Source organism: Pelophylax lessonae (genome assembly GCF_965119305.1).
Source record: "Pelophylax lessonae genome assembly, chromosome: 9".
Lineage (NCBI taxonomy): Eukaryota > Metazoa > Chordata > Amphibia > Anura > Ranidae > Pelophylax > Pelophylax lessonae.
In genome coordinates, this window is record NC_138776.1 from 113,339,538 (window position 1) to 113,411,626 (window position 72,089).

Sequence of the window (72,089 nt, forward strand, 5' to 3'; positions counted from 1 at the left end):
GTATCTGTAAGTGATTGCTTAATATTTGTTTTTAAATGTCCTTAAAATATTGAAGTTTGGAATGTGGAAAGATGTTAAATATAAAACAAAAACTGCTTTATAAAACTACATTTTATGAGCAAGTGTTTAAAAGGTAAATCCTAGCAGAAAGTGTATATTCCCTCTATAATCCAGTCTGTGGGCTGCTGTCTCATGTTAGCTCATAAATATCAGTGAAGATATTAGGACATCTGATTTACCTGATTAACATGTCATCTCTTGTGGGTGGTCCTGTTTCTTGTTTGAATGGTCCCATATAGTATTTATTTATTTATTTTTGTTAATGGAAAAATGTAGTGTATTGAAAAGGTTATGAACGGTGACAGGAAGTAAATGTTTCCTTTATCCAATGCGGTAGTACTTGAACTGCTAGCAGCGATAGACTAATGTTTACCTACTTATTTTAATGTGTACATCTTCAGGGCCAGAACTCCTTGTATGAGTCAACTTATCTCAAGTAACCCCTTGGTGTGCGAACATTTTATTGCCTGTACATAATAATTGTTTAATAGAAAGGCAATGGAATTGGCCATGTTAGTTGCTTAAAAATAATGTAAAAGAAAAATATTGCGCTTAACCATAAAAAAGCTGCTACACACAACAACTGACAAAAAGATTGTGATATAAAAGAGGTAGAAAAGTGTAGCGCTAATACATAGTGAATATAAGAAACCCACAAAAAATATTAAATGGTCATGGGAGTAATCAAATAAGGAATGCTCATAAAAGTGAACAGATAAAATGGTGTGACCAGTCCAATAAAGTCCAAATACAAAACAAATGTATTTAAATTAAACTTTAAATCCCCAGTGTAAAGGTGACATGACTGTCCAATGCAGTGATGATCAAGTGGAAAATGGATCCCAACACCAACTGAAAGGTGGAGATGTAGTTTGCTCACCAGATCCGTAGGACACAGAGTGCCATATAGCACCTGGGTCAAAATAGCTTGAAAATATAGTAGAAAAGGGAGCCAGATATTCAGCAGGTCATAGATGTCCAAGTGATTGTATATAGCAGATAAAACATTCAAAGCCTCTCGGTCAACCAAATGATGGTGCATGGAACCAGGAAAGGAGGAGAAGCAAAAAATAGTGTAATACTGCAAAAAAAAATGTTATTACGCAAATAAATAAAATTTACACTTACACACATCGCATGTAAAGAGGCATGGAAGAATGTAATGGTAGGCTGTCAGTAGCGTAGTAAGGATCCATTTTCCACTTAATCATCACTGCATTGGACAGTCATGTCACCTTTACACTGGGGATTTAGTCCTCGTTCACACTGGGGCGACCTGTGAGGCGACCTGGTCGCCGTAGGTCGCCTTCCATAGGGAAGCTGCGGACCCGTTCTAATAGGAGCAACACAAGTCACTCCGACTTAGAAAAAGGGTCCGGAGCTTCTTTGGGGCGACCCGGAGCGACCGTCATAGACTTCAATGTTATGAAGTCCGTGCCGGCCGCTCCGAGGTCGCGGCGCGCTGCTCGCACCGCGACCTCGCAGGTCGCCCCCCCAAGTCGGATCGCCCCAGTGTGAACGGGGCCTTAAAGTTTAATTTAAATACATTTGTTTTGTATTTGGACTTTATTGGACTGTTCACCTTTATGAGCATTCCTTATTTGATTACTCCCATGACCATTTAATATTTTTTTGTGGGTATCTTAAATTCACTATGTATTAGCGCTACACTTTTTTTTACCTCATGTTATTTGCTTGACTGCTATGGTAATCAAATGGCCTTTTGTAATATTTTAGCATCCCTAACCTGGAAAATTAATTCTGCCAGGGAGCTAAGAGTCAAGTCCCCTTATCTCCCCCAGGAGATACAGTGTCATCCTCTATATTGTTTCTGGTACACGTTTCTTTTAAAGCATATCTAAACTTAATTAAAAGTATACAAAATTTCAGTTTACCAGTCCTGCGGCTGCACTCATTTTAATTTTTCAGGCAAAGAAAATTTTTAGCAGAAAAATACCTTCAGACAAAAAAAACGTGGATGGAACAAGGGAGGGCTATAACCCTGTCAGACTTTTTTTTCACCTTCTATGTTTTATTGCAGAGATTTCCCTTCACTTCCTGTCCCATAGCCAAGCAAGAAGCGAGAGGAAATCTCTCTGCAAATGAAGGGAATTCCTTGGGGACCCCCAGATCACCTGAACTTGTGTCCCCACTGGAAGATTTTTCCCTCTTATTACTTTTCTGGTGACAACCCAAAATTTGGAATTCTTTTACATCACTTTCAATGATAACGGTAAACAGGACAAATAGAGAGGGTGAATCTCCTTAATGGGTGCACAGACAGCAATAAAAACTGACAAGCATTCTAGTCCCTCAATCTCTCCAAAAAAAAAAAATGTGTGTGAGTGTGTATGTGTGTATATATATATATATATTTATATACACAAATTACAGTATATATCATTTTTTTTCAACTGTATTACAGAATTTTAGACTGCCACTCTTCACAATGTATCAGAAGCCACCAGATGGAGGATGGGGCTGGATCATTGTCACTGCATCCTTCTTTATTCAGTTCCTGTGCTATGGTTCTCCACTGGCTGTCGGTGTCTTGTATGTGGAATGGTTAGATGTCTTTGATGAAGGAAAAGGGAAGACTGCATGGGTTGGGTCACTTGCTGCTGGAGTGGGACTGCTTGCAAGTAAGTTGTTTAATCTTCCTACAATTGCTTGAACTTACTATTGATTTATATATAATTGTTATTGAGCCAAAGCTATCGTTGTCCTAATCCATGCAGAAAGTTATATTACAATAGATATTTATGTGTTTCATGTATGGCAGTCTTTGTAGGCCATTGTGTGCATCAGAAATGGAAAGCTTGGGTGAAATAGACTGCAGAGGTACCTCAATATTTTGTAATAAAAACAACTCTGAAAGTGAGAGCCTAATTTGTTTTGCACATTTTTTGACATTAATTATGTATGAATATTGTTCTCTCTAATTATGGGGTCATGAAACAGCTGTTCTTTCTATTAGCCCTTTCATACTTCCTTTAGTGTTGACAGTGTAATCAGGCCACTAATATTGATCTGAAATCTATAGTTGGTCTCATCGGAGGGTATATATGATTTTCTGGTGTTTTTTTTTTTTTTTCAATTTGGTCTGTTTAAAGCTGTTGCTCATTTCTTATACCCATGTTTTGTTAATCATTCCTTAAAAATAAGTCTGAAGTTTCCCATTAACAATGAGACCATTTAGCTGTTTACCTACTTTATGTACACGTTTATGTATACTATGGATAGTAAACATTAGCTGATGCAGAGATCCAGTACACATTAATAAAAGGTTTAATGTTGTGACCATATGCAGTTTACCAACACTTTATAAATTGTAGATGTGTCTTTAAAGAGAAGTGTGTGCGTTTATAGATAAATAATGTTACACCGCTCATTTCCTGGGATCTAATGTACTGTAAGTAAAGGAGGCTTCTACAACTTTAGCAATCTAGCACAAGCTGCCTTCACTGCACACATTTTTAGCGTATTCATTAATTTATTACTCATATTTATATAGCACTGACAATTTAAAGAATGCTTTCCATATTGTACATTCCAAAAAATGTTTATTTTTGGAGAGTGGGAAAGGGTTAGATTTCATGTCAGGGTTTTATTGCTATCTGGGACAAGAGTTTGACAAAGAAGGGAGTAAGGGAAAATATTCTTCAACATGGAGACAAACCATAAGAAAATGCTGATTGGGTTTATAGCCTTCCCTACTCTACTAAAGTAAAACCTTTTTATTCAGGGCTCTGATGTGAAGAGGGGACTGTGTGATTAGAAGACTGTGTAATTGGGAGCTCTGTGATGGGGGGTACTGTGTGATTTGAGAGGGGCTCTGTGATGGGGAAACTGTGTGATGACAAGGACTGTGTGATTGGCGGGCTCCAGTATTAAAGGACTGTGTGATGGACAGACTCTGTGATTGGGGGAATTGTGCAATTGGTGACCCAGGGCTTGAGTCCTGCAGGAACTCATGGGAACAGCGTTCCTGTACAATTTCCACAGCAGGAATGCTGTTCACGTTAGCAGTCACGTCCTGCAGGACTGACTGTCACTGGCCTTTGTATGCGTGCTGCCCGTGGCATCTGTGTGTGTGACAAACAGAGACGCTTAGCCGGCACTAGAGGAAGTAGACCCGATGCTTCCTGTATTGCGCAGTCTCCTGTCACAGGCGGAGTGATACCAAATATACTCCGCCTGTGACAGGAGAGACACAGGAAGCATCTGATCTGCTCTCTACTGCAGCTGCATGGTTCCTCCAGCGCCGCTCATGTCACAGATGTACACTGATGCTCGGGGATGGACGGTGGGTCAGGAACCATCCTGCAGAACCCGCCATTAGTACTAGCCAGCGGTACCCACCTATAGTACCCACCAACAGTAGCCGCCAGCAGTACCCACAAACAGTAACCGCCAGCAGTACCCACCAACAGTAGCCGTCAGTAGTACCAGCCAGCAGTACCAGCCAGTAGTGCCCACCAGCAGTACCAGCCAGTAGTGCCCACCAGCAGTAAAAGCCAATAGTACCCACCAGCACTAGAGGAAGCAGAGCCGATGCCTTCTCTATAGCGCTGCCTCCTGTCACAAGCGGAGTGATACCAAATGTACTCCGGGGCACAGGAGCGATACAGGAAGCATCGGCTCTATTTACTGCAGCCACATTCTTTTTCCAGTGCCACGCCTGTCGCACTGATGCTCAGGAATTGTGGGTCAAGTACCCACCAGCAGTACCAGCTGGCAGTACCCGCCAGCTGTGCCAGCCAGCAGTACCCGCCAGCAGTACAAGCCAACAGTACCCACCAGCACTAGAGGAAGCAGAGCCGATGCCTCCTCTATAGCTCTGCCTCCTGTCACAAGCGGAGTGATACCAAATGTACTCCGGGACACAGGAAGCATCGGCTCTATTTACTGCAGCCGCATGCTTCTTCCAGCGCCACGCCTGTCACACTGATACTCGGGAATGGCGGATCGGGAACCAGCCAGCATTACCAGCTAGCAGTACCTGCCGACAATAGCCTCCAGCAGTTCCCCGCCAGCAGTATTCACCAGCAGTACCAGCCCTGGAGGACAGCCAGCAGCAACCACCAGCCATACCTTCCTAGGGGACAGCAGCAGTCAGCAATACCTGCAGGAATCCTGAGGAAGAAGTAAAGATTGAGGTCAGTTGAGATGCAGGTAAACCGCAGTGCATCCGTGTGAAAGAAGCCTTAGGCCCCTTTCATATGATCGGTCCGATCGGGTCCACCTGTCTGTTTTTCAGGTGAACCTAATCGGACCCTCCCTTCACCTGTATAGAGTGACAGATGTAAACTGACTTGTGTCTGTTTACACCCGCCTATCTCCAATCCTATATATATTATACACGCTTTTTTATTTTTGAGTAGGGGTGGATCTTGGGTGAGTTCCCACTTCTTTTCCCCAGACATGACCCCTGGGGTGACTCGAATATGATGAGAGGAGTCTCTTCATGGGGGTACCTTATTGTGATGGGGGGAATTATCATGTGGCTCTGATGTTATGGGGGGAATCTTATGCACAAGTTAATTTCATCAAGGTAGTGGTGTGCATCGTCTAATGCTTGGGTTTCCCACTGATGTTCCATGTTTTTTACATTTTAGACTCTGCTACCTCAAAATGTTTCATACTTTAAAAGGTGCCGTGCCATAAAAAGGTTGGAAAATGCTGCTCTAAATGAAGCCCTACGTGGCCGTAAAATCAGACAGAAACCAACAGTTTTGATTGGACATACGCTTTAAAGTTAAGCTCCAGGCAAAATATTTTAATTATTTCAATGTAGCCACAGAGGATGTAAATCCATTTTGTGTAATATGCCACTTTTCCAATCTAGATCTTAGCTTGTAAAAGTAAATGTGACATCATCACTGTGCTGTAGATAGGCTGTGCAGCTTGTCCCACTACAATCTGTCTACAGAATACTACAGGGGGCAGTCCTTATTACAGACAGCTTCTACACAGAGCCATCGTTTCATGATGGATTACTGTAAAGATCTGTAAGAAATACACCTAAAACACAAAAATCAAGTAAAAATACACATGACTCAAAACTATTTGTTTTGCCTGGTGTTCACATTTAAAATGGTGGTAAACTGATGGGTGTTTTTTTTTTTTTCTTGCAACCTGCAAGGCAATATCGTGGTGTGCTAGTATGCATCACATACTAGCACATTATGTGAAACTTACCTGAAAACGAAGCCCTACAGCACCGCACTGTCACTACTGAGACGGCTGACATCTTCACCTGGTCTTCCTTCAGGGTTCGCGGGCTCTGACTGTGTGCTTGCAGTGTTGCTGTTCCTTCAGAGAGCATGCGTCAGTGACGTCACCAGCTACAAGTACAGTAAATATCTCCTAAACGGTGCACGTTTAAGGAGATATTTATAGTACCTATAGGTAAGCCTTTTTATAGGCTTACCTATAGGTGAAAGTCAGAGATGGGAGTTTACTCCCACTTTAAGAAATGGTGGACGCAGTTAATCTAACCCTACTTTTGGCCAATGAAATGCTCCCTGATTCACTTTCAACACAATGTGTTTCATAATAAGTTTTACATAAAAAGGTACATTTTGGTATTGAATAAGACCAAAGACTTCAAGAGTCTTTGCAAGAGTGAACAAGATTAACAAAAGTTGATTATTTCCCTATCCTATGTTACAATACCATATTGATCAGAATGGTCATGTGTAGGTGACTACTGATTTATTTAAACTGGTGGTGGGTACCATTTCTTGATTCCTATTTTCTTAATGGCATGGTGTGAAATCCAGGGAAGAAATTCTGTATAAAATGAGCAGTTACTAAAGAATTCTAGCAGCACAGGCTCTCTAAGCTTAGAATGGTTGTTTACTCCATAGAAATTCTTGCTAAGATTAATGTGGGTTATCTAAGGAATTAGTAGGGATTCAAACGTGTTTATTGTTTTGGAGAGAACAAAACTATAGTTTTTTTGGATAATTACATGTATTTGGCTTAAAATTAACATGCTCTGTGCCCAAACAGGATTCCCTAACTTCCAATACTTGCCTTCCATTCTTTTGCTTAGGAAAGTGAAAAGTGACAAATTACGTATGAGAACATGTGGCTCACTACCCTTGTATTCATGTGACCACACTGATGATTGACAACTTAGGGCACCGAACATAATGAGGTTATAGCCTTAAGTCCATTGTATGCTCTAGCTTGTGACTTGGAGCTTACACAGGTCATTATTTATTGCTCTTATGAATAAATTAAGTGGTAGGGAGATGAAGGGCAGGTAAGTATGAGTGTTTAAAGGTGTAACATTGAAGTGCATTCACTGTAAAATGAATTTGCAATGAATTATGGGCATTCCCATTTCTCACTTGCTTTTGAAGGTGCAAGTTTCAGTCATCTTAACCTTGGCTTTGTTATCCAGTAAGTCACTGACCTAGAACAACTATTAGGTCTGGAAAATGTGAATTCTTGTCCTTTATGCTTGTTTCAGGTCACTTGAAAACAAATAACCAGTTCAAACTTAAACATAAATATTATCACACATTGCTTATAAATAATATTTTTACACCGCTTTTCTCCCTGGTGATTCAAAGCGCTTAAGACCGCATTCACACTGGTACGACTTGGACCGCGACTTGTCAGCCTGACAAGTCGCGGTCCTCACGCTCCCATTGTGTAGTACAGGAGCATGCGACTTCACAGGTCGTCCCCTAAGTCGGAGCGACCTAATGTGAATGGAGGCTAAGAGGTGAGGCAGCCATCTTGGGCACACATGTCTTTTACAGAGTGGTTGGAAATCCATGGAAATATAGAACGTGCAAACTTCATAAAATTACTGTCAGGATTCAAGCTGAGGAGCCCAGCGCTGCAAGGCAGAAATGCTAATCAATAAGCCACTAGTAATATAATACCAAGGGTGTTTGGGTGTTTTTTTATGTTTCATTCCAAAAGTTCAATTTTGATGGAAATATACAATAGGTGTATTTTAAAAGTAGATACTTAACAAACAATAGGCACCCAGTGTTCAAACAGTGCAGATCCCACAATGCCTCACTTCCTAGCTCAGTAGACACCTCTATGCCAGCCATTTGCAGGGTGCTTGGCAAGAGTCAGAACTACCTACCAAAAGCTCCAAAATCACCAGGAGAGGGCCAGAGTGTAATTAAGTTTTTAAGCGAACCTGTGCTTTGCCCAAACAGTGGTTTTAACATGCAATTAAACACAAATTCATGTTTGTAAAATGTACCCTGGGGGCACCCCCCTTCTGCCTAGTCTGCCCTCACAGACCTTCCCACTGCAGAGCTCTCCGCAGCACCAGGGAGTGTTTACTTACTTCCACTGGGCACCTGTGCTGTAGTACATATGTGAGACTGGTTCTGTATTGATGAATGGGAGAGCCAAGACCACTTGCAGCCTGAGCCTGAAACTGCATAAGACTAAAAATACACAAATAATTTATAAAAAGGGCACACGTGTACTAAATTTTCCCTTCTACACCAATTTCTGCTCCACTCCTATATGCAAATTATTGTATTTACTTAAAGCTGATCTCTACACCGATATGAAAGACACAATTGAATTCAGCTCTGTAATCATTACTACATCATTGAATGCATTGTTTTTTAACTGCAAGCAGTGTACATACTTGAATTTGACCTGGTATTAGCCTTGTGCAGTCCTTGTATAGAAGAGCTGGATTGTGAGAGGAAGAAGCCGTGCAAAAAGACAATCAGTTCATGTTTTCAAAAGCATGCTGATGGGGAGAGAAAGCAGAGTGACAGAGAGATGAGCTGTGCATCTTCCCCATTCACTGCCCAGTCAGACTGGGGTGGGTCCAGGATGACCTAGGCTTGGAGGAAGTGGGTTAAATGATGCTGACCATCTAGCAGCAGCAAAAAGTACAGTGAGGGAAATCTCAGGATTAAAGTTTTAATATTGCAGCAAAAGCAGTTTATTTTCCTTTAAATGGGTTATTCGTATTTATTATTATTTTTTGCTGGGGTTCTGCTTTATGTAAAGGTTTTATTCTTTGAATGGGAAACATTGGCTCAGGGAACATTAATTGCCTAGTTTGAAATGGGTACAATAATCTCCTAAATATGTGCTTTAGTACAAAAATGTGTTTATGTAAAAGATTAAAGTTCTTTCAGAGGCACATTCTCTGATCATTTAAATATGACCCTTTTGAAACCGTTTAGAATAAGTTTTTATTCGGATACACATTTAATGCCATTCGGGGATTCTGTTATGTTAGCTTCTTGAGACTAATATCTGCAGATCCCAGGAAGTGGGGGATAGCTTTTGCAGGGAGGCTGTTTAATTTATACAAGGGTTTCTTTGTATGAAGCAGTGGAAAATAAGGGTTACACTTAAACACTGTGAATGCCTTAATAAAGAGGAATTACAGAAAGTATTATTGTATTATTGTGTTAAGCTTATGGAAAGCTTTATATTAAATATCTTGAGTTATCTGATTAAATATTAGCAAGTCATATAAATAAAAGTGTTTGTGGGTTCAATAGAGGACACGCTATCTAAGGTGCAGGTCCACTAATAGTACTATTTAAAAAAAAAATGATAAAATTTAACTGGTTCCTTCTTTATCTTCAGTCCAGACAACTTGGAGGATAATGGTGAGTTAAATTATCCATGGGATTCCCATATATCCAAAGGCTTCTGTGGAAATATATACTGTACATGTTAAAGTAACTAGATCTGTTTCCCCAAACCATGAATTTTCCTTGCAATATAATCACTGTGCTTTTGCAACATTCTCCATTATGAGTTAAATGGAATGTATGGTGGCTTTGTAGATATTTACTTACTTTCTACAGTTGGAAATGTTTTATTGCCAAGTTTATTCCATTCCTAAAATAAAATTTAAAAAAACTACCTGGCTGTATACTTTGGGCATAATCAGGACTGAATCTGCTTGTTTGAGCTGTGCTCATCTGGGCAATGCCCTTATTGTTCAGTCAGATGTTTAGCACAGTTCAGTTAATGTTCAGTCAGGTGATGCCCCTATTATTCAGTCAGTCAGAACTTTCATTCTTTCCATATTAAACAATTCGTTATTTATCCCACAAAATGTCATCATGTAACGTATTGTAGTATGTAGGTAGGGTGACCAGGCATTTTAGGGATCGCTTTGGAGATCAGCTTTCCAAAATTAAGACCAACAAAGATACCAATATGGCAAGACATTTTGTTAACCGACATCCAATACTGAATTTATTATAGTTCAGAGATTGAAAATCTGATTAGAGGAGGGGACAGTTTCTCTCTGTTGAATAGAAAGGGAGGCATATTGGATTTTTATTCTAGAAACTAGAATCCCACAGAGATGAATTTTGATAGGATGTTAGTCATATTATGAATAGGACTGTACTATTTTTGTCTTGATCTGTTTTTAGGAGCAGTGGCTTGTCATGCTTTCTATTAGGTAAAGCTGTAGGGTCCTTTCCACATGTTTACAAAGCTCAATGGCTCAAACTAGAATTCATACACAAGCAAATTCTCCTTCATGCTGTGTAAAGATGACTCTGTACAAAGTTTCAATTAGGAGAGCATTCAAAATGACGAAGCAAAAATTCACATGCAATATGTCATAGTCACCAAAAAATAAATAACATTTGCATTTTCAACCCTGACCATGATAAACAGAATATATACATAAGCAACAAACCATTTCCCTAAACAAGTCCTTGGGTAAAAAATGATCTTTGCAGATCTGCTATTTAGATTCACTCAGGGCCAGATTAACGTAGGGGCTATTGGAGCTGCAGCTCCAGGCCCCTACCTTTATATAGGCCCCGGGTTGGCCATATTCACTGTTACCGCTATTCTGTCACTTGTAAACACAGAAGTCTGGCTTCTATGCTCGCTTCCCCAGGCAGCTCCCTCAGAACCTCCCCACACAGCACGAAGGCCGGACAAGGAGGGACAGTTGCCGATGCATGGATGTGTTTATGGGCTTCAGAGACAGCATCCCATGTTGAATTAGGCATGCATGGCTGCACCCTTTCTCCTCTGGGTGCATGCCAAGGCACGGCCCTTAAGGCCCTTCAAAATCCTCAGCACCAAGCCCATGATGCTCTTAATCCGGCCCTGGATTCACTGATGTCTGCTTGATGCTGCTTCCATTCTTCTACTTTTCTTACAAGCACATCTGGTACAGTACAAAGAACACATGGCAATATCCCATGACAACCAACTAAAATACACTTTAGTGAAGCTAGACCAGTAGATTCTGTTTCTGGTTGCTGTGGGTGCTGTACTTTGGAGTATGCCTCTTTTTGCTTTTTAATTAAAAAAAAAAAAAATACGGTATATATATATATAATATATATATATATTTTGTCCTGTGTGGAGATGGTTCTTGATTTTTGACATCAAGAAATATCAACAATGATTATGTATCCATCTCATCCCCCAGCGTGGAGAGAACAAACATAGGCATTGGGACTAGTGCCAGGCAAAACAGTAGAATATAGCTTCCTCTTTTGTGGTACAGAAAACATAGAGTTCAAATCTGCATTTCTCAACCAGAGTTCCTCCAAAGGTTGCTAGCAGTTCCTTGAGTAATTTCTTCCATATACTGTAAGTAACCATGAACAACAATGATCTTTTTTTTAGCTTTCAAAAGACCATGGAGCATTCTTTCCAATGACCATCACACTAATGAACCACCTTTAGGGAAAGGGAGCCTTCACTGCTGGAAGCATGGCATCATTGTGGGAGTGAACCTAAAAGAGAAGTTAAGTAACTCCCTTAGGATTGGCTGCAAAGACCTGAGGTGACTGAGTGGAGCCTGAACTCTAGGAAAAGGCTGTGCTGGGGCACATCCAACTGCTCTGAGGAGATTTAGCTGTTACAAGAGTTGTCCTTCCCCAGCATTACTGTATCATCATAGTCTGGCCCCTCAGCTCCTACACCTGCTGCCCATCCCCTGCTGCCAGGCCACTCTCTCTTCTAGGGTCATTCGATTCAATTTCCCTCCATCCAAACCAAAAGATCAAAGCAGCTTCCTTGTACTTTTGGGAACTGGCTGTGGGGTTTTTGTGCCTATGCATTGCTCTGTAAAAAAAAAAAAAAAAAAAAATCAGAATTAGCCCTTTCCCTATTCAGTTATGTAAATGTCATGTGGGAGGCCTACAAAATATATGGAGGGCAGTGCTGTTTAATTTTGATACCCAGTTTTGCCTAAAAATGTCTGCCTGGAAAGAACTGCGTTTTGACTGCCAAAATTTTAGTTTATGGTATATTTACATGCATTGCTAGCTGTCAACTTTATTCATGCTAGCGCTGACTTTTACTTTACTTTTTACTTTTATACAAATAGGCAACTGCTGATTGTTTAACTAGTGCCGCTGTGAGTGGTACACAGCATGTCACTTTAAACACTACTGTTCCCTTGGTGGTGGTGCCCAGCCAGTGGTCGATTCTTTGTGAATGGGGAAAATACCACCTGTCAAACCTGGTTCCAAGGTCGACTCTCTTAAAGCCGAAGATGCTAGTGAAACTTCTCAAAGAGGTTGCACTGGCTAGACCAGTACCCTCTCAGTAGGAAGGCTTGAATCTTACAATTTGGATTTAATTGGGAGTTTTGGATCCCTTTCATGCCATCAGACTGGCCTACTATATCTGCCAATTTAAAATCGGCTCTACAGTTTGAATTTGTAGTAGCTGACAAAACTGAGAAATAAATGGACTTGGTTTGCATGGCATGCCCATTTGGTCTGCCTCCCTAATGCTACTTGTGGGTTTCCTTACTTGGTGTGGTACCCGAAAGACCAAAAAAAAAAAAAAAATTCCAACTTTTCTTTCCCAATACAGCGCTTTTTTGCAGAGTTCTACTAGTGCTTTTACCCTTTTAGTGAAGGCTGACATAGTCTCCCTTTCACCTCATTCCTGTAAACTGACTGTTCCATCCCAACACAGAAGATCCTGCCCATCTTCTGTTCTTTTGGGCATTGAGATTGACATTGTGGAGATGGTCTGTTGACTTCCTGGGGTTAAATTAGCTTCTGTCCATGGTTACATTTCCAAGGAACTCTAGGAAGCTCCAGCTTTAGGCACTTCAATCTTTTTTGGGCCAACTTTTGATGGGCAGTGCTGACTGTGGGCATCTATAAAATGTAAATCAGATAAATGTCATAACGTACAAACTATCAGACCTTTGTGTGATGACAATTGTCCTTCTTGCACTCCTCTAATGGTCATTCTTGTTGATAAACGGAGGAATTGCTGAACTCATAGCTGGAGTTTTACAGGGATGCATTCAGCTCCGGTAGCTTTGGCATTTTCTTCAACAGTGACTGGTCTGTAGAACATTGGCTGGTCTCATGGACCCAACTCTATTTGTTTACCATGATGCTGTCAGAGCTCTTTCCTAATGTGGAGACAGTGGAATTATTGGTGAAAGAATTGCAGAATAGGCGAGATGAGTGTGGTACAAGTGGTAACTGCCTCTCTGCACGCTCTCCACCTTTTTTCTCCCTGTTGTGTTTTTCTGGTGCTTGGATGTCTTCAGTTGACTGGTTTCAGATGTAGTTAATTCCTTTGCTGATTTGTCCTCTTGGTTACAGTTTGACCGTTTCTGCTCTTTGGCTTCAACGGCTTTGGGTCTTTCTTGTCCAAGTTTTTGTGTACTCTCGTTTCTGAATCCTGTTGGACCCCATCCATGCCTACCCTCCCAGAACTCTTGGATAACCTGCTGGCAAATTTTGTGACAAATGGGTGTCTTCACCTACGATGAGTAATCCTTTTCCTACCTGCGAACAGGCCCCTGGCTCTTTTCTCCTACCTCCTCTACCTACAGGATAAATTTGTGGCTGGTTCAACAGTGGGTACCTCTTTCTGCTGCATTGTTTGGTTTAAGCTTTTCTGTTGGGAGGACATCTCCAAAATTTTCTTATTTAGAGGGATTTGAAGGGTTAAAAATATGACTTTTTTCCCTGGTTCTCAGCACTTGTTTTCTGTGCACAATTTAACTGAAATCCTTTCCATTTTACCCTTTGCCTGTTTCTGCATTTAGTGCTCTCTTGTTTCGAGTTGCCTTTTCTTGGGTATTCTTTGACACCTTTCAGATTAGTGAATTTGTCACTGAGGACAAATGCTCAGTTGGTGGAGGATGTGCTGATCACAGAATCCTTTGTTTTGATCTCACGCTGATTCTTCCAACCTCAGCAATTTCCAGTTTTTATGGGTCTTTTGCCTTTCGTATGAGAGATACGGCTTTTAGGTAGATCAGAATCATTTCATTTTTTTATGTTTTTCCTCACCTTTTTTTGTTCTGATTTCATGTTCCTCCCCCACATTACTATGGATCATCTTTGACTCCTTCATTTATTGGGCCTCATGCCATGTCGAATTGACACACTGGGGAGAATTTTCTTTTTGCTCTTGGCAGAATTAGTTGTCGCAGTTTTCATGGCCTACGCTGGTTGCTGGTATTACCTGAGACAGTTTGTTTCAGGTCCCTTCACTCTTTCATGTATGGGGTAACGATGTAGGGCATTTTGTATGTATTAGATCTATAGATTCAATCTTCTCCATTAAGCATGTTAGGGCTCAGTGTTGTGCCACTTTTACAAATCTATCGTTTGGTCCAGCATTGTCCCCCTTTCTGCTTTGGGCTCATCACTTATGTTTTTTTCTTGTTTCTCGTTCTTTTTTAGAGCTCTTTCGCCGCAAGATTAATGCCTAGGTTTTCAAATTTTTCCACAGGATTGGTGGCATTGTTGTCTGCTACAGGGGTCTTGAGGGAGATATCCGTCTTTATTGAGACCTTATGGGGTTCACTTAAATGTTTTGCCTAAATGTTTAATCTTGGCTTCCAATCTGGTATCACGCAGGTGCTGGCTGCGGTGGGGGGCTCATCAGTGTACCACTGACGTGTGTGTGTGTGTGGCGGTTTTGACCTTGCCAGCAATTGATGTTGCTTTATGGGCTATGCCCTCAAGTTAAATTCTGAGGTCAGCCTAATGCCTGTCTGGCATTGATGGTAAGGGCAGCCCTCTTAGATTGTGAGTTTGTTTTACAGATGCTCCAGTATAACTGTGACTGGCATTGTTGTTTGGTACATTTGGAATGTTGTTACTTTTGCAGCGTTCAATAAAGCTGTGGCCTTGCCCTGTTTCCAACTTAAGCAACTTCTGTGTCTTTTTGGGGGGCAAAGTATTGGTTTATTAGTTGGTCATAAATGAGCATATGCTTCTCAGCAGGCATTTACCTGAGCTGTAGATATAGTAATTATTGGCAGGTATTCCCTGAGACCAGAAAGGTATTTTAAGGGTTTTAGTGTTAACCGGGTTGAGAAAGACTGGTGTAAAGGGTATTACTGCTGTAAAGCAGAACAGAAGAGGTGAGTGGAGGAAAATACTGGAGAAGCTGTACTGAATATAAACAATAGAAATGAAATGGCATATTTTGTACCCAGCTTGTCCTGTTACACTTTTAAAACCTGTACACCCGACCCGAAAATCGTACGAAAAATGTTGCTTTCCAAGTGATCGTACAATATTTTTGGATCGTTGGTACAAAGCTTTCGAGAGCCGATTACAATAGTTCATCCAATATTATCCGATCAGACCAGCATGAAAATTTTTCTCGTACGATACCAGATTGTAGGATTTTCGTTTTATTCTGTACAGTTGTCATTTCCAAAATGCAATCCAAATATACTACAACACATGTCATCCATTCCAAATTTTTATTCTGTCGTACGAAAATTTTTAGGACTTTAGTAAATGCTTCAGTTTCAATAAGAGATTAGCATGCAAAAAAAACAAAAACTGGATGATCATTCATCCGATAAGCTCATCTTGTGTATGGGCCATTATACTCCACATTAAACCAAATGTTTTGGGTGGAAATGTAGCTACGGTTTTAGAAGAGAAAACTATAAAACTAATGGCAAGAAAACACAATAAGACAATCGTATGAAAATTTTTGTTCAGCGAATGATCGGCCGATTTTCTACTCGTTGATGCCCAGCAATCAATACCCGATATCGATATTATGAACGAAAAAGAGCGATTAAAAAATTCTGTTGTATCGTTTGCGAACAAATGGTTTTCTATTCGTTGGTGTGAAGGTAGTCAGTAGAAAATCTATAGAACATTATCATTCATGAGCGGAAATAGTTGCGTAAGCGGAAGCAGTGTTCAAGAACGAAGTTTCGTAAACACTAATGAAAAATTCCAAATAAACAAGGCAAAAGAAATGTCAGCAAAAATATATATATATACGGTTTCAATGCCGGCCCCTTCAACAAAGAGCGTAGGAACGTTCGTCCTGGGATGAAGGGCGTGGCTACAAGGTCACACGCACACTACATCACTTCCACTTGTACGCGAAACGTCAACACTACGTATGAAATAAATTTGCTCTATGAAAGATTTTTTTTGATTGTTAATGTTGGCAAGGATTTCGACCAACGAAGGCTGTTTCGTTGGTTGGTGATCGAACGATCGGTTGATATTCAAACCATGTATTCCTGCTATAAAACTGTTCTTATCGATTTGTTCTCCAGTAGACAGTGAGTGGTAAAAAGCTTATGGGTGTCTGATTACAGCACTAAGATGTTTTCACTGACTCAGAATACAGCGATGGATGTTCAGGGTAAAGCTGCTGATAGCACATATCCTTGTACTTTTCTATGGGCCCATGGTATTGGTTTCTTAGATACTATTTGTATTGAAACGCATGACAGATTTTCTAAGAACTGTTCTCTGTGTATATATAGCCTGTCAGCAGAATTCTTGTTTACTAAGAGGTCTGAGTTATTGAGATGGCCAGCCAGTTCCTTGAAATTAGTGTGTTAGTCTAGTTGTAGCTAATGATAATGAGAGCTATTTGAGCAACATTTAGCACAAGGTGAACAGATGGATACAGGTAATAGGCATTTTAGTTGTTGACTCTAATTTCAGGAGGATCCATCAGGCTATGTGTACAGAAGCAATAAAGTGACTGATGGGTGTTTTAAGATGAAGGTGGACGTCACAGAGGTACATAAGTGCACATGCTTATATCCTCTGCATGCTTTTGTGCTCCGAAAACACTGTGGATTAAAAAGAGCAAATTGAGGTCTGCTCAGTTGTGCATAGAACAGTTATCCCTCTTACTGTATCTTTACTTATCACCACCTAACACTAAAGCCAGCTCTGAAAAAAAGAAACCATATCATTCTTTTCAACAAAAATCTCCAAGTCAAACATAATCCTTTACACTGGAAGATCTGTAGGATGTGAAGGATTTTTGCCTGCTCTGATATCTCATTGTTTGCTGGTAAACCATCTGTTCAACATGCTCATATATATAAACAATGACAAATTTCCTGTGCGATAGGGGTACAATACTAGTCATCTATCCACTTGTGTACGTAGATGAACCATCATCTTCCAAGCAGTATTATCAGTGCTGTAGCTCCATTCTTTTACTAAATCTATCAGTCATGCTGAGGCTTTCCAGCCATACATCCTCTTCTGATGTATGGCTGGCAAGCCTCAGCATACCGACTGATAGATTAGTAAAAGAATCTAGCTAGGTATTTAAACAGTTTACTACTGTGCCAGGTCATACTTAAAATGCCTTAAAGTAGTTGTAAAGGCAGATTTTTTTTTTCTTAATGCATTCTCTGCATTAAGATCAAAAGCCTTCTGTGTGCAGCAGCCTCACTAATACTTACCTGAGGTCCATCTAGATCCGGTGATGTTGCAGGAGTGTCTCGGCTGACCGGTACTCCCCTCCTCATTGACTGAGACAGCAGCCATTGGCTCCAACTCCTGTCAATCAAAGTCAGTCAGCCAATGAGGAGAGAAAGGGAGTGGGCTGTGTCTGTGGCTTGGCTCAGGTGCCCACATAGCAAGCTGCTTGCTGTGGGGGCACTCGTCAGGAAGGAGGGGCCAGAAGCACTGAAGAGGGACCCGAGAAGATGGGGATGTAGGCTGCTCCGTGCAAAATCATTTCAAGGAACAGGTAAGTATAAAATGTTTGCTTTTTTTTAACTAAAAAAAAGGGAGTTAGGCCCCCTTCACACAATCGGACCGATCAGGTCCGCCTTTCCATTTTTCAGGCAGACCTGATTGGGCCACCCATTCTCCTCTATGGGGAGGCGGATGTCAGCAGAAATGTGTCTGCAGAAACCCATCTGGCATCTGATCCAACAAGATCCACTGAAAACAGACGGATAGCGATACGTTCGCCATCTGTCCAGCGGGTCGGATCGGATGAATACGAACATGCTGACTGCTTTCATCCGATCTCTCCATAGAGAGCGGGACTCTGACAGGTCAGTCTCTGCACAGTGAGCAAGCGGAGTCCGCCGAACGGATCTACCCCCCTTAGAGAGAGGCCTAACTGTCTTGCAGTTTACTAAACATTTGCAAAGTTAGGGGTCAGAAAGTGAAGATCATGTACACATTGCAGAATAATGAAAGCTCCAGAAACATGGACTCTTCACAGCAATGTACAAAGAGCAATTTACTCCTGCGCTTGAGAGGTAGCCTTGCGGCTAATATTCCAAAAAATTTGATTTATGTCTGATTGACCCACCCACAAGGGTGGAGCATGTGGACTTGATAATGTGACCTTTAGAATACAAAAAGCCCTACCACTCATTCCCCCAACCAGCTCTGATGAAGGGGTTGATGCGTAAGCGTTTTTTTGGAGGTCCTAATCCTTCCATGGCCTGCAGCAGCGGAGGATGCCCAGTGGAGGCCCTCGGGGGTCCCATATTGCTTACATTTGCCCATGTTTTCACTATTGCCTTGTGAGTTGTGAGTATAATGTGTATGTATGTTTACAATAAATTGTTTTAAAGATAATGCACTAGGCTGGTGCACCCTCTGTCTATTCCTCTTCACAGCAATGTCTGTGTGGTTCAGTCAGGGTAATATGTGGCTGCATAGCATATTAGGAGTCTATTACACAGTCTACCTTAAAATCTCTACAGTCAAACCATACAGAATAAAGCTACCTCCAAATATCCTCATAAACTGCTCCCCTCTCATTAAAGTCCGGAGTAGCTCTGATAACACAGGAAAACCAGCTGGAGGATTCCAAGGCCCAAAGACAAAAGACTGCCCCACTGAAACTGCAGTACTTTGGTTGCAATTGGGGATGGTCTTCCAGAGAAGCTTGTATGCTATTAGGCTTCTGTCAGGCTGCCTGTATGCTAGTTCTGACAGTAGGGGCTGGCTCACCTGGCAGCAGATCATTTGCCCAGCAACCCCTGGCTTACCGGTTGTGGCCTCCCTGAGCTGTTGAGGAAGGGAACCAGAGAAACTTGCCTTCCCTGGGCAAGTCCTGGAACCCAGGGAGTTGTGGAAAATAGTTAAGAGGCCTGCAACTGCATCTGATCATAGTAAGTAAATAGGCACTGTGCTAGGGTTCTATAGTGCGGTTTTAAGTAAAACAAAAAAAGTAAACGTGTATCACCTCAAACATCATACAACAGACTGGCTATTCACTGCCTGGGCAGCATTCAGCTGTATCTATGCCTAGCATGCACAGCTGACATCCTCTTCATTACCATACATGTGCTTGCTGCTCCCATAGAGCATATTATTCTTGCTGTCAATATTAGGCTAGGTGTGCCATGGGCATGTGTGGCATTTATACTAAAACACTGATCTGCGTTCTCTGACTTAACGAGGTGGAGAGCATTAAATAGGCATAGTTGCATTGGTCCAAGCGGGACACTGTGTATAACATCCATACCTGGAATTCTACATTAAAATTTGTTCCACTGCTGCGACCTGTGAAATTGTAAAATGCAATAACAAACACAAGGTACCAAAACTACGTGTCTGTACATATGGGGGTATGCACAATAATCTTATTTATATTAATTGTCCAGATGCCATTACTAGGCTTGTTACCTGCTTTAGTGGCCACTAATAGAGCAGAAAGGGACAAAGTCATCAAAGGCTTCACGTTGTCCCTATATTGTTCCTTTGTTGCCCTGGCATTGTGATATACTGTAAATACAGCATGAAACTAAACGGCTATTATAAACAGTCTGTTATCTTTTCTCTGCAGGTCCGCTGTGTAGCGCTTGTGTCTCTTCTTTTGGCGCTCGACCAGTTGCCATTTTCAGTGGTTTCTTAATAGGCGGAGGTCTGATATTGAGCAGCTTTGCTCCAAATATTTACTTCCTTTATTTTTCATATGGATTTATGGTTGGTAAGTAACATGTTTTTCATGAAACAAAATACATTTACAATATGTACTGGAATAGGAACATGGTGTTAATGTATTGCATGTAAAATGGAGATCAAAAATTACATTATTTTATAAACATTTTTAAATTATATTAAACCTTTGCTATGTTTGAGTTATATTACATATGCTGTGTGTATGCCAATATGACTTAAAGGAACTGGGACAACATAAATGTGTCTACTGCGGGCCTTTTCTTGTGAGAGTGCCAGTTTTCTGGCTGTCTTTTTATCCAAGAACTCTAAACGAAGTATGCAGATATGACCTGGCTTTGCTTTGCCTTCACTTTTTACATTCTGGCTCCTGGTCAGCAATTCAGAAATTGTGGTCAGAGAGCCAAATATTTAAAGTAAGGCCATACTGAGAAAATATACAGGCTGCCCTTTCTGACCTGCTATTTAAAACTTTAAAGCCTTTTTAAAGGCACTTTTTTTTAATGAGTGAAAATAATAAACATGTTTTGCACACCTTCTCTGTGCAACGGTATTGCACAGAGTGGCCCAGAGCCTCATCTTCTGGGGTCCCCCACTAGCGATCTTGGCTCCCTTTTTTTTCTCTGCCCTCATAGCAAGATGTTTGCTATAGAGACAGATGTGCGGGCTCACTCCCGAGCTGAGCCCCTGCTCACAGGATTTGAATTACAGCACCAAGAGCCACTGGTACCCACTGCTGCCCTATTTTCCTATGAAAAAAGAAAGTGAAAGAAGACCTGTAAATGGGCACAGTGCTGGGTGGATACAGGACTCTGGTAGGTGTTATGGGGAGGGGGCAGCCAGTGGCAAAACCTTTTTGTACCTAGATGCAGGGGAATGCATTAAAGTGGTTGTAAACCCTCACATATAATCGGTGAAGGGACTTGGCTCAGGTGATACACAGAGATGAAACAAATCCATCTACATAGGTTGTACCTGTTTATCAACAAATGTCTTTCCCCTACTTCCATTCAAAGTGCAGAATTTACATAGGACCTCTCTGCTCTTAAAAGCAGGAAGCTGAAGTTACATCAGTGAGGAGAGCTCTGAAAGCTGATTGGAGGGAGGGGACACACCCCCCTACACAAAGCACATAGGAACAGAGCTGAGGCTGTCATTCACAGGCTGTGCCCTCCCCTGTCACCATTTTTCTCTTGCTGTCAGGAAGACTCATCAGAAGTGTTTCATGCTAGTAGCAGAGGAATGAGGTAGGATATAGAAATTACATTTGGTGCTCTGGACTGAGACAGGCACACACTATAGAGGGATGAGCTTTGCTCATATTTCATGTCTAAGGTTTACAACTATGTTAAGGTAAAACATGTTTTAGCTTTAGAGTCACTTAAAAGAAAAATTCATAAGAACAGCAGGGTGCAATCTGAATGTAGCATAATAAGATATTTATTGCGGTAAAAAAGACAAATGGCAACTCATGTGACTGTTAAAATCGGGTTAATCACATATAAAGGGCTTCCGTCTCAAAACAGGGAACCTCAGACCAAGATAGATACACTGGGTGGGTGGATACAGCTGCAGGACTAAAGGAACACACCAAACTAAGTGCACCATTACATTTACTGAGAAACTAGCAAATTAGCAACTAACATTGGAAGAAGAAATGGCTTTTTTTGTAGGTAATCCGTGAGCAGCCAGCTCATGCATCTGGGAATGGGATGCTAAAAATTACAGCCTGGATAGTCTGGACATCAGATTGAATGACCGTGCAGGGATCCCTTCTGGTATGCTTGCATCCTACAGACGTCCTTGGCCATCTTTTAGGGTTCCACTTTCTCATCTAAGCTGTCATCCAGTCTGATGTCTGAACTTTACAGGAGGCAGGTTTTAGAAAGAGGCTCCCATCCCAGATGCAAAAAGCACCATTTCTCCTTCCTGTTTGATTTGCTAATTTACTAGTGTTTCTCAGTACATTTAATGCTGCATTTAATTTGGCGCCCCCCAGTGTGTTCTCTTAGTCCTGCAGGTGTATCCATCCACCCTGTGTTTCTATTTTGGTTTGAAGTTTCCTGTTGTGAGCCCTTACTATCTGATGACCCTGATTTTAACTGTCACAATGTGAGTTGCGATTTGTCTTTTTCACCACAATAAATCTGTTAACATAGTACATTTATATTGCGCCCTGCTGTTTTTTTTTCGTATAGAGATGCTTCCGTCTCTTCAGAGGTGCTGCATCTGGTGCATTGAGATCAGCATGAAGTTACCCTGAATGCTCCCATTGGACTCTGTGAACTTTTTCCTGTTCTGCATAGAACCGTAAAAAAAAAAATGAATGATTCCTGAGATAAAATAAATTACCGATTTAAGCCACACAGAAATTATTACGACAGGTGTTTATGGAGTGCTGACAGTTTACGCAGTGCTTTACATATTGTACCTTCACAGCTTCAAGAAGCTTACAGTCTACGGTCTCTATCTTGCATGCATAAGTGCATACTAGGGCCAATTTATACAGGGGTGAATTACCCTACCAGCATTCCTTTGAAGTGTGGAAGGAAACAGAAGAACCTGGAGGCAAGCTCCATGCAGGTTATGTCTTGGTTTGGATTTAAACCAATCACCCCAGTGCTGCAAGGCAGAAGTGCTTACCACTAAGCCACTGTCCAAGGTATGGAATTATAAAGGCCATATACATCCCCCAGCATCTGCAGTTCTACATTATTGTGCTTCAGCTTACAGCCTGTCCTACAGAAGGCAGGGCAATATCTGACATCGTTTTGCTAATGAAAACGTTTTAATATTGCTTTTGTATTGTATATTTTCCAGCTGTGTCACAGGCTGCACATTTGGATACACCTATTAAGACATTTGCCTGCATTGCATAGATTCCAATCACAATACTTTTTCTGTAAATAAGCATATAATATATATTTTACAAATATCTGATGCACTGAGCCTTGTATATTACACCTAATGCATGTAATGGTTGTCTAAGCGTCCCCAAACTGTGGGTCGCGACCCACTGGTGGATCGCAAACTCAGTTTGAGTGGGTCGCGCTGAGCGGACCCACTCAAACTATAGGAAGCCGGAGCCGCTGCCTTTCCGTAAAAAAAAAAAATGGCTGCGGCCGGCCCATGTCCGCTGCGCATGAGCCGTCACTACTGCTCGGGGAGGCCCGTAAACGTTGACGCAGCGGCCGGGCGGTGCCATTTTTAAATGGAAGGTGCCTCAGGGATGGGTAAGACAGACCCCTCCTGCATGCCCACAGCCCATTATCTCCTGCACCATGCCCACAACCCTGCAACTCATGCACCAAGCCTGCATCCCTGCATCTCCTGCACCATGCCCACAGCCAATCATCTCCTGCAACATGCCCACAGCCCGTCATCTCATGTACCATGCCCACAGCCCTGCATCTCATGCACCATGCCCACAGCCCTGCATCCTCTGCACCATGCCCACAGCCCTGCATCTTCTGCACCATGCCCATAGCCCTGCATCTTCTGCACCATGCCCATAGCCCTGCATCTCTTGCACCATGCCGAAGCCCTGCATCATGCCCCTAGCCCTGCACCATGCCCACAGCCCTGCATCTCCTGCATTATGCCCACAGCCCCTGCATCTCCTGCACCATGCCCACAGCCCCTGCATCTCCTGCACCATGCCCACAGCCCCTGCATCTCCTGCACCATGTCCACAGCCCTGCATCTCCTGCAACATGTCTGCAGCCCTGCATCTCCTGCACCATGCCCACAGCCCTTCATCTCCGGCACCATGCCCACAGCCCTGCACCTCCTGCACCATGCCCACAGCCCCTGCATCTCCTGCACCATGTCGGCAGCCCTTGCAATACTTGCATCACATGTGGTGCCTGGTGGACGAAAGAGCGAGACACAGCACTTCTGTCTGTCAGAATCTACACTCAGTGAGTAACCATTTCTATGCAAGGTTTTGCAAATTGTATGCCTTTTTTTGTGCCATGTGCCAATTCTATGCCCCTAAAGCTTATTGCCATGTTGTGCCACTCTATGCCCCTAACACTTATTGCCATGTTGTGCCAATTTTATGCCCTAACATCCCCCTCCCTTTAAAATATGCATTATTATTGCATTTATATAGCGCCAACAAATTCTGTAGCGCTTAACAATATTCATTTACAAGCAAGTGGGTCCCAAAAATATAACTGTATTCAGAAGTGGGTCTTGGCCCAAAAAAGTTTGGGAAGCCCTGGTCTAGAATATACCCCCTTGATTGTGAATTACAATAATATATCTTTGTACTCTGAACTTTTTCCTTTTAAAGAGCATTTGTCAGCATATTCTTATAGGTATGCTTATGATATTACCATATTTTCCCAAATCATCCTCTAGGACAGTCACGTGAGAGATAGGCTCCTCCTCCTGCAGGAAACATAAGCACAGATATGTTTAAAATGGCTGCCCACCGACTGCCCCTCAGTTCTTGTGTTTCTTGTCCTGCCGCCATGAGCTGAAAATGACATTCATCCCGTTTGTTATTTCACTACCCTGTCCATAGCAGGCGTCACTGGACACATCCTCCCTCTGCCTGTATCCTGCTTGTGAGGCCACTGGCTTCAGGTTTTTTGGGGTGAGGGAGAAAGGACTTCCAGGGGTGAGCTCTGTAACCCTTACAGGACTCCCCCTTTCATGCCTTGATTCCCCATTGGCTTTCTCTTGCACCATATGGTGTTTTGATTACGGTAGGGGTTAAGAGGGCTTGTGTCCTTCCTGTGTTTTTGTTGTTTTACTTACATCTGCTCAGGCCAGTGTAGGTTGGGGGGTGGGGTTGTTTCTTCCAGCCAGCCAGAGGCTCTGTGTGAGGCTGCCCATCACCCCTCTCGTCTAGGCTTGCACGCAGGGCTCCAGGGGCTGGACCTTCTGCGTGCAGCGCGGCGGAAGTGATGCTCTGAAGATGGAGCCGCTATCAGAAGTAGGGCAGCGGCCATCTTGAGTCAGGGAATGGGAACACATCGGTGCAGGGGAAAGTTCCCTGTCTATAATTGGACAACGGAAGTGACACTAAAGATCGCGCCACAACAGGAAGTAGCACGGCGGCCATCTTGAGTCAGGGAGCGAGCTTATGTCAGTACAGGGGGAGTTTCCCTGCCTGATATTGGTCGACTGTTCTCCTTTCCCTATATATATATATATATATATATATATATATATATATATATATATATAGCCCAGTCTGCACAAAATGGCGACGCAGTTATTTCTGGAAGCTGGCGTGCTACCTTCCATCCAGGTGGTCCCAATGGCAGAGGACCTAAATCCGTAAATCCCTAAAAAGGATAATTAACAAGGAATGGAAGTGTCCAGAAATTAAGTTGTTCTTTCCTAAAACAATAAATATAAGATTATCTTTTGGGGAAATGGAAGGGGTCGCGGCCAAATGACCTAAGCTGGACTCCTCTTTGGCAAAGGTTTCTAAGAGGTCAGACTTATCCTTTGAGGATATGGGCCTTCGTAAAGATCTTCTTTGTGACGCTATGGAGGGCATACGTAGCGGGGGCTGCTGGGTTCCAGCCCAACATGGCCAAAACTTGTGTAGCTGGGAATGTGGCTTTCTGGCTAGAACAACTACGGGGTCACCTAGAAAAGGTCCCTGCCATGGAAGAGGCACAAGACTCCCTACTCTTGATAGGAGTGGCATATATGGCTGATGCGGCTGCGGTCAGAATCTCAACCCGCACCACATGCCTTATTAACGCGGTCAAAGAGCCTTCTGGCTCAAAACTTGGGAGGGTGACTCTGCATCAAAGAACAAGCTATGTAACATTCCTTTTAACGGCGGCCTGCTGTTCGGTCCGGGACAAAGTATTGGCAAGGTCAGCCGACAAGTCCAACGGTTTCCTGTCCAAAAGAAAGGAGAAACCAAAAGTTTTTTTCGTCGACCTAGAGGAGAAACCCAGTCAAAAGGAGAAAAAGTTAAAGATGGGTCTTTACCAAAAATAAGGGAAATTTGAGCGTCCTCTTCCCCAATCCAGGGACTAATAATAATAATCCCCAGTGACGCCAGCCCTCCAGTAGGGGGAAGACTATAAAAAATTTTCTGGCAATGGCAAAGCTTTTGTTCAAACCTCCTTCATCCTGCAGATCATCAAGGTTACAGGATAGAATTTACGGCAAAACCACCACACAACTTCCGTGTCAGGCCCCTTTTAGAGACACTTCACCTGAGGGAAGCTATGGAGGCTGCGGTCACGGATCTATTAGACGAGAGAGTGAGCCTACGCATTTCTGCCAATCCAACTAATTCTGAGAACAATCAGGAAGATCCAGCTTAAAAAAACAAGAGTGATCATTGTAGCTCGATTTTGGTTGAAACAGACATGGTTCACACCACTGAAAAAGATGGCAGAAGAAGACCCCTGGATCCTCCCATACCAGAGCGACCTTGTAGTTCAGTCAGGGGCCCATCACCCCCATATCCATACCCTAAAGGTGGCAGCATGGATCCTGAATGGTGCTTGCTACTAGACAAGGGTCACTCTACCAGAGTAGTTAATACTCTGCTTCAAAGTAGGAAGCCGGTAACCAGCAAAATTTACAAAAAAGTATGGAAAGTATACACTTCGAAGATGCGGTCCAAAGACAGAAGTCTGAAAAGTGCTAGCACCATTTTGGATTTCCTCCTGGACGGGGCAGGGGTGGGACTCGCTGTGATTACCCTCAAAGTCCAGGCAACCACCTTATCAATATTTCTCAACATGCCAGTTAATGATAATCCATTGGTTAAATAGTTTTTCAAATCTCGTCCCAGTAAGAACCTAAGTGTAGCCCTGGGATCTTTCATTAGTACTCAAGGCCCTCACCAAGGTCCCATTTGAACCACTCGCAGAGGCTTCTCTAAAACCATTTAGTCTTAAGGTAGCACTACTGGTTGCCATCACATTGGCCAGACACGTTAGTGAGCTGCAAGCTCTGTCCATAAAGGAACCTTTCTTAACGTTTTTTCCAGATAAATTGGTACTCAAAACAGACCCCCTGTTCCTCCCTAAGGTCGCATCTGTTTTTCATTGCTCACAGGAAGTGGTGCTCCCATCTTTTTGCCAAAACCCTTCTAACCAGGGGGAAGAACTCTTTGCTACGTTAGACATCAGGAGGTGCGTCCTACACTATTTAGAGATCACTAAACTCTTCAGTAGAGCGTCAAACCTCTTTACCCTTTTGAGTGCCTCCGCACAATATAAAGTGACCTCAAAGAACTCTGTAGCCAGATGGATCAAGTGGGCTATAGGGGCAGCCTACTTGACCCAAGGTCAAACATTTCCTTCAGATGTCAAGGCACATTGGACCGCCACCTGGTCCAGAGACTCTACCTTCAAGAGCCAGTATAGGGTTGATCTGGTCTCCACCCAAGATCTGACCTTTGGTCGTAAGGTCCTGCAAGCGGTGTTCACACCCTAGGCATGCATCCTTGGGGTCTCATATGACCGTCCTGGAGGATGACTTGGGAAAGTCTGAGTTATTACCTGATAACTCCCTTTCCAGGAATCCTCCAGGACGGTGGACCCCTGCCCTATGTTATGGATAATTGTTAGTTGGTTATTTCAGGCTAAAAGCCTATGCTGTCCAGCTCATCTTCATACAACTGAGGGACAGCCGGTGGGTGGCCATTTTAAACATATTTGTGCTTTTGTTTTTTTGCGGGAGAAGGAGCCTATCTCTTATGTGACCACCCTGGAGGATTCCTCGAAAGGGAGTTATCAGGTAATAACTCAAACTTTTTTTGTCTAGTGCAGATGACACGAATATGTCCTTTGATATTGTCTTATGGTACCTGATGTGAATATCCTACTTTGCTAATGCTATTAACAGAAAACATTTAAAAACCTCGGCTTCTATACTCTACGGGTTAACTGTTATTCAGTGTGTGAACAGAAGTAACACCACATATAGAGCAGTCAGCATAAAACTGTTGGCTGTCTGTCAGGACTGATGCAGCTAAAAACACTTTGCTAGTTTTAGCCAAGGAGGATGTGAGACTTGAGGCTCACTTAGTTTTCCCATGGCTAAACATTTTTGTCTTCTTTATGGTTATTGTATGGTGAATTAAAATTAAAGTGTATGTAAAGCCTAACAATAACTACTCATATTTGCTACTAATAAAATTAAAAGCATTTTCAGATTTCTGTTCTAAAATTAATAAAAATACCTGTTAAGCATTTCAGTAATTCATAGCTATCTCTTATAAAAGAGTCAAATTAGCCCTCTTCTTATCGGAGACCTCAGAGGAATGAATCTTTATGTTGAAGTAAATAAGACCCCGTTCACACTGGGGCGATGCTACTTGACGGGGCGACCTCACAGGTCGCGGTGCGCAGCTCGCACCGCGACCTCGGAGCGGCCGGCACGGACTTCATAACATTGAAGTCAATGCAGGTCGCCCCAAATTAGCTCCGGCCCCTTTTTCTAAGTCCTATTAGAACGGGTCCACAGCTTCTCTATGGCAGGCGCCCCAGTGTGAACGGGGTCTAACAGTGGGAGGGTTTGAGAAGTTTAGCAAAAAAACAACTGGGTAGGACTGACACAGGCAGGTAAAGCCCCGTACACACGTACCGAACAATCGGCCGTCTTTTGTCCAGGGCTGTTGTGTCTGTTGAAAACTGCAAAAGACTGCACGCGAATTTTGTCGGCCAACAACAGCCGACTGCAGAAGTGATGTCATGTGATGGTTAACTTTCCTGGTCTTTTTTCTTTTCTGAGCATGCCCAGTCTTGCAAATCTGCTGTCTGTCGGCCAAATTCTGTACTGACTGGCGAACAATCGGCCGTTCTGGTGTTGGCCAACAAAAATTTTAATGCTTGCACGACAGATTCTTTTCGGCTGAAAGTGCGCTGTCGGCTGTCAGAAGCATCATACTAACAAGCCTACAATCGGCCGATCGGCCGTCGGCCTGAATCTTTACGGCCGACAATCGGTATGTGTGTACGGGGCTTTAGTAAATTTAATGCAGAACAGACAAAGCATGTCTCTTCTGCTTTAAAAATCCTGCCTGTTCGTCCATTTATTTATTTATTTATTTTTCTTCACTAAAGTTCCACAATAAATACTAGTGGACATAGCATGGATGTGTTTTTGTTTCCCATTAGAATAGCCATACATAGCCTAATCCCACACCAGATATATGGGGGGAAAGCAATGATCAGGTGACAATAGGTCTGTTTAGGGCTAACTAGGGCATAATATTGAAGGCTTTCCATGTCACAAGTGCATATTCTTCTTTTTTTTTTTTTAAATCTGAATTTTTTTTTTTTTATTATTTAAAACCCTTAATGTAACAATACAGTACAATACAGTTGCACCCCCTTTTTTTTTTTTTGTTTTTTTGTGGTTACATTTGTCAGCATAGAAGCCATTCAAATATTGGTATCTATATATGTTCAGACCATTACATATATATCAGAATATATACTATTGTAATTCAACCCAACCAATAATCCACAAGATGTGCAGCTATTGTTATGCAAATTGTAAAGACATATCTTCATTTTCCATGGTTTATTCGAGCATACCAACAATCTTTGAAGTACCAATTCCCGTGGAATAAGTCCAGGGGCATCCCACCATGGGCCCCACAGCTTTTCAAATTTACCCTGACAGCCACGTCTTGTGTAGATATGACCTTCTAAAAGTAGTGCTTTTCCCATAGCTGACACCCATGATTTATGTGTGGGGGGGGGGGGGGATTAGCGGATTTCCACATTACTATAATTGACTTCCGGACATGGAAAAGGGCCCTTCTGACCGCTGTCCTGGGGTACTCCTCCTCTACTAAACATCCTAGAAGGTGCTATAGACAACATTTAGGGTCTATTGGGATTTTTACTTTAAATACCATGTTTAGTGTACTTATGATTTGGCTCCAGTACAGGTGGAGTTTGGGACACCTCCAAGTGCATATTCTTAAACTCAGAAGTTTTTGAATATTGAAAAATTTCTGTACAACAGCACAAATATGTTTCTCTTCTCAAAGGGAAGGAAGGTGTTAAACCACACATATAATGCTTCTGTCTGACAGGTGAAATATGTTAGAAACATCAGTGAGTTGGATATGCAGATGTCTTTCCATGGGTTGCTCTCTCTAAAACATCTGCCTGTCTATAGCCACTCCTATAAATCCTCATTCACACAGGTGTACCGATCTGTACAACTGTGTGAAGAGATGTCTTTATCCATGTGGGATACAGGTGTTCAATGCAGGCAGAGTGTAGAAATCAATGACCGATTTCCAACTGCTCTTACTTGCATGGGTCTCCAAGCACATCCCCGACTTTACTTCTGTGCATGCCTGATACACAGATCAGAACGCAGTTTGTGTGCATTCTGATCCGTGCATCAGACCCACACAGATGTACAGCATGGGATATGCTTAAGATCCATGCAGATCTGTGAATACCATGTTGGTGAAGACAGCCCTTTGCATGGGTGTATGATTACCCCATTGTATACTTTTTTCCTTTGATGATACCTGGAATAAATCTGGTGATCTACTCTTCTAATATGGCAGTGTAAAGTGTAATCGTCCACAGTAACTATTTGGACCTAAGAACATATATGTTATTATTTTTTTTTTTTTAGGTTTTGCATGTGGCTTATTGTACACAGCTACGGTGACTGCAACATGCCAATATTTTGAAAAGCGACGAGGACTTGCACTTGGAATTGTTTCAACAGGTATGACAAAACTGGTTACCATTTCCAGTGTATCAGCTTTCAAATTGAATGCAAATTAGAATTCTACTATTTCTTACACAAATATGTAATATAACAGTGAGAGGAGGGAAAACTGATAGATCCCCTGGCCCATTTATAGTTGCACATAGATAGAATGTATTTTAAGTAATTAAAAAAGAATAATGAAAGATATATACTGCTCAAAAAAATTAAAGGAACACTTTGAAAAGACATCAGATCTCAATGGGAAAAAATATAATGCTGGATATCTATACTGATATAACTATCCACAACTGCAAAGGGTTTCTTTTTTTTCCCAGCTATGGTATATTTTTTATAGTTATATTGGTCCAGTGTGGCTTTTCCGCTCCAGCCTCTTCTCTTGGTTCAATTCGAGAACACTTTGAATTCATTCAGAAAATGCAAAGAATTCTCTGAATTTTGCCAGTGCTGAGTGTCTGACCTCCTGAGTTCAGAATACAGTAGCCCAGCAGTTCAGCATCAGACCCGGAAACAAGTGGAGATCACTGAAGTACCGTAGTGGTGTCTACTTAAGTTATTTCTAGCTTCAAGGGGTATCTGCAAGGTATTGTATATGCATAGTTACATTGGTCTAAGCCAGGTACCAATGTAACTATGTATAAAATATCCATATCTGGACTTACTCTTTAACTACATTACTCTGTTTAGGTTCAGGGATAGACCAATGATTCTGAACAATGAACATGCATGCATGTCACCAGAACAGGCACAGTGGTTATTTTTCTGACTATAATTTATGAAGCCTCCTTGGGCCTTTGAGCTTGAATGTAAATATGGCACACACAAAGTAAAAAATACACTATTTGTACATAATTAATTGTATTTACACTTTACAGGTTCTAGCGTTGGAACCTTTATATATGCAAGTCTGCAGAAAGAGTTGATATCATTCTATGGAATAGATGGGTGTTTGCTGATTATTGGGGCCCTGTCATTGAATATATTGGCATGTGGAATTCTGATGAGGCCCTTGCCACAAGTATCAAGCAACAGACCAGAGAAAGCAGACATAGAGAAAACTCCAGATACCTACCTCATTTATCATGAAAAGGACCTCGACACTGAGGAACAGCTAGGGATGCTTGTGAAATCCCATACATTAAATGGGAACTGCAAATCTCAAGATACTAAGACTGGAACAAGTGGAGTTACAACTCAGCTCAATATAGAAAAGGTTAACATCAACCATGGAGCTGCAGAGAAACAAAGTTGCAAACAGTTCATTAAAAACAAGTGCCACAGCTACCTTGATTATTGGGAGGACACTCAAAACCTATTCAAAAACAAAGTGTTTGCTGCTCTTTTCATAAACATTCTGCTGTTTGACATAGGGGGGTTTCCTCCAGGATTTCTTTTGGAAGATGTAGCCAAAAGTGCCAATATTAGTAAAGAAGAGATGGCAGTGCCCCTAGTGTTCATCCTTGGCATCATGATGGCCATCGGCAAGCTCATCTTGGGTATCCTGGCTGATTTTAAGTGGATGAATTCTTTATATCTCTACGTCTTTACTATAGCGGCAACAGGCTTGGCAGTACTTGCAATCCCTTTTGCCAAGACATATGCCACCCTTGCTATTATTGCTGGCACAGTTGGATTTTTTACTGGCAATTGGTCAATATTTCCATACGTAACTACAAACACTGTTGGCCTAGATAAACTCACTCACGCCTATGGGGTACTGATGTTCTTTGCTGGTGTCGGGAATTGCCTTGGACCACCTATAGTTGGTAAGAGATAATAGCTGCAATTATTTTAAACCTCCCACTAAACAGTTATTTAGGACTTCACTATTTCTTATAGGGAAGATCATTTACAGAATAAAAAAATAAATAAAACAATGCAAAATCGATCAATCAATATCAAGGATATTTGTCATATACTCTCAATAGTTAGTGAAGAATAGATGCTTCTAATTTTTTGTGATTTACTTTTCATTCTTGACATGGATCTCATAGATCTGGATTCCTGTTGTCACACCTTTTAATGATGGAATTTGGCTTATATATATACAGTATTTATATATTTGTTGCTATTAGAGGACAGCTGTATATTTGGTACAATTTGTCCTGTAAGGCAGAGGCAAGGGCCAGTTTACTGTTCAGACTTTAGGGGAGTCGAGCTGTGCCCAGTGGGAGTTAATAATGTGCGATCTTTGGTATTAGGGAAATAAATAGTTGGTGTCAGTGGGAGGAATAGTTACCCATTTCTGTTGCCTGTGGAAGAAATTATGACCCATCGTTGGTGTCAGTGGAAGGAATAGTGCCTCAATGTTGGTGTCAGTGGCAAGAATTATGCCCCATTATTGGTGTCATTGGCAGAAATCATGCCCCATCATTGGTGTCAGTGGCAGTGGCGGCTGGTGAAGTTTTAAGATGGGGGGGCGCAAGACCCCGCCCTTCCATTTTGACCCCTCCCATTTCTCAGAAGCCCCACCCCTTATAGACTCCACCCATTTTGTCCCCTGTATTTTGCTTGCGTGAACCAATTCTCCCAATATATCACATATTAAGGGGTCCATCAGTACTAGTATATCCCATAATAGGGAACAGGGGCCCTATTATGGGATATACTGTGAGAGACATCCTATTATGGGATACATGGACTGAGAGTGGCACAAACCCCACAGTACAGACCCCCCCAGCACAAACCTCACAGTACAGCACAAACCCCTCAGGCACAAACAACTCAAGCACAAACCCCACAGTACAGGCCCCTAGCACAAACCCCACAGTACATGCCCCCTTCAATATAGTGACCAGTATAAATGCCCCCTTTCAATGTAGTGACCAGCATACATGTCCCCAATGCAGTGACCAGTATACATGTCCCCAATGCAGAGCTATGCGTGCGTGGCTCCAGTGCAGCCAGTGACCACCAGTATACGTCCCCCAATGCAGAGCTATGCGTGCGTGCCTCCAGTGCAGCCAGTGACCACCAGTATACGTCCCCCAATGCAGAGCTATGCGTGCGTGCCTCCAGTGCAGCCAGTGACTACCAGTATACTTCCCCCAATGCAGAGCTATGCGTGCGTGCCTCCAATGCAGCCAGTGACCACCAGTATACATGTCCCCCAATGCAGAGCTATGCGTGCGTTCCTCCAGTGCAGCCAGTGACCACCAGTATACATCCCCCAATGCAGAGCAATGCGTGCGTGCCTCCAGTGACCACCAGTATACGTCCCCCAATGCAGAGCTATGCGTGCGTGCCTCCAGTGACAGAGTAGTGCACTTACCTGGAGGCTCGGCTTCTCCCTCTCCTCTTCTCCGGTCTCCTCTCCGCTCCGCTCTCTGCAATGCCGGTCCACGCGACGTCAGCGGGGTCAGCATGGGGCCATGGGATGTCCTGGATGATGATTGGTCCAGGCTGTAGACTGGACCAATCACAGCCAGGATATCAGGAAAGTGGGGGTGCCCAAGCGCAGTGACTTGCGCTCAGGTTACGCCCCCAGAAGGCAGCCAATCGGCGCCCTTCTGGGTCGTAAACCCCCCCCCCCCATAGCCACCACATAGGCCGGGGTAGCGGCGAACACAATTTTTTTTTTCAAAACTTTATTTGTTCGTTTTGTAATTTTTTTTTTTCAAAACTTTATTTGTTCTTTTTTTTTTCTTTTCTTTAGGGGTAGGGGGGGCGGTGCCCTGGCGCCCCTATGCACGGGCCGCCACTGGTCAGTGGAAGGAATAGTGGCCCATTGTTGGTGTTAGTGGCAGGAATAATGTCTCAAGGGCTGAATAAAGGCAAGCAAAGGGCTGCATGCAGCCTCAAGGATGCAGTGTGGACACATCTGTTTTAAGGCATGTCCCAACCCCCTGAGAGCAGCCAATCTGGTCTCTGTCCCTATTCTAGCAATCTTCACTGTATTGCCCTGACTGGATCTGTATAACATTTCTTCTGAAAGTGCCCCAGCCGGGTCCCTTTCACCTTACACAAGTGCTACACATCCCAATTCATTTATATGGGAGTCATACTCATGGCGCCCCCTAGAAGTCCTGTGAAGTATGACTTTTCCCATAGAAATCCTTGGCATGCACACTGCTGCTCTACTGATGAGAATAACCCAGCAGGGCTGCACAGTAAAGATCACTGCATTGGGGACAGAGGTCTTGAAAAATAACTTCTACCTAAGGTAAAGTTGTCCTTTACCTGTATGTCAGACAATACAATCCGCAAAGGGGGTAATGTATTTCAAAGTGGGTTGGGACTGAGTTGCCCCAGTTTTGCCAAGTGACAGTCCATTGATTTCAATTAAGCTTTCTTACTTGAGCCATTCGCAGGCTTTTAGTGAGGTAGTAACCTGTGTCTGTGTAAAAAGAGCTAGCGCCTTCGTTTTATCATTTAAAACTAGAAGTCAAAAATTTTTTTTGTTAACAAAAAATAACATATGCTGTAAGATAGAAAGCAAACCATCATCGTGTAACACCTTCAAAAATGTTATTAAAGGAGAAGTACAGCCAAAGCTTGTTTTAGCTGTACTTCTCCAAAGGATACGAGGAGTGAACCCTTGTAAACCGGTTTCAGCAGACAGCAGGCTGAGTTCACAGAGCCGGTCCAGGCTGGGGAAAGATTGCGGCCTTATGTTTGGAATCCACTGAGATGCCTGGACCAGCACCCTGCTCAGACTCTCAGTGAGCCACTGAGGGCCTAAGCCAGTTGCTCCTGCCCCCTCCACAGCCCAGCGCTCCAGTGAGCTCTGGGGGGGCATAGAGCAGAGATCTGGTGGCTGACAGTCAGCAGCTCTCTGCTCACGGAGCACTTTGAACTGAGCGATCAGTGGTGTTTGATTGCTGGGTTCTCAGTCTTAGAGCCGGTGTGGGACAGATATCGGACCGATACCTAGGTAGCATCTACCTAGGTAAGTATGATTTAAAAAAAAAAAAACCTCTCCATTTAAACATCAGAGCTCTGATTTAGAGGGTATGCCCTTGAAACTGGTCAGTGGTAGCATGCGCAGAAGATGGGGGCTGCATGCTGTGTAAACAAGATCAGTTACAGAGATTTCTTCAATGTACCAAAGGTCAAACAGGTGCTTTTCCTAGATGTTTTTAATTGCCAAAATTAGTTTTAAAAAAGATGTTTGTAAGTACCGGCCTATGCCATTTTATAAATAATTGTTTTATAAAGGTGTCACACAATGCTGGTACACGTTCTGTTTATCCTACAATTTTCACTATGGTGGAAGCAGGAAAGCTTTGGACAGTGGCGTAGCGTGGGTTGTCAGCACCCGGGGCAAGGCAAGTAATTTGCGCCCCCTAACCCGCGGGATTTTAGCACTCGAGTCTCTTCCACTAGATTAGTTAAAGAAACCCTTACCCCCTAAGCACATGTATTGTTTGTTATGAAAATAACTAATGTAATTAAAGTAAAATGCATCTAAATACAAGTTTGAATGACCAGCGGGCCCCCTTTCAATGCAGAATGACCAGCGTGCCCCCTTTCAATGCAGAATGACCAGCGTGCCCCCTTTCAATGCAGAATGACCAGCGTGCTCCCTTTCAATGCAGAATGACCACCGTGCCCCCTTTCAATGCAGAGAGACCAGCGTGCCCCCTTTCAATGCAGAATGACCAGCGTGCCCCCTTTCAATGCAGAGAGACCAACGTGCTTCCATTCAATGCAGCGAGAATAGCCTGCCCCCTTTCAATGCAGAGTGACCAGTGTGCCCCCTTCCAATGCAGAGAGACCAGCGTGCCCCCTTTCCATGCAGAGTGACCAGCATGCCCCCTTTCAATGCAGAATGACCAGCGTGTCCCCTTTCAATGCAGAATGACCAGCGTGCCCCCTTTGAATGCAGAGAGACCAGTGTGCCCCCTTTAAATGCAGAATGACCAGCGTGCCCCCTTTCAATGCAGAGAGATCATCGTGCCCCCCTTTCAATGCAGAGAGAACAGCGTGGCCCCTTCAATACAGAGAGACTTACCTGCAGCTGCCGCTTCTCCTCAGTTCCCCGCGTCTCCTCGAGTCCTCCCGCCCCCTCCTCGGCCAATGGCATGCGTTTGCCTTTCGGCCAATCAGGAAGCGGGTCTCGGACCCGCTTCCTGATTGGCCAGGAGGAGGATCCGTGTGACAATAGCGAATTTTCGTTCGCTATTGTCACACAATGGGTGGGCTCGGGCGCAGTGCTCTGCGCCCCGGGTCCACCCTTTTTTGAAGCCTATTAGAGCCTCTAACCCACTCTGTGACAGCGCCAGGCTGCTGACTCACTTGCTGCTAAACTGACTGAGCAGTGAGGAGAGGCAGCATAGGCGGGGCTTGGCTTGCAACACCACCCCACCCTACACCAATGGACAGGTGAGGCATAGTCCAGCCCCACTCGACCCGCCATTTTCAGCCATAGGGCGGCCGCGCTGGACATCTCCCAGCCTAAAGATGGAGGCAGCCGCAAACAGTGTGTGAACTGTGTATGTCAGAGTCAGACAGACAGAGTGACACTGCGGATGCGCCCCCCCAGATGTGGCACCCGGTGCGGCTGGCCCCCCCTGCACCCCCCACGCTACGCCACTGGCTTTGGATACTGTATATTAGATAAATAGTGAATAGTCATTTGAAAGGACGCTTTTTAAGAGTTTTTCTGACACAGAATCACACTTTTTTTCCACTTGGGTCTCCTTCAGGTGAGCCATATCTGGACCAATCAGCAGAGGTTCTGTAACAAGATTTCCAGTTGAATCCGAGTAGAACAGAAGTTATTTTGTGACATCCATGTCTGAATTTTTTTGCTGCATTAAAAACTGGAGCTTTCTCGACCTATATTAGATTTATAGGCAGTTGAGCATAAGCCGACTTGTGTTTATGTTTAATCAGTTACCTCTGTTCTGCCATGTTTAGGTCACAGACCTTTTCAATTTTATTTTTTGGCCCTGAACAGACTCGGAGGTAATTAGTTGTCTATTTACATCCAGCTGCCAGGGGTCGCATAACTTTCTAAAAAAACAGCTTTACTGTCCTTCAGACTTTAGGGAGGCTGGACTAGGGCTAGTGGAAGTAGAAAATATCCTGACGTCAAGTGGGAGCAAACATTGCCCTATCTTTGGTGTCAGTGGGAGGACTAGTGCCTTATCGTTGATGGCAATAGAAGGAATAGTGCCCCATCATTGATGATAGTGGGGGGAATAGTGGCATTTAGTGGATGTCAATGGAAGGAATTGTGCCCCATTGGTGGTATCAATAGAAGGAATAGTGCTTCATTACAGTTGGAGAACACTGCCCTAGACTAACATTAAGGCCCCTTTCACACTTGTACGACCTAAAAGTCACGCAATTTTGCTGCAACTTTGATGAGTTTTGAGGTCCATAGACCTCAAGATTACACAGGCATTGCTTCAATCCAGTCAAAGTCGAACCAAATTAATGCAGGGATCACTTTGAAGTCGTTGAAACTTGAAGTCGCATAGATATGAACGTACTCATTGGAAATTATGGGGTACGATTTGTCATGTGACTTTGCAGTCCCAAGTCGCAGGACAAGTCACACGAGTGTGAAAGGGGCCTAAAACCAAAAGGTGGACCTGATTAGACCGCCTGTGAGAAAGGGACATAAAGTGCCGACTGTATTTAATTTAAATTTTTTACATAATGGGGATTGAATTCACATAAGAAAAAGTGAAAAACAACTTGCCAAAAAAAGATATATTCCGTGCACTTTCGCAGTACTAACATTTAACAGTCAGAGCCTGTAGGCAGATAATGTGAAATGGTCAAGTTGCTCCTTAAATTTTATTTTGGGTTATTCATTTTTATTATTATTTTATGAATTATTTGCTTACAATTATTGTGCTCCTTTTTTTTATTTTTTTAGGTTGGTTCTTTGACTGGACGGGGACGTATGATATTGCCTTTTACTTTTGCGGAATTTCTGTTCTTATGGGAGGACTTTCCTTGTTGGTTGTGGCACTGCCATTTTGGAAGAACTGTGGAACAAATAAGCCAGAGCCTTTTTCAAAGAGATACTCCTATAAAGTAGCTGCAACTGCCTGACAGACTGAAGAACAATGTCCTCTTGTTAAACAATTAATGCTATAATATACTGCATGACAAATGCCTTCATCCTGGCCTCAATAATAGTAGCCATCTATAAGATTTTTTACATGTGTGCCTGGACAAGCAAGCTTTCTACGGACCAAGACTGCCCCAGCTTGTGCTCCTTTTCTTATCTAAAGTCTGATTACAGATCCTGCTGCAGACAGTGGGTGAGGTCAGGGAGCCACCCCCATAGTCCACCAGCATACGCATCAAGGTGAAGACAGTTTGCTATAAAGCTTTGTGGCAGTTCAATAAAAAAAGGAAGGCTGCTAAGGTTATGGGGAAGTCAGTGCAACAGAGAGCTAGCAAACACCCAGGGAATATTGGTGCTTTTTATATACAGCAGATTGTTGTACTTTTCCTGCAATACATCATGACATTTTATTTAGATGAAAACTGAAAATCAATACAGTGTTTTCTCAGCTTGAAATACGTATGCCGTTCTCAGAAGGCATCTTCTCAGGAAATGTATGTGTTTAACCAGTACCATCATTTTATGTTCATTCCTTTAATTTGTGGCGCAATCAAAACATTTTATAGATGAGAAGAAAGAAAAGTCATGTCAGTAATATCTAAATCATGTCTGCCATTTTGGACCAACATTTTTCTAAACTCCTCAGAAAAGATCTGAGGCCAGGGACCACCTAAAAAAAAAGTCTTATTTGCAATTTACTGCATATCAGATATCTGCAAAAATGTCAGAGTTCTGAGATACTAGCTTATCATTCTGACGTACGATATTTTCAGAGTATTCCAGCCTACTATCAGAGCTTGATTTTTTTTTTTTTTCACTTCTTGCGTGTGCAATGTTATTCTTCGAAGCTGAAAAAGACTCAGTGGATCTGATAAGCAGTTTTCAGCTACACTTATTATTGATAGGAATAGAACTGTAGTAATATGTCATACATATGTTTTACCACACAACAAACAGAATTTTATTCCCTGAGGGAAATGCAATATACTATCCCTTTACTAAAGTGCAATTATCTTATGCTGGGAAGTATACCAGTCCTTTTTGGTTGGTGGTTTCTATAGATTTCAGTTTATGATGAACTATTAATAAATGTAACTGTAAAGGCTACACCTAGTGTTCTAGTGTTCTGTTGGTCAAGACTAAAGATTGTCAAGCACAGCTCAAACTTTTGGCTAAATCCTGCTAAATCAGCCAAAATTCAAGCTGGGGGTGCTCCTGTTGGGACCTCCCAGCTTGACAAATGTTGATCATTCAACTTTTGTTGAAGGAGCTGGGTAGAAAATTGTTGCCTGAATAGTGCCTGCGTCCAATCAGATGCAGACACTGTTGGGTGTATTCTGACAACTACAGTGGCCATTTGTCAGAATACAATATCCAGAGAGAGGAGAAAGGTTCATCTATCCCTGCTGTTTGGGGTGCATGGAGAAATCTGTTGGATATTATTTGTTCAGCCTGCAAACCAGGGGAGGGCTGGCAGCCTTAAGCCTGGGGGGCAAGTCCAGTCAAGTGGCCTATTGAACCATGGAATCAGCTCACCATCCATGCCCACCTGGTTTTGGACCGACAGCTGTATACAGTGTCTGGCCCCTTCATTAATCCAGCCCTGAGTGCAGCCTTTTTACTAGTTTTTACCACTTTTCAGAGTGGCCCGGGGGGCAATTTCCACCCTGCCCCCCTTGCCAGTCCTCCCCTGCTGCAAACTGAGTGTATGGCCAACGTAACCAGCAAATGCACTTTTAAGTCAAAAACAGTGTTTATGAGCCAGGTGCTGATCCAGGCGTGTGGGCGGATCCCGACCATATGATCATGATCTTGCCCAAGCCTGGACCGACTCTGACGACAGCGGGCTTCAGCCCACTGTCTGCTGAAAACTGGTCACAGGAGTGCTGAACAAACTGCACTCCTGTGATCCGCAGAAGTACAGCCAAACCAGCCTTGACTGTACTTCTCCTTTAAAATTGGTTTGATGCAGAAAGTTTGTAGTTTAAGTGATGCCCATGAATGGCTAATTTGAAATTAATAAAGATTTCATAATTAATTGGATCCCTTCAGGCTTTATACCCCTTCTGGAAATGGTTGTGGAACCCACATATATACATAGTTACAAAAAGGAACAATTAAATATTTATACAAAATAAAAAATTACGTGTTTTTCTTGACACACTTAGGTGGTAAAGGTTGGTTGTAAAGGTTAGGCTATAGAGAGAAGGATTCGTTTAAAAGTGTTATTGGAGTAATTTACTAAAAGAGAAAAAAAAATCCCCACTTGAAGTGAGAGTACTATTGAAATGTCCATGTACCTGGGAAACAAAATTAAATACAACCATTAATGAAATGCAATGTTTTTCTTGACATAAATGGTAATGTTTTTTTGTAAATAGGATTTTTTTTTTTTTATAGTAATCATCAGAGTTTACTGGGCTAATTGACTAGGAGATAAGATGTTTTGGAAAATAGAGTATCACTTACACTCCAAACTTTCTGCATTAACTGATGACTAAGATAGTACATTACCATGTTCAGAGCACTTACAGGAGGCGTTGGTAACTTCAGAAGACCCCTTTTGAAGTGCTAACATGTCTGTACATCCAAATATATTGAAAACTGAAAACAAGAATAAATGTTAAAATAGGTCTCCCTGCATCTGTTATTCAGAGCAAAATAACTGTTGCAAGAACATTGATACAAAATGGAAAATGTGCTTTTGTTAGCACCTAAACATTGGACTTGTAGCAGTTATTTCATTGCATTGTGAGGGCTGCTGTGACCAGAATTCTAAATTAACCCTCTTCACACTGCTACACACCCTTCTAGTACATGTTACACAAAAACAGGGGACTCCAAATTCACATGATGGCCACTCCCTACTCGCAGTAAAAAAAAATTATAAAAATTATAAAAAAAAAGTACATATTGTACTTAAAGTGATACTAAAGTAAATTTCTTTTTTTTTCGTTTTAAAAATAACAAACATGTCATACTTACCTGCTCTGTGTAGTGGTTTTGCACAGAGCAGCCCAGATCTTCCTCTTCTAGGGTCCATCGCTGGCGCTCCCGGCCCCTCTCTCCTGCTGAGTGCCCCCACAGCAAGCAGCTTGCTGTAGGGCACCCGAGCTGAGCCGCTGCTCTCTGTGACCAATCAGACACAGAGCCTCCCCTCTCTCCTCATTGGCTCACTGATTCTGATTTACAGCAGTGGCGCCTACTGCTATGTGTCCGCTAATCAGGAGGGAGAATCCCAGCCAGCTCAGTCTCTTGTGCAACATCGTGGATCAAATTGGGGCTCAGGTAAGTACTGGGGGGCTGCTGCACACAGGTTTATCTCAATGCATAGAATGCATTACGATAAAAAAACCTTCTGCCTTTAGAACCATTTTATTTGCACATATAGCCCAAACATGAGGTAAGCTGACACAGTCGGAGGAGGATACAGAGGAAGGTCTGGCCACTGACCTGAAATTTTCACTGAAAACAATTACAATCTGTGCCCAAATCTCAACATCATATGATTGTATAACAAATTCAAGGTGCAGAGGGAATGAGATGGCCACTACAACCCATTATTACTATGCAACTGCCTTATGTGTATAGGCCACACTTAAAATATCCTATTCTTGTCCGGACCCAGAAAAAAAATTCAGGATCTAATAGAGGAGAAAAAAGCTGTTCATTCGAAGGGATTGCATGAGGACTCAAGGGCATACAATGCGATTAGAGGAGAAGCGTTTTAACCTCAGGCAACGTGGGGGGTTCTTTACTGTTAGGGCTACAAGATTGTGGAATTCTCTACCACAAGAGGTGGTTTCTGCGGGAAGTATGGTGGCTTTCAAAAGACTCTTAGACTTACATCTCAAGGATCAGAACATTCAGGGGTATGTGAGATGATTACAGCCACACACACCTACACAGGTTGAACTGGATGGACTATTGTCTTTATTCAACCTCACCTACTATGTAACTATGTAACTATGTAAGATAAACATGGTACAAAGGACCTTGGTAGGTATACATACTTATTATTGCCATAAAATCATTATGAATGTCATAATGGACAGAATGGAAAATTGGACAGAACCTTTTGTTCATCCCTCTCTCTGATCTGTCTTTATTGGAGGTCTGTTATAGAGACTGCACATTCAATGTAAAACTATCTCTTCAAAGTGTATGATTTGTATCTTTTTTATATAGTGACATTTGTTAGTATGTCTTTTTATTTGTGGCTTTATATATAGGTAATTTTTGTACAAATTAGTAAATATTTGTTTGCATGTAAATGGTCAAGACCTTTTGTAGGGTGTACTAATTTGGACATTTTAAAAGATATGATTTTTCGCTCACTGTATGGCACACTCCCAAGATTCCCACTAGATTATTATTCCTTACCGGTGCCCATCCAAAACTGATATACAATTTTTGGTGGAACTGACATTTAAAGATTAGGCTAACCTAGGCAGGTCAGAGTGGAACTCTGTATGTTTAAAAGTGTTGATGTGATATAGATTCAACAATAAATTTTTTTGTTATACTATATCTCCGTGTCTTCTTTCAAATGTTCTGTGTGACGCAACACCTAAATATAAAATAATATTGTGAATGTGTGGGTTTACGTTGCTTGGAGACGTCAATAGTAAGAATGGAATTCTTTATCTCAATATATTGCATGAAATGTCCCTTAGAAAGTGAGTCACCCAGAAATGAGACAAAGCAGGTGAGGGTAGTCAGAACCCCACATTAAGACATTTCACTGTTAGAGTCCTGAAGAGATAAGGAGGGCAGGAATAACTGAACTCTTTAGGAGGAGTGATGGGCCCATATTACAGATGTATGAGATTGGCAGGAGTGAATTTTTGTCCACAAGGAGAACTGGTTCTCTTGCAAATGCATTGGAATGTTGAAGTGAAAGCCTGGTGGATCACCTGGTGGATCACATAGTGGTCATATTGGGTGTGCTGGTTCCGCATGGAAGAGGAATTCAATTCCTGGAAGAATTTGGATCCCTACTCCTTTATAGGAGCAGACTGTAGAGTTGAGAATAACACATTTTGAGTATTGGGTGGGCCTTGGTGATGAGAAGTGAAAAAAGTGCAAGATTGTTGGTGTCGGCGCTACCACATATAAAATATTGAGGATAAAAGATGTGTATGGTGTGCGTATTAGTGAAAATAAAATATATATATAAAAACCATACGCTTTATGAAGGTGCATATAGTGCGTTTGGTAAAACCATATAGTGTCGCCACTTAAATGCAAAGTGCTTGGTGCTGATATCCATAAAAATCCATCAATAAAAGAGAATAAAATGTGCTTGGTAAAACCATATGAATACGCCACTTAAATACAAAGTGCTTAATGCTGTTTATACACCTGTGTATTATTGCACCGAGTGCTCAATTGCGTGCCTTTTAAATGATAGAACTTGCGCCTGTGGATCTCCACCGGGTGCAAACAATGCTTACCGCATGCTTGTGGCAGGTGACTCAGGTCCCATCAGTTGCTGAAACACAAAATAGCCTCCATTGCGTAGTATATAGTATTCAATTTGAAGCAAGTTAGCATCCACTCACAGTTAGGGAGTTTACTTTCAGCGAGCAGTGTCCGCCGGGCTGCTTCCGCGTTCCACCGGTCTGAACCACCGTTACCGGAAGTGACGTACTGATGTAATAAGCCACACCCTATGCGTTTCGTCACTACGACGTCATCTGGAGCGCCCTGGTGATGAGAGTTCTATCTGGGGTGCCCTGGAGGTTTCCTGGGTTTGAGTAACAAGAGGTATGCTAAAGTGCACTATAATCTGTGCCACAAGCACTCTCAGCACCTGCTTGGTAAAGGAAATAGGGAAGAAACACTGACAATTGTATTAATTTGTGCAGAACTGTGGCAAAGTGCCAGACCTGGAGTGACATCCTTTTGCTGCTTCTACTAAATCAGGAATGTTTAAATGCTTGTATTCTCCTTTAGCCTGGTCTTTCACTGGTAGTTAAAGTCCCAAAAATTAGAATAATGTACTAGTTTAAAAGTATTTCGCAATCCCCATATGGACTTCAATATATGGTCCTTAATCCCAGGATGCTATAGAGTGGTCACATCCAGTAAGCTCAACTTCAACACTTCTGTGACAATGATGAGGTCCAAAGAACCCCACTCTGACTAAAGTCTAGTACACACTATATATATTTTTTATTTTTTTATTTTCAACCCTGCAGGGCTGTACAAAAAAACTGACAGTTCAGCATGGAGCCACTGTACTAACTATGCAATGTTAACACAGCGATCTCCCCTGCTGTGCTATTGTGTTCTGACAGGGGGATGCCCCCCACCAGAACACTCCAGTCAGCGCGCTGACCAGGAGCCGATCGGCAGACCTTTTTCGGTCATGCCCCTTCCACAGAACAGAGTTTGGTTTGACATCTGGGCAAACAAAGGTGCAATGGTGTGAAAGGCAGGGAAGTATAAGCAAAGTACAGGGCCAGCATTTAGGTGAATCGCTATGAACATATCACAAGTTCACTTGAAAGTGACTGTCATTTTGTCAAATATCTGAATCAAAGGCATCCCTGCAAAGAATAGGGTTAATGCTTACTCCTCATGTTCCTTCCTTCTCTGCTGGCTGATATCTCTTAATCATTCAGCATACTTCTGAGTCCAGCAGTGACAAGGGGTCAGAGGAAAGAATCACAGCAAGCAGCGGGGAACCAGGCATTTGATACTCCAGGAATTATCTGATGCTGAAGATTTTTGAACCAGCAGAGCTTGAGTAGACAAAGGAGATTTTCAGTGATGCCTTTGATTTGGACATCTGGAAAAACGACACTGTGTCATTTTCAACACATTAGTTTCAAAACCAAAAATTTAATTTTAAGTTCTACAATTCCTTGTGCTAAATAAAACCTAAATGTTTAAATACTGTCAAATTGCACAGTGCTTCCTTAATTTTGTCAGAATAATAAAATTGCACGTTTTCTTAACAGAATGTCATACGGATCAGCAAGAAGCAATGTGACAACAACTTCCCTAGACTTGTTAAAGGGTAGCCCGGTGCATGACGCTGGAGAAACAAAGAGCAGCAGCTATGGCCAATGCTAAGGCCAAATTAGAGAGAGACAAAATATAGCAAGAGGGCAGCTGGTGTAAATGTTTAAAGTGCCGTAATTAGCCAGGGTAATATACAGTTGAGTGTCAATGTCCTCTGTACAGCATGTACAAGGTTAAAGTTAATCTAAAAATAGATAAAAACACTCAATAAAAGTTATCTTTATAATAACAAAACCTTGACAGATTGTCACTTGGCACCGACCAGTGGCTAGATTGAGAAAGCAGCAGACAAGGTGTTGATGAAATGTGCATTTGTTTAGATTTGTTACATTTATTATGATAGTTTGTGGCAAATTCCTTACGAAATTACTGAAATCATAAATGATTGTTTCTTAGAAGCGATTAATGATAAACCGATATTAAAATAGAACGGAAACCTTTAATCTCTCCCTCTTTTCTAAATTTACCCTGGTAATTATTATTAGACATAAAATCCTGACATTCACCTTACATCAGCTGTGCAAGGCAAGGAAGACCAGACATGAACCATTGTTCATCCTGCATTATTGGTGTATTTCATGATCCCCCCTGAGAGGCGACTTGTACCAATATACAAAAAAGGGGGAATTTTGGGACTGTAAATGAAACGCAGGGGGGGGATTGCCATGCATCTGCATCCCTAATATGCAGAAAAATAAAAGAGGGTTTGGGACTTTAACCACTTAAGCCCCGGAAGATTTTTTCCCCTTCCTGACCAGGGCCTATTTTGCGATTCGGCACTGCGTGATTTTAACGGACAATTGCGCAGTCGTGCAATGCTGTACCTAAACGAATTTGATGTCCTTTTTTTTCCCACAAACAGAGCTTTCTTTTGGTGGTATTTGATCACCTGTGCCATTTTTTGATCATGCGCTATAAACAAAAAAAGAGCGTCAATTTTGCAAAAATAACAAAATTCCCCAAAAAAATGTAAAAATCAAATTTTTTTAACATTTTAGGCCAATTTGTTTTATGCTACCTATGTTTGGCAAAAAAATCGCAAAAAGCGTATTTTGATTGGTTTGCGCAAAAGTTATTGCGTTTACTAACTATGGGAAAGATTTTTGTCCTTTTTGTTGTTTTTTTTTTTTTAACGAGCAATGGCGGCGATCTGCGATTTTTTTTTTTTGCGGGACTGCGACATTGCGGCGGACAGATCGGACCCTTGACTGACATTTTTGACACTTTTGGGGTTACCAGTGACATTACTGCAGTAATCAGTGCTATACATATGCACTGTTACTGTAAAAATTACACTGGCAGTGAAGGAGTTAACTTTATTGGAGAGGGAGGGGTTAAGTGTGTCCCTAGGGGCGTGTTTCTAACTGTGATTGGCTGTGGCTACTAGTGTAAGAACAGAGATCAACGGTCCTACATAGTAGAACCGTGTGATCCCCATACTTACACAGGGAAGAATGACAGGCGGCTTTGTTTACATTAGCCGCCTGCCTTTCTTCCGGTGTAACGGAAGATCGCGAGTGCCCGGCGGACATCGGTTCCGCCGGGCACATGCGCGGGGGGGGGGTCCGTGACCGCGCGGGAACGCGCCTCCGGGCGGCGCACGCTCACTCCCTAGAGCCTCACAGGCTAACGACGTAGACGTACATCGCTTTGCCTGTGAGGGGCTGACCGCCGCAGTAAATAGTCGTGCGGCGGTCGGCAAGCGGTTGAACGAGAGGCAGGACAAAGCTGGCAGGGATATACATTAACATTCATTGGTGTACAAATTGGTAAAGACATATTATGTTACAGAATAAAATAACTCAGTGACATAAGAGCAGGTAAGTGGTACCCAAGTCCAGGTTAATAAAAACCAACATATAAACATTCCATTGAGTATACAAGTAGTAGACACTTAGGGGGGATTTACTAAAACAGGAGCATGCCGACTCTTGTGCAGCTGTGCATAGTAACCAATCAGCTTCTAACTTCAGCTTGTTCAATTAAGCTTTAACAATACAACCTAGAAGCTGATTGGCTGCCATGCACAGCTGCACCAGATTCTGTGTGCGCCAATTTTAGTAAATCTCCCCCTTAGTATTGAAGTCAAAGCATCAATAAGTTCAACGCGTATCGTGCACCAAAAATCGTCACTTCATCAGGAGAAAAAAAGTGATGCACATCAGCAAAGAATTTTAAAATATGTGTGGGAAAATACCAACATGGAGAGGGGAGGGAGGGGGGACACAGACCACCCAAAATCCCACACTTACAAACCGCTCGGGTTCTAATGGCATTATAGGTAAGGCTGAAACGCAGGTTTCCCCTAATACTTGTACCAAAATATTTTCTTTTATGTTTCTGCATTTTGTAATGTCTGTCGTTACAGAAAAAAAATATGACTGGAATACTAATAACATTACATCAGGCCTTTTTTGCCTTTTATTTTCATATGACTCCATTAGATTATTGAAAGAAAATATGTTTATTACTTCTTTTATTCAGGTTTTGTTTTTTTTTGTGAACAAACCATTTATAAAGTCATATAATTCACAGTCCGTACAAACTAAAAACATGTTTTTCTTATCATTCACATTGCTGACATTGCTTTAAGAGGCGAGGAGACATAACAAGATATGAACATGGTACAGACAGACACAAGCAATATCTTTACACGTGGTCTGGCATTAAAATGAAAAACGTAAAAACAAGGAGTAGAATGGGTGAGATGTGAAAGGAACTACAAATAAACTTCATAGAAAGATCATTAAGCATAATATAGTCACAACAGGATTTCAGAGGATATCCCTTCAAAGTGAGGGAAATCCCTGGTAGTTACCAAGATCACCAGAAACAGTGTGCCCACTGAAGTATTTCCCTTCTTTTCTTGTTGTCGGCCACTTAAAATTTGGGATTGCCTTTTTAATCTCATTGATAACAGTCACCAGTACAAATAGTACAGACAGCACTGAAACCCAACAGGTGTTCTAATCCCTCTCCACTTTATCCAAAAAAAAAAGTTTTGCTTTTAGTTATAATTTACCCACTTGACCTCCGGAAGTTTTACCCCCCTCCATGACCAGGCCATTTCTTGTGATACAGCACTGCGTTATTTTACCTAACAATTGCGTGGTCATTTAACGCTGTACGTTACAATTAAATTTATGTCCTTTTTTCCTCCACAAATAGAGCTTTCTTTTGGTGGTATTTGATCACCACTGGGGGTTTTATATTTTTGCGCTATAAACAAAGAAAAATATATATATATTTTACTTTCTGTTATAAAACTTATCCAATAAAAAAAATGTAAAAGATCAAATTTCTTCATAAAATTTAGGCCAATATGTATTCTGCTACATATTTTTGGTAAACAAAATCCCAGTGAGTGTATATTGATTGGTTTGTGCAAAAGTGATAGCTTCTACAAACTATGGGATTTACTGAAATTTTTATTTATTTTTTTATACTAGTAATGGCGGCAATCAGCAACTTATAGCAGGACTGTGATATTGTGGCGGACATTCTGACACTAACTGACACTTTTGACACTTTGTGGGAACCAGTGACACTAATACAGTGATCTGTGTTAAAAATATGCACATTCACTGTACTAATGACAATGGCTGGAGTTAAAGGGGGGGGGGGGTTAAACATCTAGGGCGATCAAAGGGTTAAATGTGTGCCTAACCAGTGTTTTTGTATACTATGTGCGCTGTTTTTACTAAGGGATCTGATGGATTCTATTCCCTGCTCAGGGAAAGAAAATCCATCACAACCCTGATGACAGAGCAGAGCTCTGCCTTGTTTACATAGGTAGAGCTCTGTTCTGTGACTCTCCTTGCTGACAGAACAGAGCTCTGCCTTGTTTACATAGGTAGAGCTCTGTTCTGTGACTCTCCTTGCTGATGCCGGCGGACATCCATTGGCCGGCACCCACTGATCGGTTTGTGCAGTGTCTAATCACAGCACTGCCACGGCGACATGACACCCCTACCTTGAAATGCCAGATCACGCTGAAGTTTGATCTGCCTATACAGTTTATTGCCTTCTCTCGTCACTCCTTTTCCCCCTTTCAACATGCTAATGACATTTTTAAATAAAAAAACAATCATGTGATATGGATTAGAGGAGATATTGGGGCACCACCTCCCTATGAATGAGTACACAAAAGATAAACAAAAAAATGTGATTTTCAGATGTCACCCACAAAAACAAAAAGTTTATACATATATTTCCACAATACATAACTACAATACATAAAAACATGCCAATCTACTAGAGTTATGGTCTGCTCCCAGGGCCGGCCTTTGGGGTGTGCGAGCTGTGCGGCCGCACAGGGCGCCATGGGCAACAGGGGCGCCATGCAGCAATCACAGCTTACAAATGATGAGGCCGCACAGTGGGAGGTAAGCGGTGACCGCGGCCTGGACAGGGTTAACACAGGCCGCGCCCGTTGCTTACCTCCCGCTGCAACAGGGAGGGTGGGGGGGAATCGAGCAGCAGTTGTAGCACTGGGAACATGTTACATGTTCCACCATAAGGCTACGCTCATGCGATGGCATTCCAAAACATGGGCGGAACTTCTTTTGGGTGACAGGCGCCCTGTGTTTCTGTTTGCGCAATTTTACCGTGATGTGTGGGGCAAAATCGCAGTGCGATTTTGGTGCTATTGAAAATCACAGGGATCGCAAGTGCGTCCCACTTTTTGCGCGGTTCAAGATTGCGGGCAGATCCGAAACACCATGGTGTGAACAGAGCCTAAACTTATCCTTGAAGTTAGAAGCTGATTGGCTACCATGCACAGCTGCAGGAGATTTTGCACTCTCCAGTTTTAATAAATCAACCCCCGTAAATAAAAATAATACTATGAATATGAATATCATGACCAGACATTAATTTATATTGTCACAATGTTTATTACATACTATGAATCAGCTCATCATCATGCTTTTTAGTTGGATTGGATTGTGTTTATTTATTGAACAGTAACATCTGTAATCGTGAGTACTAATTACACCGTATTTTCTATGTGATGTGCCTCATTTAAAGTCCCAGGACCAATGTATTGGAAATTGTATATTCCTGTATCCCTCCAGTGGCCTAACAACACCACCCTGGACTCATGGGGCACTTGATTTAAAGGGGGTATCTTTGGAACCCTGCAGTTTTATAATTTATGGGCTGTGTATACAAAATTTTCAGTGAGATGCCCTTCATCAAATGTATGACAATGTTGTCTTTATAAGATTTACTTAAAGCGGAGTTCCACACAAAAGTGAAACTTCCACTCTTTTGTTTCATCCCCCCCTCCTGTGCCACATTTGGCAGCTTTCAGGGGGGAGGGGGGGAACGGGTACCTGTTTTTGACAGGTAACCTTCCCCACTTCCGGGATACGGCACCGTGGCGCCATCCCTCGGGGGCTCGGCCCCCTCCTCTTCCGCTGAGCCAGTAGGAATGCGCAGAGCGCAAGCGCAGTAGGGACCCGCCCGTGAAGCCGCAAGGCTTCACTGCCGGGTTCCCTTACCAACAATGGCGGCGGCAGCACCCGACAGCCGATGGAAACATTGGCTGCGGTGCTGACATCGCTGGACTCCAGGACAGGTAAGTTTCTTAATATTAAAAGTCAGCAGCTACAGTATGTGTAGCTGCTGACTTTTAATTTTTGAAAGGGGGAGGCGGAACTCCGCTTTAATGTAAATATTTCTTTCACCTATGTTTTTGATACAGCTAATTATGTGTTGTAGTGCTTGTTTTCCTGATGAAGCCGTTTACAAGGCAAAACATGTTGAGATGACTCCACCAAGCATTCAGATTATCAAGGAATAGGTTTATAGCAAAATATTATTTGCAGATAACCCTACATATTGTTATCACATTCCGAATTTGCTGTAACACCCTATTTTTATTACCTTCTGCTACTTGTATGTACGTACCTTTATTATATACATTGTACACTGTTGTGTACTGTTTTCACATTTCAATAAACCTTTATTGTGGAAAAAAAAAGATTATCAAAGAATGACACCAACTATATCTGCATGATTTTAAATTGATTTTAGTAGATTGTCAAGTTTTTATGTATTGTGGAAATATATGAATAAGCTTTTTTGTACATTTTTGTATTTTTTTGCAAATGGCACCATAAAAATAAAAAATTTTTCTGCTTTTTTTTTTAATAAAACCTTTTAATTTTTATTACATACCTTGTTGGATAGCATTGGCTTCTACAGAATTGGTGATCAGTAATAGCAGCCTATGGGGTTCATTTACTAAAGGCAATCAGACTGTGCACTATGCAAAGTGCAGTGGCTCCATGAGCAAAAGCTCTGCTGACTTCTATCATCCAATTATATGCAAGCAAAAATGCAGTTTTTTTTTATTTTTCCCGTGCATGTGATTGGGTGCTCTTTGCAAAGTGAAGCTTTACCTCATTTACTAAGCTCTGGAGCAACTGCCCTTGCAGAGCACAACTGCACTTTGTCTTTAGTACATTAACACCAATGTCTTTATCTTATAACTAAAACATTAATTGAAGTGTATGTCCAGCCAGAACTTTTTATCCAGCTAGTCACTTCGCTAAATTCACCTAAACAGCTGAAACAAAACTAAAGACAAATATAAAGGGCAAACATATACCTGCAGCAGTTTTCAGAATCCAGCTCTACCCTAATGCTGGGTTATTCTGATCAGGTAAAACATTAAAACTTCTAGTAGCATTGCTTGCCCACCCATCCCACCTCCACATATTCATATGAAACATCAGGCAGCCCATAATACTGACAGGCTTGCAGGGGGGTACAGTGTGGTGCAGCGGCAATAACTCACACATCCAGTTGCAATAGAAAACTTGCATTAGGAAAAGGCAGCAACATTACACAAAAAAAATGCAGCAACATTACACAATAATCCGGTGGGACAGATACTCAGACAGACACACTCACGGTTAATAATAACCTGAAGAAGAAGGCTCCATCCCAACTGACAGCATCTTTTGAGTTGGGACAGAATGCGGCCTGGCCCTCTTGTGCCCCATCAGGAAGGTATCCAGAGAGATGCGATCCTACACTCGATATGGCAGGGTTGATATGGAGGATCCTAGGCCAGCCAGCAGCAGAGAATCATAGAGGGGGGAAGCAGGAACCCTGCCGCCAACAGAGACTTCGTACATGGACATAGCCCGCTGGACAGCGCTGTGACTTAGTTACTTTGATGACTCTGATGAACCTTCACACCTACTGTTTCTAGGGACTCGGGATATGCTCAAAGGACCACCATTAAGGATCTCTCCTATATGATTGCGGATTCCAGGCTGCCAGGGAAGGCTGTGATTACACTGCAGGATATTATTGAATGCCTTATACCGAGCGCATTGTGGTAAGTTGACAACCACAAGGGGATTTCCCCAATCCATGCACTCAGTGAAGCACAGAAGCACCTTATCTGCACCTGATGGACACTTTATATGGACTTTATAATTTATTATTTATGAATTTGGAGTATATTCATTGCGTGATCTGGCGAGATTTGCACAGTATATACTTTGCACATGTTTGCACATTTGCACAAGTTCACACATTTGCACTAATTTTTTTCAGTTGTGTATATTCATAATCTAGTTATCTTACATATAAGCAGCGCTGCAACATTGGGTTTACATTACTTTAAAGGCACCAGCACTTTAATTTGCAGCAAGCAGCTACTGATTGCACAGACACTTTCTTAAATTATATATTTATTTGCACAATACAATAAGCGCGAGGTTATACCGACATATACTTAAATAGACTCTGCCATACCTAAGATGGCTGCTAGAGTCACATGGGTGGCGAGCATCCAATCAGATCGCTGTCCCAGTGACTTAGGAAACCATAGAGAAACCCTGTTCCCCATGACTTCCTCTCTTTCTGCATTGCCGCTGCGGATGAGCTCCACCTTCAGTGGAGAAGGCAGACTGCACCTGCCTACAGTATAACAGAACTATTTTGGGGTGAAAGGGAGAGGGAAAGGTCCAGCACTACCAGGAAGTGTCAGAACTTTGACCAATTAGCATTGCCTGGTGTTTAGGCAGAGTGCAAGCGCTGACAGTTATTGCAGGTTTATGGAGGACACCTGTCAGCAGATTGTTTTTTTTCTGAAAAATGACAGTGCCAACATGCTGAAAATAATAATCCATGACTCCTACGAAAATAACTGCAGGCTCTAGAAGGCATTTCCAAGTACCCTTTATCTCTCTGAAATATTGAGACTCTTTTAGGCTATATTCACACTGGCGATTTAGACCAGTGCGAACAGCGACAGGAATCTTTTGATGCAGCTGTGAGCGCCTGTGGTGCAGTTTCCGGCCCTGTTCACCACAATGACAGGTCGCTGGCACCTGCAAGCAATCACTCCTGTTCTCACAATGACTCCCGCTGCTGTCAGTTAAATCCTGTAAGGAGGGAGCAAAGGGTGTGACCCAGAAGAGGAGGCAAGAGGTTGCTTCATGCAATACGATTGCAAACAGTAGGTAAGCACACCCTCTTTTTTATTTTATTTTTTAGAAAAACTGACTTTTCAACTACTTTGATGACAGGTGTCACAAGTACAATATTTGTAAAATTCACTTAGAAACATAAAACAGAGGTTCCAACCCTTCACCATTCAATCCAGAATAAAAGAAAAAAGTTTGCACTTGTACTGTTTTCATTTTAAAATGTTCAGTATGTAACAAGGTTTCTAGGCCTATGGCCTGATGTGGGTCTGCCATTAGTACCGGAATCCTCTCCTGCCTCTGTGAGCTGAGTCCCCAGGTGTGACAACTGAAGCAGTGACAACTCCGGCATCTTTGTTTGTGGTTTTTATTATAAGTTAAGGGGATGGGAGAAGGGAATGAGTGAGACACTCCTTTCGGCTTGAACTAATTACAATTGGGACTTCGATCCTGAAAATGCCCGTTGGCGCTTCCTTGACGCCAGCCGGCGCCAGCCAACGCTCACTGACTCTGAGAACACTCTGTATAACAGATGAAGTGTTGAATCCTCGACCTAGACTTCACTGTGTAAGTCTATGAATACTTCCCCCCCCCCCCCGCCTGGCACAGCTTGAGGTAGTATTTTGTAGAACTCCAAATAGCTAACACTGGCACACGCAATACAATTCAGGGCCCAGACTCCAGGTGCCCCTTTACTCCTTGAACTCTTCAGGGTCCACTGACTATGTACCCCCTTTACAACTTCAGGGTCCTCAACCTAGGTACCCCCTTTACAGCTAGCTGACACTGGATGCAAAAAGAAACAAAAAAGGGCGCACCGACCTAGCGCATTATCCTCAATAAGGCTTTATTTGTATAACATATAAAAAATGGCTACTCACAAACAAAGGTAGAAAATAGTCATATCAAGCTCAGTCGCTCCAGTGTTAGTGACTCCTGACACTGGAGCGACTGAGCTTGATATGACTATTTTCTACCTTTCTTTGTGAGTAGCCATTTTTTATATGTTATACAAATAAAGCCTTATTGAGGATAATGCGCTAGGTCGGTGCGCCCTTTTTTTGTTTCTTTTTGCCTATAGTACCGTTGGACTACCCCAGTCCTTTTGTGGGCAGCAAGACTCTAGCCATCCGAGATGCCTTATGTGAGTCCCGTGGGAAGTGTGGTTGGGGAGCTTGGATTCTAAGCGCAGGAGAAGGGTGTTATCACCGTATTGTTTTTGGAGCAGCTGACACTGGATCCCAGAACCTCATACTGGAGTGGTCCCCTCTGACTCTAGGCAGACCCCCAGGGGCAATCCGCAGTACTCACGACCTGTGTAGGCTTTCCTGGGACTGGACCCCTCTCTCTCTCCACAGACTCTTGGCACACCGGATCCCCTCAGCTCAACTCAGCACTCTCTGGACACTCAGGCGACACCCTGAGACATCCACCTTCCTCAGACAAGAGGAGAGACAGCCGCACTCTCCTTCCTGGGACTCTGCTCCCACCAAAGACACCTTGCCACGCACTTCCCCCCAAACTTATACCCACTCCGAGAATCCCTTGCAGCGTAATCTGCCTTCTGGGGTAGTTACAAGCAGGGATGTGTCCCCTGATTGGGCTTCCCACACTGCCCTATGAGACGCCTTTCACAGGAGCCAGTGGGGATACTTCTCCCCTCAGCAGGCACATCTGGAAGCCCTGACACCCTAGCTAAATAAATCACAGCCCTGCTGTTAGGCAGACAGGGCCCACTATAGTTTTACCTAGCACCTATTTGTAGGGTGCTACAAGTTTTTTTTTTTTTTTTTTAATTTTTTAAAATATTATCTTAGCTGCACATGAGTTGCAAAGGCTTTGTAGCCAGTAAACCTCTGTGCTGTCAGTTTATGATCTGTTTTTTTTTTTCACCACATGGTGGCAGTACTGTCAGTGGTAATGCTGGAGCTGTACTCTTTTTCAAGGCCCATTTTGTGATATAAATGGAAACCATGTTTGATACTATTACTAGTACAAATTTATGTTCTGTATAAATATTTTCTTTGTTTCAATTTTTTAAATATTTTATATACTATGGTTTGTATTGAATTAGTTTGCTTTGACCATCTCAGCTAACTACAGGCAGGAATGATTTTTTTGGGGAATAGGCTGCACTTTGAAATGTTTCCCAGTTATTCATAGGTAATATGTAGAAAATCAGCGCAGCTCCAGGTTAGAGTCAGTTCACACCCCAGCGCAAGCATCTGCACACCGATGTGCTTTTCTGAAGCGTTTGTGATGCAGTTACTTGCAGTTTGAATTCGTTTTTGTTTAGCTGAGTTATCTTCTGGTGTGTTGTGTGCTTTTTTTCATGTGATATAATTTCCTTCAAGGTTGCTGATTGAGTGTAGTGTAGAAAAACAAGATGCTGACAGCAAGGGGAAACACATTTTGTTTTAACCTGTACAATCACATGTGGATGTGTTGTGCTGCGGTTGAATGTGCCGTATAGCGTTGCTACAGCGAAACATTATGGAATAAAATGTGTACTTTTTATTTAGTGTGACACTATTTATTTAACCAGTTCGGCACTAAAGCAAATTTTTCACTTTTTGAACACGTAAAAACCTTCATTTTTTACAATAAAATTACTTAAACCCCATAACATTATATATATTCTGAAAGCAGAGGCCCTAAAGATTAAAAAAATAATAGTTGCAAATCGTTATGTCACAAGATATTTGCGCAGCTGAATTTTAGTGCAAACACACACAATATAATACCAATTCTTTGGGTAAAATATGAAAGATGAGGTTGTGTAAATAGATACCAAACATGGCAAGTCAGTTTAGAGTTAACCAGGAGCTCTTGTACTAGAATTAATACTTTTACTCTGACCTTCGCGGCAATATGTCACACATATAGCGCAACCACTGTTTACATACGTGTGTACTCCCTAGGCTGCAGTTGTGTTTGCGCATATGTGAGTGGCAACGGGAATTACATACATTTTTCTTTTATTTTTTTAATATATTTAATTATAATTTTCTTTTCTTTTTTATTTTATTTAATTATTTATTTTTACTTTATTGCTATAAAAGGGGGCTAATAAACCCCCATGTGATAGCATTGGACAGGTGACAGGTATTCTTTTTGGAGACATTAGGGTTCTAATAGACCCAAATGTCTACCCTGCTCTTTACACCATCTAATGGAGCAGAGATCTGTTCGGTTAGATGTGTCCCCTGGCTGTATCAGCCTGAAAATAGTGGCTCTGAAGCCAGAAGTTATCTTTGTTTCCACTTTCTTTGTTTACCTGTGAGATCGAAGCATCAATATGTCTTGCTTCCACACCCCTCTCCATCCTGAAGTCAGCAGTTTTGGTCCCGGACTCTCGGTAAGAGTGAGAGAGCTTGGGAACCATGGGGATCGGGAAGGAGGGCCGTCGGAGGCGGAGGGGGGAGCACCGCGATGCCCGCTCTGTGAAAGTGATCACTGGCTATACAGCTTTCGAATAACAGTTCAATCTTATGGTTCAAAAAGTGTGTTTATATAAAAATATAATAATGTGTGCATAGTTGCATACCAATATCTTTTAGGCCTGGAGTGGAGAAGGCTTATAAGCTAAGGTTTTTTTTTAGCTGTTGGTAACTCCATGGGGAAGAATTCTCTGTACTTCTTGTCTGGTCCCTAGTGCAAAACAATCTCTATAACTAGACATAGGCAACAATAGTATTAATGCCTTTTAGGATAAGTTGCATACGCGTGTTCCTGGGTTTTCTGGCAATTATCAGTGTAGCGTATGGTAACTATGGTGTCATGGAAGCAATGCAACGTATTAGCAGACAGGTTATATTGATGTGCTTGAGAAAACCAAAAGACCTCCATTAAACAATCAAAGGATGGCAGAGCCTTCTCTCATTCCGTAAAATAAGTATGTAGGCTGATGCAGTTTATCCTTCCCTCTGTGAGTGGCGCTGTTTGGCTGGCTGCTGTACAGGGGGAATGGAGTTTGAGAGGAGCTTTGTTCCTCTGAAGCCTCTGTAGGTGTCAGCAAGGAAGAAGCTGTCCCATTGGACAGTGCATCACTGGTTAAACCTCTGCAGCCATCTTTAGTGAGGACAATGCTAACAAATAGCACTGTCCCACTGTAGTTGGCAAGCATTTGCAAAGCAGATAGAGTAGGGACAGGATCGATGGTGGTTAGAGAGAGTGTATTTAGTGCTAGTGAGTGGTTCCTGGTAAGGAGGAACAGAGCAGGGTTACCACTCCTGGCTCCACTATCTGGAGAGCTGGAACCAGGATCTTCCTATCAGTCTTCTACATGCACCTGCACTGTTGCTCTGCCTATCAGCCAACCCCTTCACTCAGATGCACCTCTGGTAACTCAATTTTTAGGGTACCATAAAATGTGCTGGGACTGTGTTAAAGTGCTGCCAACGTTGCTTAGAACAGTTGCACTTGAGTAGCCTGTGATATTTGTTAGGATTAAGCACCTTGCCGCTATCCTCCATGTGTTAAATGTTACTTCTAACTAACAAAATAATAATGGTGCAACTTTCCTTGGTCTCTGTGTACCTTTATGGTCCTTTCACACGGGCGGTCTGATCAGGTCCACTTGTCAGTTTTTCAGGCGGACCTGATTAGACCCTCCATTCATCTCTATGGAGCAGGGGATGTCAGCGGCGACATGTCCGCTGACACTTGCCGCTATCTGATCCGATCCTTTCCGTCAAATCCAGGCAGATTGTGGCTCCATTTTCCGTCCGTCTGGAGGATCAGATCGGATAAGATCAGGTAAAAATGGACAGTTGGTCCATTTTCACCAGATGTCTCCATAGGGGAGAGCAGGTCTCCATTCTGCACAGTGAGCGGAGACGGACCGGACATCCGCCTGCTCAGCAGGGATCAGTGGAGTGATCCCCCGCTAAAAAAGGGGAGTCTACCGAGCGGAACGTCTGTGTGAAAGGACCCTTACTCCATCTTGGGTACCAATCAACTTGCCCCACCCACAAGTAAATTTTCTCTTCGTAAAGTGAACCTTCACTTAGCTTAGTAAATGAGGAGTAGTTGTGTTGACTTTAACCATCCCATGAGCAAGCAAAAATCCTGCATTATTTTTAACATTTACATAGCACATGATTGGATGCTTTTTGCAAAGTGGATGTTCACTTTGTTCCAACCCATTCACTAAGATAAGAGAAAATCTTACTAAAGTCTCAAAAACACTCTGGTGCTCAAGAAGAGGTACTCTTAATTGTGCCAAAACATAATGTTCTATCCAGTGCAGCCCTCCTCAGTTTGGGAAATCTTCAAACAGCAGCAAAAACATAAAGAGCGTCAGTCTTCCAACTGTGCCCAGTATGGTTAGTTTGTAAGCTCTAATGAGCAGGGCCCGCTGATTCCTCTTGTACCCAATTGATTTGTAACTGTAATGTCTGCCTTCATCTTGTAAAGCACTGAGCAAATAAATTAATACAAATAATAATAATGACATCACTTACTATTGGAGATTTTAGGTCATACTCTTGTTGTTGCTTATGTTTGCGAGTATGCAATTGACTTTTGACATTTAATAAAGTTGTACGGTGGTAATGCACAATGCGTTTGTGCCCTCCTGTGTGTGTTTTTGCAATAGAATATCTTAGAGTGCAATGTGAAAATTCCCTTTGAAAGAGCACATGCTCTATTATTTTAGTAGGGTCAATGTAAGCTAAAGAGGAACTTCAGACTTCGATCTTCTTTAAAAATTAAAAGTTATCAGCTACAAATACTGTAGCTGCTGACTTTTATAATTCAGGTAATTACCAATGTCTGATGTCCAATGCTGTCTTCCTGCAGCCGGTTCTCCTTAATACTGCAGGTCCCTGATGCTACCATCTTGGATATGGGACCTGGCTTTGACTTCCTGAGGAATCACAGAGGGCTTCCTACTGCGCATGCCTGAGTTCACCCTGTGCTGTCAGACTGGTCCTGCGACCTCCTGTGAAGTGTGACATTTCCCATGAGGCTGTGGGCAGGGGCAGGAAATTGAGAAAATGGGAACACATTTCATTTGAATGGACTGCCAAATGCACCAGATTGGAACTATAGTCGTACCTGCTGAATTTTTGTAACACAACGCACATTCAATGCACAGTAGTATGTTACCATGTGTTGCGGAGCATTTATTTCTAATGACACCCCAACACACTGACACATGCAATATATTGCATTCCTGTATACCTGTATACCATAACACAATGGTGTAAACAGGCCCTTGGAATTTGTGTAAGAAACACTTAAGCCTGGTACACAAGTAAAGTTTTTTTTTAAGCCAGGGGGCTGAACCAAAAAAAAAAAAACCTGACAGACCACTGTGGTAACACACCTGATGGTAGTGTGACGATCTCCCCCGCTGTACCCTTGTGTTATAACAGGGGGGCTACCTCCTCCCCCACCATAACATGCTAATGAGATAAGATAATGCTTTTTATTTTTTTTATTATTGGTTGAGCCAGATGGACTTTTTTCAACCTCACTAACTATGTAACTATGATGGTTGTTACTAGTGATCGACCGATATCATTTTTCTAATGCAGATACCGATATTTTGGTCATCAGTATCGGCCAATATCTGCCGATATTTTCGGACATGTAAAAAAAAAATTTTTTTATTTATTTATTTTTTTTCTACAGGTACTCTTGTGGAGGGATCTGGGGGTCTAAAAGACCGCAAACCCCTCCTCGGCACCGAAAAGCATTCAAAGCGCCAAGTTTGGCTGTTTTGAATGCGGTCAGTTTTTTTAATTCGGAGCCGAGTACCTGGAAGTGATGTCATGACATCACTTCCGGGTTTTTTACATGGAGACCAAGTCTTCTCTTCGGCGGCGGCGGAGGTAGGATGGGAGACCCGGGCGAGCAGCAGAAGGCGGCGGTAGGGGGGGACTTCCCCTCCCACTGCTTGTAATGACAGCTGAGCTGCTTCTCAGCTGTATCGGTTGTCATTACAAGTCAGCCGACCTTTGGCTATGGACACCAGTACCGGGGTGAGGCCTCTAGCTGCAGGCATCACCCCGATACATGCACTTTCCCTAAATATCAGCAATATCTGTAACCTCAGGGGCCGATTCCGATATAATGGGGAAAGTGCATATCGGCCCCCGATATATCGGTGTTGCCGATAATCGGTCGATCCCTAGTTGTTACACCAGCTTCTGTTGGAAAGACAACTGTAGACACTAACCGAATGTCAGGAACTGGCTGATAGCTGATATTCTGCCCATGAGTACCCAGTCTTACACATTATTCACACCTCTGATCACATTGCTTTCAGGAAGCTAATTTACTTTAAATTAACCCTTAACAAGCCCATGCTTACAACACAGAGTATGCATCAATTTTTGGTAACACAGCACTTCAACACACAGTACATTCACATCTGCACAAGGTGTTATGTTCAAGAGAAAGTGTATTGTTTTATACTGTTTATATCGTTGCTATACAGATTTAATGACAATACAGAGTGGGGAGAGCAGCATCGTGTGTTTAAAAGTAAGTACAGGTATGCGCAAAAGGTGTGAAGGAAGCCTTATAGAAAGTAGCGTTCAAGCGAAAAGTTCCACCTAGATTATGTCAGACCTATCATTCATAATCAGCCAGTACATTAAAGTTTACTCCAGTAGCTCACATTAAGAAAAAAAAGTCTCATCATTTGCTGGTACTTGTAAGAAGACAAAAACATTTCCACTATACAGGAATTAGGTGCTGATATTAAATATGACTTACGTCAAACTTCACCTTACCGAAACATGTTACATAGCTATTTCTGGGGATGCTGAGTCAGTGCAGCATTAGCACATGAAATACCAGTGCAAGTGTGATCATCTGAAACATGAGCAGTTGTTTGTTGCGGTTTAAATACATGTTCCTAAATGTGACTAGAAAATGTGTGCTGCATCATGAACCGGTTATTTCTAAATGGTTTGTTATGATATAATCCTCACAATCCCTATAAACTTTCACTCATCACTGAAAGGAAGATGCAGAGAGATGGAGTGATACAGTAGTGCAGAGCAAGCAAGCAATGGAGAAAAATAATAATAATAATGAATGAGGTTGTAAAAATAAATAGATGAGGTTGTATAAACCCTAATTGTATACCATAATTTAATTGACAAACAGATTTTAAAGCTTGCTGCGCCAGATCCACCACTGTACTGAATATATCAGGGGGTCTCTACCTGTTTGTATATGAACTATATAAAATGTTTACAAAGTCCCTTGCACTACATAGTTGCTTTTAAATCTAAAGAAGCTTGCGCAAAGATTGTACAATCAGATTGTATTGTGTGTGACCATCTCTTTTTTCTTTTTTAAAGGCATTTTGTTACTTAAACGTAAGATATTTTCAGGTAATTAACATTTACCCTAACTTAGGGGTGTTTTCTGAAAGCAGTGGGTCTGTGTGCAAGAGGCAAAAAAAATGTGGTGCACCCTGCAGCAAAAAACGGATGTGGTTTTCATTGCTCTGAATATTTTGTGCAGCTTAAAGAGACGCAGAGTTTGGAGTTCAGTAAGTTCAGTCATCAGTAGAAAGTGGCGCAAAGTTCAAGGCCCAGCAGTGGGTGAAGGGAAATTAATTGCATCAAATGGGAAATTTGATCAATAAATTATCCCTTTCATCAAAAAAAAAAGAGTATCTGGTCTCGTTAGAAAACCCTAAGGAATTTGTTTGAAATAGCTTTTTCCTGACAGACTCCATGGCAGCATACGTATCGGGTTTGGCCCCGCCTCCAAACCTACCCATAGGACCTCACTCCCATAAATCTTTGCTCCTGTTCAGCACACGTGTTCTTTTTTTGTCCTCCAAAGGATTACCTGATATCCTACCTGAAGATGGATTCCGGGTGATGGATGGCTCTACCAGTCGGGTATGGAGCTCTCCAATAAGCCCCAGCTGCTGCGGGGTATGGAGTAGGGGCGAAGATGTATGCAGCCTTGGCCAAAAAGCCCAGCTGCTGCGGGTGGCCGGTACCCTAAGAATGAGATAAGTCCGGTGTGTGCATCCATCCCTGGTGATCTGCGGTTCGTGAGTACAAAGTCCTCCATGGCAGCTATTTTGTTTATATTATTGCTCATGCTAGTGCCTTTTATGTCTTACCTGGTTTTCTCCTGCTTTCCCTGGTGGCTAGTGGTCCGGGGCCGGTCAGCGATTCACTTCCTGACCGGCCTCCGGTGCGCGCTACTGCGCATGTGCGGCGCCTCGGGAACGAGGCTTGGTTCTCGCGCATGCGCAGTGTAAGCACGGCGCATGCGCAGTAAGCTGGCGTCGGTGGCGATCGCTGATGACGTCACCAGGCGCCATATTTAAACCCCAGAGCTGTCAGCAGTGTTGTGTTTGTACACACTGCTGATACTGGGTGTTACACATACGAAAATCGTTTTGCTGTGCGCTGCCGCTCTGCCTGCTAACCTTGGTTCCTGGTGAGTACTGGCCCCAGTTTGGGAGCAACCCACCCCCCCCCCCGCTTTGCTGGTTTTTTCTGACATGCTGTCCGGCTCATTCTTGTAGGTCAGCATCAGAATGGAAGCTACTTTGCCCTCCGGTGGTCAGCCCGCCCCTAACAGGTATTTGGGGCCTCTTGGTGGGGTTGTGGGTTATAGGGGGTGGGGGTAGGAACTCAAGTGTTCCTAGCTTCCTGTCTGTTTTTTCTGTTTTTTCTCTTGTTTACAGCCCTCCTCGTTCAGAGACTAGGCACTCTTCTCAAAGAAGTGAAAGGCGCTCGAGCTCTCGCCACCGGCACTCTACAGGAAAGTCCCGTTCGGGCTCACATCATCGTAAAGGGTCTACTTCAGCCAGCCACGCACGGAGACCTGACAAAGCAGGTTGCAGGGGCTGTGGCGCTAGTGTCCGACAGATGTTTCTCCCAGGCTGCGGGAGAAAGGGATACTTCCGATCAACGCATTGAGGCTTTGGTCAAGAGAGTAGTAAAGGACTCTTTGGCAGAGATGGGTGTCAGTCGTTCTCAAGACACTGCAACGGCTTCCCCAAGCCCTTCCCCTGTAGCACTCCAGGTACAGGAAGATTTCGAGTCGGCCCACACAAGCCATCAGTCGATGCTCTTGTCAGGTAGCGACTCTGAAAATGAGGATCCCTGCCTGGGTTTCGAATATACCTTGGTGCCTTCCCTGGTTAAAGCGGTCAGAGAGACCTTAAATTGGGAAGAGTCAGCTGTTCCCCCTCCCAAGCAGAAGAAGTACTTTAAACAGCTCAATAAGGAGCGTGTTAATTTTCCCTTCCTGGGAGAGTTGGGTGAAATTATCTTGGAGGAGTGGAGAAAGGTGGAACGAAAGAATTCCTTAGTATCCAAGATGGCTAAACTTTACCCCTTCAAAGAGGATGATGTGAAACATCTTGAGTCTCCTCCTCTAGTTGACGCAGCAGTCATGAGACTGGTCAAGCACGTGACCCTTCCCTTAGAGGATACGGTCTCATTTAAAGACCCGTTGGACCGAAGGATGGACTCCGATTTGAAAAGAATCTACCTTACAGCAGGTATGGCCTGTAAGCCGGTCCTGGCTTTAGCCGCTCTATCCAAAGCCATGGAGTCTTGGGCTGATGTGGTAGACGAATCGGTCAGATCGGTGTCGGAGGAGGTGGCCAGAAGCACTCCAATCCAGGAGCTTAGACTGGGCTCGTCGTTCCTTGGGGAGGCTTCCATAGACCTGATCCGTCTATTGGCAAGGGTTATGCTGTCCTCGGTCACAGCTAAGAGAGCTCTTTGGCTCCGCCCTTGGGTTGCGGATCCGGCATCAAAGCAAGTTTGGTGCCGTATTCCCTTTGAGGGGTCCTCCCTTTTCGGGAATAAACTTGACGAGGCCATAACCCGGGCTACGGGCGGTAAGTCTGGGTTTCTTCCCCAGGATCGGCGCCAGGTCAACGTCAAGAAAGGACAGCCTACCAGAAAATTTGTTCCTGACCGGGCCAGGGAAGCTCGTTCTTATAGACCTGGTCGGGAGTTCTACCGGAACTGGAGATCCAGACGGTCTTCCAGGAAGACGACAAAGAATGTCTCCTCGGGGGACCGTGAGCCCACTAAGTCCTTTTGAAGGTGGGCCCGCTCAGACATGTCGGGTGGGTGCGCGTCTACGCTCCTTCCGGCATGTCTGGGCGGCTTCGATTCAGGACCCCTGGGCCGTCAGGACGGTGTCCTCAGGCCACAAGTGGGTCTTCAAGGAGAGGCCAGGCTCAAGGTTCCTGCCTACTGCCATACCATTCCTAGAAGAAAGGCGTCAGATTTTGTTTTCTTACGTCGAAGCTCTCATTGCTCAAGGGGCTGTCATCTCCGTTCCAGAGTCCGAGCGAGGCCAAGGAATATATTCTCCGCTCTTTCTGGTCCAAAAGAAGAATGGATCATGGAGACCAGTAATAGATTTGACCTTCTTGAACAAATTCATAAAAAAAGAAAGGTTCAAAATGGAGACCCTGTTGTCCATACAGCAGTCAGTCCAGCCGGCAGATTGGATGGTGTCCATCGACTTGAAAGACGCCTACTTTCATGTCCCTGTGGACGAAGGTTTTCAAAGGTTTCTCCGGTTCGAAGTGGGAGGATTACATCTTCAGTTTATCTGTCTCCCATTCGGGCTCTCAACATCTCCACGGACCTTTTCAAAAATCTTATTGGCTGTGGTAGCCCTACTGAGATTGAAAGGTATCCGTCTTCACCACTATTTGGACGATCTCCTCCTGTTGTCCCAAGACAGAGACCAACTATTAGTTCATCTGGAGCAGGTCGTGTCCACTCTCCAGAAGTTTGGTTGGTTACTCAACAAGGAGAAGAGTCACCTGATTCCAACTCAGTCCCTGATCTACTTGGGCGCTCTGTTCGACACAGAGAAGGCGACTATCTCTCTTCCAGAGGAAAAAATAGGGACACTTCGAGACAGGATTCGCTTTGCCCTCTCATCCTCTCATCTTCAGGCACGTCAATGCCTGAAGGTGATCGGGACTATGGTCGCAGTAGTCCCCATGGTGAAGTGGGCCCTGTGGAGGATGAGACCCTTTCAGAAGGGATTCCTTCAGCAATGGGATACGTGGCATCTGGATCAACGCATCTTCTTAACCCCTTCAATGAGAGCGAGTCTCCCCTGGTGGTTATGCAGAGACCACCTGCTGAACTGCCACTCTCTGAAGCCAGCTCCGTGGGTAGTGGTTACCTCGGACGCCAGCAACATAGGCTGGGGTGCCCACTGTCTGTCGGAGGTGGCACAGGGCAGGTGGGAGTTTTCCACTTGAGGAATAGTATCCAACATACTAGAACTCCGAACAGCATTCCAAGCTCTTCGGGCATTTTCTCACCTGACAAAAGACCAACCTGTCATGCTGCGTCTGGACAACACCTCAGCAGTGGCATACATCAGGAAGCAAGGGGGAACACGCAGCTGGTCCCTATTGAGGGAAGTGGAGCCGATTATGTCCTGGGCACAGAAAAATCTCTCGAATCTTTCAGCGGTTTATGTTCCAGGAGTCCAGAATGTCAAAGCAGACTTCTTGTCCAGAGTGGACCTGGACAACAACGAGTGGTCCCTTCACAAGGAAACGTTCGACTGGATCCTAACATTGGGGCTCTCTCCAGAGGTAGACCTCTTCGCCTCCCCCTGCAATCACAAACTGCCGAAGTACTATTCAAGATTCAGAGATCCACAAGCATCAGGGATAGATGCACTCTCGGATCAGTGGAGATTCCACAGGGCATACGCCTTCCCACCAATTCCGATTGTGTTACAGTTTCTTCGGAGACTCAGGTCGGAGCCAGTGGAGGTAGTGGCGGTGATTCCCTTCTGGCCGAACAGGCCATGGTTTCCCCTTCTGACGCTACTCAGTGTCCGAGACCCAATCCCGCTACCCTTCAGACCGGATCTGTTGTCCCAGGGGTCTGTACTCCATCCGTGCCCAGACCGTCTACATCTCAGGGTCTGGATGTTGAGAGGAGGAGGTTACAGGCTTTAGGCTGTCCAGAAACGGCAATCTCGACATTGCTTAGCGCTAGAAGAAGCTCAACGAACAGGGTTTATCAGAGAATCTGGGAAAAATTTTCTGCACAGTTGACTACAAGGCCTGATCCTCAATCTTCAATTAAGATCCAGGATGTATTGAGCTTTCTCCAATCAGGTCTGGACTTGCCTCTATCAGTGAGTTCGCTCAGAGTCCAGGTCTCGGCTATTTCCGCTTTTACAGGGATCTCCTGGGCCACTCATGCCCTAATTCGTCAGTTCTTCCAAGGGGCAGTGAGAATCAGACCTCAGAGAAAACCCAGGTTTCCCAAGTGGGATCTGCCACTAATTCTGGATTTCCTGGCGGGTCAGATTCAAGACATGTCTGATTCTTTGACCATAAGAGAGCTTACACTGATAACAGTGTTTCTGGTAGCTGTAACCTCAGCAAAAAGAGTGTCGGAAATTGGGTCCTTTGGGACACAAGAGCCTTTCTTAACATTTTTTCCTGACAGAGTGGTGCTCATTCCCATGCTGGATGCGAGACCAAAAAGGACTTCTGTCTTCCATGAAAACATAGAAACAGTGTTACCAACCTTTAGACAGGAAGAGGAAGAATCTTTGGTTCATCCGCTGGATGTTGGAAAGTCTGTTTGACAAAATGCATTAAACTTTTCTGTTCAGCACCTGCCCACCCTGTGTGTACGGCGAGTTATTTCCCGATACGTATGCTGCCATGGAGTCTGTCAGGAAAACGGAAAATTTATATCAAATACTTACCGTAATTTTCCTTTCCTGATGGACTCCATGGCAGCAGGAGTTCCCTCCCGGATTTCTGTGGAGGATAGTTACAGAACACGTGTGCTGAACAGGAGCAAAGATTTATGGGAGTGAGGTCCTATGGGTAGGTTTGGAGGCGGGGCCAAACCCGATACGTATGCTGCCATGGAGTCCATCAGGAAAGGAAAATTACGGTAAGTATTTGATATAAATTTTCAGTTTTTTCTGTTGTTGATGTACTGGCAAACAATTGTTTTTAGCCCCTTCATCATTTGCAACTTTGACATGTTTTAGTGTAGCTCCCTCCTAAGTAGGTTGCTAGGATGAAATGTAAATTCAATTATTTTTGGCTCCTCTGTAATCATTGAAGCAGTGATTGATTTCTTTGGACTGTTCTAGATCTCACAGCCTGCAGGTTTGATTGCTCCCCCTGCATTCTGGAGGCTTTCAGAAACTAGAGGGCTGAGAGAAGCAAATGGGTAGCTTGAAGCCCCAGCCAGTGTAGTGCTTTTTTTGTTTATTGCGCAAAAACTATAAACCACATAGGTGATCAAATACCATCAAAAGAAAGCTTTATTTGTGGGAAAAAAAGGACATCAATTGTATTTGGGTACGGTGCCACACGACTGCGCAATTGTCAGTTAAACTAACGCAGTGCCGAATCACAAAAAAATGGCCTGCTCATTAAGGGGGTAAAACCTTCCGGGACTGAAGTGGTTAAAGTAATGTTTTTGGGATAATGCACTAGGTCGGTGCAACCTTTATTTTTACTTCTTGTGGTTCTAGACTACCAGGCTTCCCCAGACTTTACTGGGCAGCAAGACGAGGCTTATCTTCATATAACCGAGAATAAGGTTTAACATATCCTTCCCGAGCGAGTTCAATCCCGAGCGCAGGAGAAGTTGTTTTTGTGTTGTGGTTAGCATCCTTGCCATGCAGTGCTAAGGTACCTGGTTTGAATCTTGACCAGGTTACAATTGTGTGGGTTTCTTCCCACATCAATCAGCATCCATTTAACTGAAATGGATATCTAAATTCATATTAGAATACTTATTGCCAATAAAAATAAAAGTACATTTCTCCACCCATTATGTTTATCCAGGTATACCAGCTTTACCAATACAGCACATTCCATTCTGTCAGGAAAAGGGAACTGATTTTTTTTCTGCTGCAGAAAAGATTCAAACCATGTGACTTAACACTGCATGGCAGAGATGCTTACCACAACACCCCTGTGCTACTAGAAAGAATAAGCTATGCGTCAAAGAAATGGGGCAGCACAGTGGTTAACTGGTTAGCACTTCCACCTAGGAGCACTAGGGTTGTTGGTTCAAATCTCAACCATGGCACTACTTGCATGCTCTCCCTATACCTACATGAGTTTCCCCCCCACACTCTAAGGTAGGCTAGTAGGTTTATTGGCCCTAGTATATGTATGAATGTAAATTTGGTGATCTTAGAGTGTAAGCTCCTTGAGGGCAGAGACTGATGTGAATGTATAAAATATAAATTGATTGTACTATATACAGGTGCATCTCATAAAATTAGAATATTATCAAAAAATTAATTTATTTCAATAATTCAATTTAAAAAGTGAAACTGATATATTTTATATAGATGCGTTATACACAGAGTGATACATTTTAAGCACTTCTTTCTTTTAATTTTAATAATTATGGCATACAGCTAGTGAAAACCCCAAGTTCAGTATCTCAGAAAATTAGAATATTACATAAGACCAATAAAAAAAAGGATTTTTAATACAGAAATGTTGTCTTACAGAAAAGTATGTCCATGTACAGTATAGTATGCACTCAATACTTGTCCAATGCTTCTTTTACATGGTAGAGGGCTGTGCTGACTTTGGACTTGATAAAACACAGTGGACCAACACAAGTAGATGACATGGCTCCCCAAATCATCACAGACTGTGGAAAATGTTGCATTTCATTTGGAAATCAAGGTCCCAGAGTCTGGAGGAAGAGTGGAAAAGCACAGAATCTAAGTTGCATGAGGTCAGTGTGAACTGACCACAGTGGGAGCCATGTCATCTGCTGGTGTTGGTCCACTGTGTTTTATCAAGTCCAAAGTTAGCTCAGCCCTCTACCAGGAAATTCGAAAGCTCTTCATGCTTCCCTCTGCTGACCAGATTTATGGAGATGCTGATTTCATTTTTTACGAAGGCCTTGGCACCTGACCACATTGCCAAAAGTGCCAATACCTGGTTTAGTGATCATGGTATCACTGTGCTTGATTGGCCAGCAAACTCCCCTGACCTAAACCCCATAGAGAATGTGTGTGGTATTGTCAAGAGGAAGATGAGAGACACCAGACCCAACAATGCAGATGAGCTGAGGACCGCTATCAAAGAAAACCTCAGCAATGCCACAGGCTGATCGCCTCCATGCCACGCCGCATTGATGCAGTAATTCATGCACAAGGAGCCCAGACCAAGTATTGAGTGCATACTATACTGTACATGGACATACTTTTTTGTAAGCCAACATTTCTGTATTAAAAATCCTTTTTTTTTTTATTGGTCTTATGTAATATTCTAATTTTCTGAGCCACTGAATTTGGGGTTTTCACTATCTGTAAGTCATAATCATCAAAATTAAAAGAAATACATGCTTGACATAGATCAGTCTGTGTATAACGCATCTATATAAAATAGATTCAGAATTCAGAATTACTGAAATAATTGGCTTGAGCTCCTGGCCCCTCCCTCCTGTTGAGTGCCCCCACAGTTTGCTATGGGGGCACCCGAGCTGAGCTGCAACTCCGTGTATCCATTCAGACATGGAGCTGCTGTTTGGCTAACTGAGTTTGATTGACAGCAGTGGGAGCCAATGGCGCCGATGCTGCATCACAGTTATTTAGGAGAGGGAGAGTCCCAGATGGCTAAGGCACTCTTGAACATTGCTAGATAGAGTGGGCTCGGGTGAGTATTAGGGGGCTAAGAGGAGCTGCTGCACACAGAAGGCTTTTTATCTTAATGCATAGAATGCATTAAGATAAAAAAACCTTCTGACTTTACAATCCATTTAAGAAGCTTACAGCCCAAGGTACTTAAACTCACTTTCATACATACACTAGGGACAATTAAACTATCCACAAAGCTTTGGATTGTAGGATGAAACCCATGCACAGGGAGAGCATGCAAACTCTATGCAGGTACTGACATGGTAGAGATTCAAACCAACAACCCTAGAGCAGCTGGGTGGAATTACTAACCACTTAGCCACTGTGATGTCCCTGCTCTTTGACACTCTGCTTAGTATTTATATTAGTATGGTGTTGTGGTTAGCATCTCTGCCATGCAGTGCTAAGGTATTTGGTTTGAATCTTGACCAGGTTACAATTGTGTGGGTTTCCTCCCACATCATTTAGCATCCATTTAACTGAAAGGGATATCTGAATTCATATTAGAATATGTATTACCAATAAAAATAAAAGTACATTGCTCCACCCATTGTGCTTATCCAGGTCTATTATTTCAACAGCTCTGCCAGTACAGTACATTCCAGTCTGTCAGGGAAAGGGAACTGATTTTTTTTTGCTGCAGAAAAGATTCAAACCAAGTGCCTTAGCACTCCATGGCAGGGATGATAACCACAACACCCCTGTGCTACTAACAGAAAGAATAAGTGGAGTGTCAAAAAGATGAGACAGCACAGTGGCTAACTGGTTATACACAAAGATACTGGATATACCGCTTGTCGAAGTCCCAAATAGGTACGCCACCCATGAGAGCTCCAACGGCAAGTGAGGAATCCATGGACATGCAAGATCACAGGTATCGTTGTCACCATTCACCCTCTGAAGCAAGGCAGTAGGAGCTTCACCCTCTGAAGCAACTCCCTGATCTAACATGCCGGGCCTACCTCAACATCCAAGCCCCACGAAAGTTCCACAACCATGAAAAGCTTGGAGGGATGGTGTCTAGCTGAT

At 42.9% G+C, this 72,089-nt stretch overlaps 1 protein-coding gene across 1 annotated transcript; it reads left to right on the forward strand.

The window, feature by feature from the left end:
- The first annotated feature begins 2,486 nt into the window (after positions 1-2,486).
- SLC16A9 (solute carrier family 16 member 9) lies at positions 2,487-39,281 on the forward strand. Its single transcript, XM_082267357.1, has 5 exons — positions 2,487-2,702; positions 20,098-20,241; positions 30,813-30,908; positions 31,787-32,677; positions 38,743-39,281. The coding sequence occupies exons 1-5, from the start codon at positions 2,510-2,512 to the stop codon at positions 38,919-38,921; spliced, it is 1,503 nt and encodes a 500-aa protein (XP_082123483.1). The 5' UTR covers positions 2,487-2,509; the 3' UTR covers positions 38,922-39,281.
- Positions 39,282-72,089: the final 32,808 nt, after the last annotated feature.

Coding starts and splice junctions, on each gene's coding strand:
- SLC16A9 (XM_082267357.1), top strand. CDS start 2,510: ATGTATCAGAAGCCACCAGATGGAGGATGGGGCTGGATCATTGTCACT. Junction 20,242..30,812: donor TTCATATGGATTTATGGTTG/GTAAGTAACATG, acceptor TTTTTTTTTTAG/GTTTTGCATGTGGCTTATTG. Junction 30,909..31,786: donor ACTTGGAATTGTTTCAACAG/GTATGACAAAAC, acceptor TACACTTTACAG/GTTCTAGCGTTGGAACCTTT.